Source organism: Carcharodon carcharias, chromosome 36, assembly GCF_017639515.1.
Source record: "Carcharodon carcharias isolate sCarCar2 chromosome 36, sCarCar2.pri, whole genome shotgun sequence".
Taxonomy (NCBI): domain Eukaryota; kingdom Metazoa; phylum Chordata; class Chondrichthyes; order Lamniformes; family Lamnidae; genus Carcharodon; species Carcharodon carcharias.
Genome location: NC_054502.1, coordinates 816760 through 888848, shown reverse-complemented (window position 1 = coordinate 888848; position 72089 = coordinate 816760). Strand labels below are relative to the sequence as shown.

Below are 72089 nucleotides of genomic sequence, written 5' to 3'. Positions count from 1 at the left end.
AAGTCTTCCTTCACCCGAACCCAAACCCAACAATTTGTGCACATACATGCCTGGATCCCATTGCTCCTGCACCCCTTTAGAAGTGTATTCTTTACTTTATGCTACTTCTCCTTGTTCTTCCTACCAAAACAGATAATTTCACACTTCTCTGTATTAAATTTCATGTGTTTTTTGTCATCTGCACGCTTTGAAATTGTGTCCTGTCCATCCAAATCCATGTCATTAATATATTTCAAGGAAAGCAGTGGTCCTTGTACAAACCCCTAGGAAACCCCATTATATACCTTCCTCCAGTCTGAAAAACAACCATTCACAGCTATTCTTTGTTTCCTGTCATTCATCCAGCTTCATATCCGTGCTCTACTGTCCCATTTGTGCCATGGGATTTGACTTTGCTAACAAGCCTGTTATGTGGCACTTTATCAAATGCCTTTTGGAAGTCCATGTAAACCACATTAACTGCATTATTCTTATCAACACTCTTTGTTACATCATCAAAAAACTCAAACAAGTTAAACACATTTTGCCTTTAAAAATTCATGCTGGCTAGCCTTAATTAATCTGCACTTTTCCAAGTGGCTGTTAATGTTGTTCTAGCTGACCATTTCTAAAAGCTTTCCCACCACTGAGGTTAAAATAACTGACCTGCTGGGCTTATCCTTACATTGCTTTTTGAACAAGGGTGTAAACATTTGCAATTCTTCAGTCTTCTGACATCACTCTTGTATCCAAGGACAGTTGGAAGATTGTCAGTGCTTCTGCAATTTCCACCTGTACATCCCTCAATACCTCGGATGCATCTCATCCATTTCTGGTGATTTTTCAACTTTTAAGTACAGCTACCCTTTCTGGGAACATAGGACTTGGGAGTAGTAGTAGGCTATTTGGCCCTTTGAACCTTCTCTGCCATTCAATAGATCATGGATGATCTGGTTGTGCTCTCAACTCCACTTTTCAGTCTCCCCCTCCCCCCGCCCAATAACCCTTGACCCTCCCTTATCTATAAAAAATCTGTCTAACTCAGCCTTGAATAAATTCAATGATCCAGCCTCCCCTGTTTTCTGGGAAAGAGAATTCCACAAACTGTTATGACCAAGATGGTCATAGATGCACAGGAGTGCACTGTCTGAGTCTAGTTCCACTACTCCAGGGGTCACAATATATATTTAAACGATTTCTCGAGCCAGCTATACGGCCAAATATGTGCGTTACCTATGAATCTCAGAATGACCGCACAATGCCCAGGTTTCTTCAATACACAACAAAATTATTAGTTTAGTAGAAAACCAGACTTGTCAAGTAGAAGGCAACACACAGTACGAAATATGAAAGTGTAATAATTACTCTTTCTAAATACCCTAACACACACCAACTAAAAATAATAAATAAAATAGAAGAGTTCTGCCAAAAGGTTAAAAGTCAATGGTTCAAGGGAAGAATATAGATGAAGGAGTCCTTTAAATGGTGTCCAGGTTGGTCTCTCGACATTGGTCTGAGAGACTGGCAAAATCATTGATGATTCTTGCACTACTTTGGCAGACTTCGCAGAAAACTTGCAGCCAGTCGATTTCAGAACGTAGAGCAACTTCGGAGTAACTTCCGTTCACTTTTGGTTTCGACTGGGTTGGAGCTTCAGGAGCTGTTGTCTTCTTTATCCAAGTAGTTGATCCATCTTGCTTTCTCCCCCAAAGCAAAACAGCCTGCCCGCTTTTAAAAAACAGTTTCCCCCAAAGCCATAAACCACTATGTGACCCTTCAGTAAACAGTCCACCTGGATCAAGAGGTTTCCACTTTCTTTAAAACTGCTTAATGACCTTTTCTTGCAGAATGCAGTCTTTTCCAGTGTCTTTTAAAAAACACAAATTCTTCCAGCATGTTCTTAGTCCTTGAAGATGAACCATATTCAGTGTTTAAAGCATCTATGATAACACTAACAATTCTCTTGAGAGAAAAAAAATTCTCCTCATATCAGTCTTAAAAGGGAGACCTCTTATTTTCAGATTGTATTCCCCGGTTCGAGTCTTCCCCCATGAGTGGAACCATCCTCCCCGTATCTACCCTGTCAAATCCCCTCAGGATTGTATATGTTTCGATAAGATCACCTGTCATTCTTCTAAACTCCAATGGGTATGGGCCCAACCTGTTCAACCCTCCTTCATAGGATAAACCCCTCATCCCAGGAATGAGTCAACTGAACCTTCTATGTACTGATTCTAACACAATTATATAATTTTTTCAAATAAGGAGACCAAAACTGTACACAGTATTCTAGGTGTGATCTCACCAATACCCTGTAGAGCTGCAGTAAAACTTTCTTACTTTTATATTCCATCCCCCTTGCAATAAAGGCCAACATTCCATTTGCCTTCCTAATCACTTGCTGTCTCTGCATACTTTTGTGATTCATGTACCAGGACACCCAGGTCCCTCTGTACCACTGAGTTCTGCAATCTCTCTCCATTTAAATAGTATACTGCTTTTCTATTCTTCCTGCCAAAGTGGACAAATTCAGATTTTCCCACATTATACTCCATCTGCTAAATTTTTGCTGTCATTTACCTGTCCATATCCCTTTGCAGACTCTATATGTCCTCTTGACAACTTACTTTTCTATCTATCTTGGTGCCATGGGCAAAGTTAGCTACCATACATTTGGTCTCTTCAGCCAAATCATTGACGTAGATTATAAATAGTTGAAGCTGCAGCACTGTTGTCTGTGACATTCCACTCGTTACAGCTTGCCTACCCAAAAAAGACCCCATTTATCCCTACTCTCTGCTCCATGTTAGCTAATCAATCCTTTATCCATGCTAATATGTTATCCCCTACACCATGTGCTCTTACCTTGTGTAGTAATCTTTGATGTGGCACCTTATCAAATACCTTTTGGAAATCCAAGTATATCACATCTACAAGTTCCCCTTTATCTGCCTTGCTTGTTACTTGCTAAAAAAAGCTCTAATAAATAGTTAAACACGATTTCCCTTTCACAAAGCCATGTTGACTCTGCCTGATCACACAATGATTTTCTAGGTATTCCACTATAACCTCCTCAATAATAGATTCTACTAATTTCCCTATGACTGATACTAAGCTAACTGGCATGTAGTGTCCTGTTTTCTGTCTCCCTCCTTTCTTGAGTAAAGATGTTACATTAGCTATTTTCCAATCCACTGGGACCCTTCCAGAATCTAAGGAATTTTGGAAGATTGTAACCAATGCATCTACTATCTCTGCAACCAGTTCTTTTAAGACCCTAGGATGCAGGCCATCTGGTCCTGGGGACTTGTCAGCCTTTAGATCTAATCGTTTTCCTGACACCTTTTCCCTGGTAATGGTGATTGTTTTAGGTTCCTCCCTCCTCCTCACCTTTTGATTTTCAAGTATCTTTGGGAAGTTTTCTAAGTCTCCAGTGAAGACAGACACACAAAACGTGTTCAATGCCTCTGCCTTTTCTTTGTTTTCCATATCAATTCCCCAAACTCACTCTCTAGAGGACCAACACTAGCTTTAGTAACACTTATCCTATTTAAATACTTGTAGAGAAGCTCTTCCTGTCTGTTTTTATATCACTAGCTAGCTTTGGCTCAACCTTCTCCTTCTTTATTATATTTTTAGTCATTCTTTGCTGGATCTTAAAATCTGACCAATCTTCTGACCTACCACCAATCTTTGCAGATTTGTACAGTGTTTCTTTCAATTTGATAAAATCCTTAACTTCCTTATTCAGCCTTGGATGATGCATCCTTCTCAAAGATTCTTTCTTTCTCACTGGGATAAATCTTTGCTGAGATTTAATGCCTCCTTATTATCAATTTTTAGCGCATTGAGTGTCTGAACAGCCACATCATTAACAATAATTTTGGCAGCATCTTCTTCCTTGGTAAAAACAGATACAAACGCTGCCTCCATGCATAGATCTCCTTTTTGGTCCTTAATCAGCTCCACCCACCCCTTTTATGGCCCTTTTACTATTTATATGCTGATAGATTTTTGGATTCCTTTTTATGTTAGCTGCTAGTCTATTCCCATACTCTCTGTTTCTCTTGTTACTTTTTTCACTTTCCCGTCAGAACTTTCTATATTCAGCCCGGTTCTCATTTATATCATCAACCTGACATTTGTCATATGCACCTTTTTTCTGCCTCACCTTACTCTTTATCTCTTTTACCTTCCAGGGAGCTCTGGCTGTTTTTTTATTCATTCAGGGGATGTGAGCAACGCTGGCTGGGCCAGCATTTATTGCCCATCCCTAATTGCCCCTTGAGAAGGTGGTGGTGAGCTGCCTTCTTGAGCCGCTGCAGTCCTTGTAGTGTAGGTACACCCACGGTGCTGTTCGGGAGGGAGTTCCAGGATTTTGACCCAGTGACAATGAAGGAATGGCCAATATATTTCCAAGTCAGGAAGGTGTGTGATTTGGAGGGGAACTTCCAGGTGTTGGTATTTCCATCTGTCTGCTGCCCTTGTCCTTCTAGATGGTGGTGTTTGAGAGTTTGGAAGGTGCTGTCTAAGGGCCTTTGATGAATTCCTGCAGTGCATCTTGTAGATGGTACACACACTGCTGCTACTGTGTGTCGGTGGTGGAGGGAGTGAATGTTTGTGGATGGGCTGCCAATCAAGTGGGGCTGCTTTGTCCTGGATGGTGTCCAGCTTCTTCAGTGCAGTTAGAGCTGCACTCATCCAGGCAAGTGGAGAGTATTCCATCACACTCCTGACTTGTGCCTTGTAGATGGTGGACAGGCTTTGGGGAGACGGGAGCTGAGTTACACGCCACAGGATTCCCAGCATCTGACCTGCTCTTGTAGCCACAGTATTTATATGGCTAGTCCAGTTCAGTTTCTGGTCAGTGGTAACCCCCAGGGTGTTGATTGTGGGGGATTCAGCGATGGTAATGCCATTGAATATCAAGGGGTGATGGTTAGATTCTCTCTTGTTAGGAGATGGTCATTGCCTGACACTTGTGTGGTGTGAATGTTACTTGCCACTTGTCAGCCCAAGCCTGGATATTGTCCAGGTCTTGCTGCATTTGGACATGGGCTGCTTCAGTATCTGAGGAGTCGCAAATGGTGTTGAACATTGTGCAATCATCAGCGAACATCCCCACTTCTGATCTTATGATGGAAGGAAGGTCATTGATGAAGCAGCTGAAGATGGTTGGGCTGAGGACACTACCCTGAGGAACTCCTGCAGTGATGTCCTGGAGCTGAGATAACTGACCTCCAACAACCACAACCATTTTCCTTTGTGCTCGGTATGACTCCAACCAGCAGAGAGGTTTCACCCTGATTCCCATTGACTTCAGTTTTGCTGGGGTTCCTTGATGCTGCACTGGGTCAAAAGCTGACTTGATGTCAAGGGCAGTCATTCTCGCCTCACCTTGGGAGTTCAGCTCTTTTGTCCATTTTTCAACCAAAGCTGTAATGAGGAGCTGAGTGACCTTGATGGAACCCAAACTGAGCGTCAGTTAGCAAGTTATTGCTAAGCAAGGGCTGCTTGGTAGCACTGTTTATGACCACTTTCATTATTTTACTGATGACCGAGAGTAGACTGATGGGGCGGCAATTGGCCAGGTTGGATTTGTCCTGCTTTCTGTGTACAGGACATACCTCCTCCTCCAGTGAGTTGTTTAATCGTCCACCATCATTGACAACTGGATGTGGCAGGACTGCAGAGCTTGGATCTGATCTGTTGGTTGTGGAATCGCTTAGCTCTGTCTATCACTTGCTGCTTATGACACGCAAGTAATCCTGTGTTGTAGCTTCACCAGGCTGACACCTCATTTTTAGGTGTGCCTGGTGCTGCTCCTGGCATGCCCTTCTGCACTCTCCATTCAACCAGGGTTGATCCCCTGACTTGGTGGTAATGGTAGAGTAGAGTATATGCCAGGCCATGAGGTTACAGATTGTGCTTGAATACAATTCAGCAGATGGCCCACAGTGCCTCATGGTTGCCCAGTTTTGAGTTGCTAGACTTATTCGAAATCTATCCCATGTAGCACGATGGAGGGTATCCCCCATGTGAAGACGGGATTTCGTCTCCACAATAACTGTGCGGTGGTCACTCCTACCAATGCTGTGATGGACAGATGCATCTGCAGCACACAGGTTGGTAAGGATGAGGTCAAGTATGTTTCTCCCTCTTGTTGCTTTCCTCACTACCTGCCGCAGACCCAGTCAAGCAGCTATGTCCTTTAGGACTCGGCCAGCTCAGTCTGTAGTGGTGCTACTGAGCCACTGTTGGTAATGGAGATTGAAGAACCCCACCCAGAGTACATTCTGCCCCCTTGCCACCCTCAGTGCTCCCTCCAAGTGGTGTTCAACATGGAGGAGCACTGATTCATCAGCTGAGGGAGGGTGGTACATGGTAATCAGCAGAAGTTTCCTTGCCCATGTTTGACCTGATGCCATGAGACTTCATGAGGTCAGTGGGAGCTGGGGTGATGAGGAATTAGTCTTGAGGTGTATGGCAGTGTTTTGAACATCTTAGGATTTCTGGGAGGTAGAGAAGGATGAGCAGTAGTATTGAAGTAAACAAGTCCGGAGGTAACAGAAGTATGTCTGAGGGCTCAGGAAGCTGAAGTGGATATAGTATCTGCATCTAAGTTCAAGATCAAACAAGCCACAAATGTTGCAAGAGCAAGAGAATGAAATCGCGGCAGGGAAAACAAAAGTAATCAGTGCGAATGAAGTGCAATTTAGGCCAAAGGACATGTTGAAAGTGTGAATATCTGAGGTGGAATGTCAAATAAACAGTCGCTTTTTCTTATTCATTCATGGGATGTGGGCGTTGCGGGCTAGGCCAGCATTTATTGCCCATCCCTATTGCCCTTGTTCAGAGGGTATTTTAAGAGTCAACCTGGAGGTCCAAGGTTCTGGAGTCACATATAAGCCAGACCAGGTAAGGACAGCAGATTTCCTTCCCTAAAGGACATTAGTGAACCAGATGGGTTTTTACAACAATCATTTCATGATCATCATCAGACTTTTAATTCCAGACTTTTATTGAATTTAAATTTCACCATCAGCCATGGTGGGATTCAAACCTGGGTCTTTGGAATACCAGTCTGGTGACAATACCACTATGCCACTGCCTCCCCAATAGTGAAGGAGGAATACAGCTGGGGGTCCTCAATGTGGAAGCTTACCCTACGTCTGTGTGTGATGTCACAAATAAGCATCGTCTAGAGATGAGGGTGGAAACATGGGATGAGAAGCTATTGCCAAGGTGCATTGACTCTTTGAATAGATTGGGATAGAACAATGTGAAAGTGATTCCACAGAGAAGAGGCAATGGGGGAAGATGGCATGGTCAACTGTCAGACACTCCAGATGTTGAGGATGAGGTTGAGGATGTATGTTGTGAGCAGCAGCTTAGGGATATTTGGGGCTGTGAGAGGAGCTGAAGCCTGCACTAGATTGTCACTCTGTTTGTTATCTCTGTTTTAGAGAGAGAGAAAAACAGATAGCCACACATACCAAGAGAGTGACAGACACAGACATTCACAAAGAGAGATAGAGACAGACACAGAAAATGGTAGGTAAAATTAGAAGCAAATTGGAGTGGATAAACAGACTGGTAAGGGAGGTGGTGATGGGATGACAGGGAGAAAACAGAGGGAGGAGGGTGGAGATGGAGTGATGGACGAGACAGGCGTTGATGGCATAATGGAAGGGATTGAGGGATAGAGATGGGATGACAGAGAGAACACAGGGAGGAGGGTGAAGATGGCATTATAGAGGGGGGCAGAAGAATAGGGTGGAGATTATGGAGGGGTAGAGGGATAGGGCTGGAGGTGGGCTGGCAGAGGGAGAGAGCAGGGAGAAGGGTAGAAATGGGGTGGGAGGGAACAAAGGGATGGAAGTGTTGATGGAGCAATGGAAGAGACAGGAATGGGGTGGAGGTGGGACGATCGAGGGAGGGCAGATGAGGAAGAGAGTGTACATGGTGTGATATAAGGGTAGTCAAAGGGACCAGTGTGGAAATGGGATGATACAGGGGATGGAACAAGAACAGCTTGGGTTGGATTTTTAAGGAGGGGATTGAGTAAGTTAGATTTGAAAGAGAAGAGTATTAGTTGTGCAGAGAGCAGATATCAACACTCACTGGCCGTTTGTATTAGTTAGGGGAGGGTTGGCTAGAGCCCATGGAAAACGCACTGAGTGTCTGAACGGGAGAACTTGGTGAGTCCCATACACTATACTATAATATAATCTGATATTCTCTGGTGTTGAAATGCTTAGGCTGGAGCTGTGGCTAGTACAACATCTCAGCTGGATCATAATTGAAATTTACAAAGCTAATTTTGAATTTTTGTAAAGTTAGAATTGTCTGAAATTTGAACTTGGGATTTTCTCTCATCGGTGTCTTTCAGCGAGGCCTGTCACAGACACACAGATGGGCAGGGAGCGAGGGTGGGTGCTTTAGGTTTACTTACCATCGGTCTTTGTGGGCTGGGTTTCATTGTAGTCTCCGCATATCTCTTAGGGTTGAACGATAACAGGTTCTCAGTCAGTCCTTGACTTGGGCCTTTGCTATGCTGGCGAGGAGCGAATGGGATGGAGGAAACAGCTGGACAGTTGCAGGGAAACAATAGTATCAGAGTAAGAAAGATTTGCATTTATACAGTGTTGCATCAGAATATGAAGCATAGCTTCAAATCCCAGGCCCCATACAGTTTTCATTTGTTTCTCCTAATTCCTACATGCCTGACCTCAGTGCTTCTTATAGGGGAACTCACAATGCTCTAGGGTAGCACTCCTAAGAGGCCTTACTGCATTTGTGAGCTCAAATACTGAGTTCTGGCTGGTTATTTAACCGGGAGAGAGGGACTACAGTCAAGCCTAATGCTGTCCTTGCCAGAGGTTCACACATAAAGCAACAGGTATTGCTGGATAGTGAACAGGAGCAAAAGTCCTCGCTGACGTCAAACCTTCCATAGCCATCGGATGCTGAATCCCTTTACAGCACCTGCCAACTTAGGACAGATCAGCAGTAAAACATGTAAAATCAGCATCAACCATGGTGTGGGATACAGCTGCAGTGCTTTATACTTTGTGGTAGGGTGTACCTCCCCACAACCCCCTTTCCTAGTTACTGGGACACAAAGCTCCGAAGGTACAGCCATCCCACGGAACTTCATCTCAGCATCAATCGTGAAAACCTCTGACCAATTAAAGAAGTTACATTCGTGGAATATAAAAGCCATCAGAAAGAGGCAGTTGCACAAGCCAGGGAGATCCAGCTGCACCACAACCTCTGAACCTTCAGTTATGACCACATCCCAACTCATATCCCATCAATTCCAATATATTTTTATTTAGTTAATGAACTCAACCTAGTTAATCAAACATGATATTAAGGCTTCCACGTTGGCTGTCCCTTATTAATCAATGTTCTTCCAAATGACAATTTTATCCTGGATTATGGTTATGGTCTCTAGAAGTTTCCCCTCAACAGACATTAGATGACTGGCCTGTAGTTGCCTGGTTTACAGCTCTACCCTTTATTTGATTTGCAATCCTGTGGTCCTCTGGCACAACTCACAATTCCAAGGAAGATGGGAAGATCGTGGCCAGAGCCTTTGCAATTTCCACCTTTACTTCCCGAAACTAGATCCATCTGGGCAACATAACCTTTCTATCTCAAACATAGACAACATTTAAATTATATTTTTATCCTATCCAATGTTGCTCCGACTCACGACTGACATCGGCAGCATCCTCTTCTCTAATGAAGACAGATATCAAATACTCATCTAGTTCTCTGCACAAGTTGATGATCTTCCTCGAACCTAATCAGCACCCCCTCCTTTTGACTCCCCTTTTACTAATAATAAAAAAACTTTAGTGCTCCCTATATTACACACTAATCTTTTTCTCATTCACCATCCTTGTCCCTCTTATTTCCTTTTTCAGTTCTTCTCCTTTATTTAGCTAGATTCTCTACTGTATTAGGATCCTGACAATTTTTCTGTTCCATTTCAAACTCAGTATTTTCAGTCATCCAGGGAGTATTTTTCATTCTTTCATGGGATATGGGTGGTGTTAGCTAGATCAGCATTTTTGTTGTCCATCCCTAATTGCCCTTGAGAAGGTGATGTTGAGCCACCTTCTTGAACAGCTGCAGTCCATGTGGTGTAGGTACACCCACAAAGCTGGTGGGAGGGAGTTCCAGGATTTTGACCCAGCGACAGCAAAGGAACAGCAATATAGTTCCAAGTCAGGAAGGTGAGTGGCTTGGAGGGGAACTTCCAGGTGGTGGTGTTCCCATGCATCTGCTGACCTTGTCCTTCTAGATGGCAGACATCACAGGTTTGGAAAGTCCTATCGAAGGAGCCTTGGTGAGATGCTGCAGTGCATCTTGTAGATGGTACACACACTGCGGCCACTGTGCCTTGGTGGTGGAAGGAGTGAATGCTGAAGATGGTGGATGGGGTGCCAATCAAGTGAGTTGCTTTGTCCTGGATGGTGTCAAGCTTCTGCAGTGTTGTGGGAGCTGCACTCATCCAGGCAAGTGGGGAGTATTCCATTACACTCCTGACTTGTGCCTTGCAGATGGTGGACAGGCTTTGGAGGGTCAGGAGGTGAGTTACTCATCGCATGATTACCAGCCTCTGACCTGCTTTTGTAGCCACAGTATTTATATGGCTAGTCCAGTTCAGTTTCTGGTCAATGGTAAACCCCAGGATGTTGATGGTGGGAGATTCAATGATGGTAATGCCATTGAATGTCAAGGAGCGATGGTTAGATTCTCTCTTGTTGGAGATGGTCATTACCTGGCATTTGTGTGGTGCAAATGTCACTTGCCACTTGTCAGCCCAAGCCTGGATATTGTCCAGGTCTTGCTGCATTTGGACATGGACTGCTTCAGTATCTGAGGAGTCACAAATGGTGCCGAACATTGTGCAATCATCAGCGAACATCCCCACTTCTGACCTTATGATGGAAGGAAGGTCATTGATGAAGCAGCTGAAGATGGTTAGGCTGAGGGCACTACCCTAAGCAACTCCTGCAGTGATGTTCTGGAGTTGAGATGATTGACCTCCAACAACCACAACCATCTTGCTTTATGCTAGATGTGACGACTATCACCTTAAGATCAGGACGATGGAGTAGGGGGTCATATGATTTGTTCAACTAATGTGTAGCTAGTGTGGGGGGATAAATTCTAGAGGAGGAGTTTCCTAGGAAATGGTTGTATGAGGGGCTGGCTAGATACAAGCAGCCTAGAAGCTCTTAAGAAGCCTCCGAGAGTGTGCTTCTACATTTGTCGAGGAGGAAAAACTATCCTGGCGCTGTCTCTCGCCTGCATCTGAGTTTCGTGTTTAATCGATGACTGTAAATAGGAAATTCTATTACTCACCGGGATGGTGCTTTTTGGCCGGATAGACCCATTTGACTCCTCTGCAGAGGAATGGGGTCAATATGTCTACTTTCAGCTGAATGAAATAAAGGGATGAAGGGACGTGTAAGGCAATCCTCTTGAGGACTTGTGGAAGCCAGACTTACAGTCTGGTCTGCAGCCTTACCGCTCCAAGCGCACCTTACTCCAAATCATTCAGTGAGTTAGTATATCGAGTTAAGGGTCATTTCTAACTGAAACCTTCAGTGATAATGCAACATTTTAAGTTTAATTTGCGAGTGAGAGCCCCAGGGGAATCAATCGCAATGTACATTGCGAAACTCAAACAATTATCAGAGCATTGCAATTTCGGTATGACCCTAAGTGATATGCTGTGGGATTGATTAGTCTGTGGTGTTTGTAACAATGCCACAAAAGGAATTTTATTTACATGATTTCAAACGCGCGATGGAGATTGCGCTCGCTATGGAAAGCGCTGAGGCAGATGCTTTGGAACTGCAGAGCGCACAAAGTGGTGCCATACACCAGTTAGGGTGGGAACCAGCAGCCAGACTTGGTGCCATAATTGGCCGAAGCTCCTGGAAAAAGGCAAGCACTTCCAGTAAAGTACAGAACTAAAAGATACAGCGGAGGCAGTCAGACAGTGATTCCTAAGGTCCAATGTTATTGATGTGGGAGTAAGCACACTCTTGAATCTTGCTGATTTAAGGAGGCTGAGTGCCATTACTGTGGGAAAAAAAGGACACCTGAGGAGACATTGCAGGGCTAGGTCCTGGGAGCCAAATAGTCAATCCAACAAGATGTTACAAGTACACAGTGTAGAAGACCCTGGTAAGTCTGCTATTTACTCTTTTCAACCTCAAGGATGTTAACATGGAAACTAGGAGCAGGAGTAGGCCATTCAGCCCTGCGAGCCTGCTCCGCCATTCAATCTGATCATGGCTGATCATCCAACTCAATAGCCTGCTCCCGCTTTCTCCCCATATCCTTTGATCCCTTTCGTCCCAAGAGCTACATCTATAGAAACATAGAAATATCTGTAGAAACCAAGCCAATCACCATAACGCTCCGTGTAAATGGGAAACCTCTAAATATGGAAGTAGATACAGGTGTATCAGTCACTGTGATGGGCGAGCACACATTCCAGTATTTGTGAGGGGTGCCCAGCCTTTAAATTGAGATCACTTCATCCAATCTGAAAACATACACTGAAGAAGTAAAGGTGAGGGGTACCCAACATTGTACCTGTGGGCTATGGACGGCAGTCTGCCCAGCTACCTATCATAGTGGTAATGGCTGAAGGATCAAGCCTTCTAGGCTGTGACTGGCTCAAGAAAATAAAGTTAAATTGAGCTGACATTTTCCAGATGAGGACAGGGGGATTGTCAGAATTGTTAAGAAAATATGACAGTATCTTCTGGGACGAGTTAGGCAACATTAAGGGCTAGAAACCAAAATCTAAGTGGATCTGGATTCCCCGATTTTTCAGAGCTAGACCGGTACCATATGCCCTGCGTGAGAAAGTGGAGGCTGAACTAAAGAGGTTAGAAGAACTAGGTATTATCCAGCCGGTTCAGTTTACAGAATGGGTTGCACTCATCATCCCCGTTTCGAAGCCCGACAAGACTAACCGCATTTGTGGTGATTACAAACAAACTATCAATCAGGTCACAAAGCTGACAAATATCTTCTTCCACAAATCGAAGATCTTTATGCAAAAGTGGCTGGGAACCAGTCATATACCAAGCTGGACATGAATCACGTTTGTCAATAGCTTGAGTTGGATAAAAGCAAAATACTGCAGATGCTGAAAATCTGAAACAAAAACAGAAAATATTGTTAAAACTCAGCAGGTCTAACAGCATCTGTGGAGAGAGAAACAGAGTTAACGTTTCGTGTCCAAATGACCCTTCATGCAGACTCGAAATGTTAACTCTGTTTCTCTCTCCACAGATGCTGCTAGACCTGCTGAGCTTTTCCAGCTTTTTCTATTTTTGGTTTAGCTTGAGTTGGATGATAGTTCCCGAGGATCTGTCACGACAAACACCCACAAAGGGCTTTTTCAGTACACGCGTCTGCCTTTTGGTGTTTCGTCAGCATGCGCAATATTTCAACGCACAAAGGAGAGCCGACTACAGGGGTTGCCACAGGTTGTGATATATCTCGATGATGTGCTCATCACTGGGGCCACGGAGGCTGAACATCTGGCAAATTTAGAAGAGGTGCTAAAAAGATTTCAGGAGGCTGGAATCCACCTCAAGAAAAGTGCACTTTTCAAGCTAGGGAGGTGACTTACCTGGGACACAGGATCGATGCTCAAGGGTTACACCCTGTCGAGGCAAAAGTCAGGGCTATAAGAGAAGTGCCTTCCCCCACGAACGTGTCTGAACTTAAATCGTTTCTAGGAATAGTCAGTTATTATGGGCAGTTTTTGCGAAATCTGTCCTCTGTGCTGGCCCCCTTACGCACGGCTTTCAACAAGGTGAAGCAATTGCTGCAGTCTTCAAGCCTACTTGTACACTTTGAAACATTGAAGGAACTAATACTGACACGTGACGCCTTTCCCTATGTCATTGGGGCAGTGTTGTCCCATGAAACGGCTGACAGTTTGGAAAGGCCAATAGTGTTCTTGACACATATCCTGAAAGAGGCTATTCACAAATTGATAAAGAGGGCCTATCACTAGTTTTCGGCAGCAACAAGTTCCATCAAGGGAAACGTTTCACTATTGTTTCAGACCACAAGCCACTGCTGGGCCTTTTTAAGGAGAACAAAGCTATTCCAGACCAATAGTCTCTGCGAGGATTCAGAGGTGGGCATTGATCTTGGCCCCATACAAATGCACCTTCAAACGCCAACCAGGGATACATATTGCAAATGCGGATGCCTGAGTCACATGCCCTTAGGAGAGAGTATTACATGTACACCTATTCCTCAAGAAATTGTCTTGGTCTTAAATGTTTTGGATACTCTATCAGTCTGTGCGAAACAAATCAAAACCTGGAATCCACTGTTATCCCGAGTACGAGATAAAATCCTTACGGGATGGGGAAGTGAGGCAGTTTCAGACGACATGAAGCCCTACTCCACCTGTAAACATGAACTTAGTTGTCAAGATGGTATTGTGCCGGGCAGGGAGCTACTCCTGATGGAACTACACAGTGGCCACCCTGGTATCTCGGAAATGAAAATGTTAGCCAGGAGTTATGTGTGGTGGCCTGAAATCGACACTAATATTGAAAACCTGGTAAGGCACTGCCAACAGTGCCAGTTGCAGCAAAACCTGCCAGCCACAGCTCCACTACACCCTTGGGAATGGCCTGGGCGGACATGGGTCTGCATCCACTTCGATTATGTAGGACCATTTATGGGTATGATGTTTCTCCTCTTAATTGACGTACACACTAAGTGGATAGAAATTTGAGGTGAAGACGCTGACATTGATGGCAACCATCGAAAAGCTGCAGCACTGTTTTGCAACTCAATGTCCGATAATGGGGAAGTTTTCATGAATGCGGAGTTTCAAAACTTCACCACTCAATGGGTTAAAACGTATAAAGACAGCGCCTTACTATCCAGCATCGAATCGCTCAGCCAAGAGAACCGTCCAAACTTTTCAATCTGGCATGAAAAGCTTTACCAACAAAAGTCTCATGTTTTCTGAGTTACTGTACCACCCCACACGCAACGACAGGTGTTCCTCCTGCTGAACTGTTAGTGAAACATCGCCTCAGGACGAGGTTAATTCTTATTTTTCCAAATTTGCAGAGGAGGATAGAGTCAAGTCAGTGCAACTAGAAGACAAGTCATGATTCTCACAGTAGAGCTAAGAAGTTCTCAACTAATGAAAATGTGTATGTGAAAAAACTAGGTGGATTCCCGGAGACTGGACCTCTTTCGTATCAAGTAAGGATAGAGGGACGGATTGTTCAGAAGCATGTTGACCACTTGAGGGGTAGAGAGGCCCTCCTGCAGTCAGTGTTACCACTTAGTGTTGGTGAACCTGTGTGCACCGAAGATTCTGGTCGACCTGTAATTAGCTTCCACAGGGATGTCCTTGATATTTATGATAATGAATTGTCTGTACCAAAAGAGGTACCTGTTAGTACAGTTCTGGAAAATGTGTATCCAGTAGAAGCCTCACAGCCTGTCAAACAATGCCAAAGACTTAATTTATGACTATGGGGTCTATGGTATGTATTGTGTAACTGAAGTCTGGACTAACGACATGTTAATTATTCCTAGAATTCAGAAAACTCTTGTGTCAATTGTATAAAGCAATTGTTAACTGAAAAGATGTACAAAAATAGTTAAGGGGGGGATGGGGGGGGGGGTTGGAGGGACGTGACGACTGTCACTTTAAGATCAGTTCGACTGAGTAGGGGATCACATGATTTGATCAACCCCTGTGTAACTAGTGTGGGGGAATAAATTCTAGGGGAAGAGTTTCCTAGGATATGGTTGTATGAGGGGCTGGCTGGATACCAGCAGCCACAGAAGCTCTTGCGTCAATTAAAATTCATTTGACCACGAATCCTCCCAGATAGTATTTCCACCCTTGGTTATGACTCCAACCCATGGACCACTTTCCCCTTTTGCCTTTTCTTTTCCCTCTCAGGAACACTTAAGCCTTGCACTGGGGACAGTTTGGGCGCTTGTTTACTGTTTTACCCGAATCTTCAATTTCAATCCACTGGCGGGGGGGGGGGGGGGGGGGGGGGGGGCGGTGGTGCAGGCTTCTTCTCAGTTGCTTCAATTATAGCAACCGAGCACTGCACCTTTTCACTGACCCTGCTCCCTCTCTCTGACTGTGGTAAACCTAAAGACAGCGGTCACTGGTTTCTCAAGTGTCTTCCCACTGAATCTTGCTCCACTTCATCCCCTCCCCCACCCCCCCCCAGCCCTGGGCTGGAAACAGTGGTTAAGAAATTTCTCCTGTGCCCACCCCCCCCCCCCCCCCCCCACCCAACATACACATTTCACAAATCCCCACCCTCCCCAATCAGTTGTCTGAGGATAATTGACCCCCCCGCCCCTCCCCCCTATCAGGTTCATGTTGGTAAAGGTACAATTTCCTCCCACTGTCCATGACAGGGGCTCACCTGAAACCGACAGGACTTACCCCAGACAGACACAGCCAAACAGCTAAAGACAACGTGAACATAGTGGTGGGCTTTTTTCATCTTCCTGAGAGAGAGAGAGAGAGAGAGAGTCCAGTATGACGGAGAAGGTTTGGTTTGGTTTTTGGCCTGACAGAGAGAGAGTGTTGGGGGTTGTGGTGTTCACGCCTGGTCCATGTTTTGCTGTCCTGGCCCCAGGCTCCCGGCTCCCGGACAGGCGGTTACCCTCTCGAGGGGTGGGGGGGAAGTTTGAATGATACCTGCGCGCGGTGGCAGTCGGGAGTTGTAGTTCGGCTGCGCCCCGACACGCGGCCGGAGTAGCCGGGCTGAACTACAGCTCCCAGCAGACCCCCCCCCCCCCCCCAACCCCGCGGCCAGGGGAGCGGGGCTGAACTACAGCTCCCAGCGGACCCCGCGGCCACCCACTCCCACCAGTGGCTCTGCTGCCCAGGGGCATTCAAACATGGCACACTGAGAAATAACATGAAAAAGAAAAATCCCCCCCCCCCCCCCCCCAAAACAGGCTCATTCAGCTGGCCATTCAAACATTGCACACTGAGAAATAACATGAAAAAGAAAAACCCTCCCCCCCACCCCCAAAACAGGCTCATTCAACTGGCCATTCAAACATTGCACACTGAGAAATAACATGAAAAAGAAAAACCCTCCCCCCCACCCCCAAAACAGGCTCATTCAGCTGGCCATTCAAACATGGCACACTGAGAAATAACATGAAAAAGAAAAACCCTCCCCCCCCCCCACCCCCAAAACAGGCTCATTCAACTGGCCATTCAAACATTACACACTGAGAAATAACATGAAAAAGAAAAACCCTCCCCCCCACCCCCAAAACAGGCTCATTCAACTGGCCATTCAAACATGGCACACTGAGAAATAACATGAAAAAGAAAAATCCTCCACCCCACCCCCCAAAACAGGCTCATTCAACTGGCCATTCAAACATTGCACACTGAGAAATAACATGAAAAAGAAAAATCCTCCACCCCTCCCCCCCACCAAAACAGGCTCATTGAGCTGGCCATTCAAACATTGCACACTGAGAAAGAACATGAAAAAGAAAAATCCTCCCCCCCACCCCCAACACCCCCCCCCCCCAAAAAACAGGCTCATTCAGCTGGCCATTCAAACATTGCAGACTGAGAAATAAAATGAAAAAGAAAAATCTTCTCAGACTGAGAAATAACATGAAAAAGAAAAATTCTCTCCCCTTATATTCCCCCCAACCCCCACCACCACACAACATCTCAGCAGGTTGCAGATTCATGGCGCAAGGTTGCTGACCTGAATCCTCTGTCCACACAGAGGCTGCCCAACCTACCCAGTAATATCCAGCATCCGCAATATTCTACTTTTCTGCAGGCGGGAATGCCACAAATAGACAAAGTAAGACTTTATTGAAACGTTTGGAACTTTATTTTGTGCAACTTTAATTTATAAAAACCAGCATTAAGTTTACAGCACAAAACAGACCCAGAGCTGTTCCCAGGAGGCTCTATCTATGACTAAAATAACCCTCCCCCCCAGTAATTAAAACAAAGATGAGGAAGGTTCAACTGGTCACGTTTCGGGGGTGGGGATGGAGGGGATGGGCCTGGGAGAAAATACTGGAGAGGGGCGAGGAGAGTTATAAATCTAGAGAAAAATCTGTAGGAGTACTAAAGAAAAAAAAAAGTTTCACAAATCTGTTACTGATGTTAGTTATCATTGATAAAGGAAAAAGGATTTGGAGGTTAGTGCAAAAGGGGAACATTTAAAGCTGGGGAAGTGAGGCTACAAGCACATGTCCTGGGAATATCCCTAGAAAAAGCAACTTGAGAAACATTCATGGACCACCGCAGCATTACTGCTCTGGTTTAGATATATATGCTGAAGCAGAACAATGCTCCAAATTCATTATTCCAAATTTAAAAATCCTACAATGGCTTCATCCAAATACAGTATATTCTAAAACCAAAAAATAAAAAAAACTATTCTTCCAAATACAACTTAAACACAAAAGAGGGAGGAGGACTTTTTTTCCTTAAAAAGCAGACCAAACAGACTATTTACAAGGTATCATTTTAAAAACTGGAGTGTGTTACAGTTAGAGCACCATCAGAATTTATTTATGGGAGGAGTGGGAAAGGAGGATGGTTACAAAGGCAGACGTGTTCACTGGAATAGCAGACAGGAGGTGGTACAGAATAATGTCTGCACTCCCCATCACAAGGGACCATTAGACTCAACCAGGCCAAAGGAGAAAATAAAAATGAAAGCACAAGACTGGAAATGGCAGGGGAAGTCACACTCTTCAGCCAATTAGAGTAACATACAAGAGCAGAGCTCAGGTCCAGACTACCTCAGGTCCAGACTACCCACCTCAGCACTCCCTCAGGAAGCTGACAGTAGGGAGAGAACAAAAATCAAACACCAAACCTTGGTCACACTGTACAAATCAGTGTGCCAAGACAACATAACTCCCTTTAAGGGTTGCAGGCTGGAAATGTTAGCTCTGTTTCTCTCTCCAGAGACACTACCAGACCCAGAGTATTTTCTATTTTTATTTCAGATTTCCAGCATCCACAGTATTTTGCTTTTGTCCCTTTAAGTGGACAAAGGACAACAAAAATCATTTATAACTTCTCTTGACTGATCAGATTTTGATTCCCAAGGGACTTCTCCAATCTTGAGAGAGGGAAAATAAATTCTGAAAGTGCTCGTTTATAGGTATTGCTAAAAACCACAAGATCTACGAATACAAAACCCACCCCTACTGGTGAATAACTGTCTGCATCTAATCGAAGAATTCTCAGCAATGGTTTTACAGTTAAAAATGCATTTTACTGATAGGAGTTGAAGGGAGATTCCAGCATTGGTGCTAGTAATCTACTTAAAACAGAACTTGCAAAAATTACACCCAGCTGTACATCGTTAACATTTTAACCCAGTGTAAAATCCAGCTCCATTCAAATAATAGTTTACAGTTGAATGTTACAAAGTATAATGGTATGCTCTAATCCCTTTCTTCTTCCCCACATCTTTCCCGGCCCTCCCGAGAGAAATAGGTTGAGATGCTCTCAGATCCAGCTCTAATGCAGTACGATCATAAAGGTCCTTCAGAAACCGAACAACATGAGGATCACACAGTGTAGCACACAGTAGCTTCCTGTCAGCCAAAGGAGCAACTGTTACTGCAATGTATACAATCCCCACACCAGTGCCCTTTCCCCCCAGTCAAAAACATCCTCAGGGTCATCTCCAGTGTTCAGACTCTCTGGGGACCTTAATAAAAAAAAAAACACACATTTTAAAACTCAACCAGCAGGAAAATGTTGACGGAGGGTTCTCGTACGTTTACTAGCAGAATGGCTTGGACTAAAGCTCGTCTGTTGAGTTGGCCTCAGTACCAGGGGAATGGACAGTGTTCTCCACATTCCATCTCACATAAAAACTCTAGAATTATCTGGGGCATCCTCAGTTTGAGGAGTTTATTCCAGGCAATACCCTCATTGCACTCCTTGCCCCAATTTCAACTGCAAGAACAGAACATAATTGGAGTTTATCCAAGAGGTCAGCATCTCAGTGACTAAAACCTGGGAGCAGCATTTTGAGATTCTCAATATTTCACTGCACAGTACAGAAATGAAAAGTAATCTTGGAATAGGTCAAAAACTGAGTGCGCTTTATCATTACAAGTTTTCCATTATCAAATTCCTATGTCCTCATTTATACTGGAAATTTCCGCATGTTAGCTGTCATGCTCCAATTGCAATGTCCACAGTGGGGCTGCAGTGCCTCCACTGAAGGGTGGGTGTAATTACAGTATGACAAATTTACATAGCAAGTTTGGACACACGAATTTGAGAAATAGAAAAAGAGACTGGTGGAGAATTTTAAAATGGAGTCTGCTCTCTCTGGTCCATTCTTGTCCCCCTGCTTCACCAGCTTCAGCTCCCCACGTGTAACATCATAGGAGATAAACTAGTTCTTCAAATTTTATTTTGACTCCCTGCACACACACCGAGTTAAAGTACAAGATACCACGCAAACAGGATCCCATGGAAAGGAATTTCAAAAAAAACAAATAAAAAGGGGCCACAATAAATGCTTCTGGAACATTGCCAGTAAAATGGGAATGGTTTCAAAGTAGAATTAAATAATTTCCTTTGCCCAGGACACTCCTCTACCTCCCAGTCCCTTTCTGCACCACCACCCCACCCTCCCCCTCCCTCCCCACCCTCTATCTCCCTCCCCCTTCAACTCCTATTGTGACAGTTACCATCTAAAGAATAGAAAGAATGCAACAAGAGTTGTATTGTAATGGAACAGGAGTTTGGTCACGCTTAGAGGGAATTACTCATCATCTTCGCCTTCATCTTCTGCCTCTCGTTTTCGCTTCTGTCCTTGAGTGGCAGCTTCTTCTGCAGAAGAAACAACTTTCAGTCAATATATAGCATACACCTGCTGCAGGCTTCAGTCCCACAAATCACTCAACTCATCGGGTTTCCTTCCCTGAAATCAGTTCACTTTGTCCAAAAATCTGACAGCTTCATGGCCACTTAACGTAGTGGGCAGGTTGGTGTTAACGAGATTCATTTGATATAAATAAATCCAAGTGCATTAAAGCATGTGACAGAGGCTGAAGAGAGTCAGATGAACTACAAAAAACAGTGCTAACAATTGTACTAGCCTCACAACCCTTATTAAATGATGCTTGAAACTTTAGTGTTTCACACTTTAGTGTTTCAGGAACTCTGAAATTAACTATCTCGCAGCTGGCAGGAAGCAAGTGGTGTGAGAGAGTTTATGGTAATTTTTTAAACATGCAAAATGAGTAAATTTTCACATGACAAGGAAACTGGTTTTTATAGTTAATTTATTCTAAATAGTAGTACAGAACTTGAGTATTACTGAAAGAGTCATGTCAAAGATATGTCATGACCAATCTTATAGCGTGTGGAACTGTAAGAATCTTGCATCTTGCACCCATCAGGACACTTCGCAAGAATACTAATAAGGGGGAACACAACAATTTATACTATATGTGAAGAGTGCGCTGATTGGTAGATGTGTTGCCATGGAAAATGCACCAGGTGATGGTGACTGACACTTAACTGGCAAGCATCATTTGAAATTTAAACCAGGCAGCTTGACCATGATTCATCAAGGCATTGTCCCGAGGAATGAGTCAGCGAATGGCTGTCACTTATTTTGTTTAGCTGAAACAGGTGTAACGTGTGTACCTTTCTGTCTCCAAACAGGACCCTCTATATTAATATACGTAGCTTCCAGTACACGCAAATGCAACCACATTGTGAGCCTGACTGACCATCTTATATTGGTCGTCAGCGTAATTCTTAGCACAGTAAGGATTATTTAGCTAATGTTGTCCAATCACAGAATCACATCTAATGTTGGACATTGTTTTGCAAGCATGGGCTGGTTGGGTACAGTCTGGGACATGCTGTTTGATACTATCTGCCAGTCTTTGGGATGTACAGCCTACATACCTAGCATCACACTGGCACTGAAATTCACATACCACATTAGTCATTTGAGAGATAGGCAGAACATCTTTTTGGCTTGATGGCAGCTTCCCTTTAGTGGCAAATACCATCTATGCTGTTACTGCATAGTAGCAGCGTGAAACAGCTAGCTTCACCTGTTGCTCATATTTTTTTTTTTAGATACCTTGCCCTTCCAGGATAATCCGGAATAGACTGGGCACTTTTCTGGGCCTTAGGCCCGTTCATGAGTTTGCATGATATACAGCACAAAATGATCTACGATCAGAGTACAATCTGAGCAGGATGCCGTTTGAGATGCCCTATTTCAGCACTAAGTTTGCGTGGTGAGCAAATGGCTCGGGCCCTATTTACGAGGCTGCCGATAAGACCAATCTTATAGCGTGTGGAACTGTAAGAATCCCAACGCACATACAGACTAGTGAAGGTCAGCTTGCGGTAGACCGTGCTAGAGAACCCCCTGGCAGATTTCTCAACTTGTAGGTTAGGAAGGGGAGCTCATTTGGCGGTGCCAGTGGGATGCTAAGTACGTAGGCAAATAGTATCAAGCAGCATGTCCCAGCCACCATTCACAACGGGCAAGGTACAGACTGTACCCAACCAGACCGTGCTTGCAAATCTCAAAAAAAAAATTGTCCAACATTAGATGTGATTGGACAACATTAGCTAAATAATCCTCAGTGTGCTAAGAATTACACTGATGACCAATTTAAGATGGGTCAGTCAGGTTCACAACGTGGCACATTTGCATGTACTGGAAGCTACATATATTAATACATGTATGAAGAGCTATCCAAATTACAAGTAGCAGCCAGTAAGCTTATATTCTGTAAGCAGTGCCTTTCTAAATCAATTTGTGGTGATGGTGAATAGTAATTGGAAACTGTCCTGGAAAAATGGTTACTCATCATTAGCAATGATGGCAGTGGTTGGCACTGTGCCAGCTTTTTATTATTATTTAAACGGAATTCAAATTCTCAAACTGCTACGTGGGATTTCAGCTCAATCTGGTAACACTACTCCATATAAAGGGCCGTAAGCAGAGGACAGATTTAAAGGTGTGGGTGAAAGAACCAAGAGGAGACTTTTTTTTAAAAATCTTCCAGTGGGCTGTGAACTGGAATGCAACACCTGAAAAAAAGAGGTGGAAGCAGATTCAATAATAACAATTCGAAAGAAAATTGGATGAACACTTTGGGGGGGGCGGTGTTTGGGAAATACAGGGTCATGAAGAAGGAGCAAGGGAGTGGGATTAATTGGCTAGCTTTAGCCAAGAAAGAGCCAGCACAGGCATGGATGGCATGAATGGACAAATTCTGTACTGCATTATTCTAAGCTTATACATAGTGTACACGCAAAGAATGCATTCACATCGATACAAACAGCTTTATGCAAATAAAAATGTTACCTTGATCATCTGCCTCTTCTTCCTCTCCTTCATGAACATAATCGTCATCATCCTCATCATCCTGCAAGAAACAACTTGCATTTATACAGCACCATTCACAACCTCAGGATGCCCTGAAATTCTTTACAGCTAAATACTTTTTGAAGTGTAGTCAGTGTTGTAATGTAGGAAATGTGGCCAAGTCTCACAAACAGGAAGGTGATAAAATCACCAGATTACTTATGAATATCTGACCAACAGCTAATGTTATTCTTCCTTGAATAGTGCCAGCCCCAGGGGTCTCTCTTTATTCCACCCAGAAGATATATATAAAACAAACCTGAATTTCTTCTTTCAGGAGATAAGACAGCCCAACCTCCCCATCTGGCTCTTGTTCATCCTCCTCCTCTTCCTCATCTTCATCCTCCTCTTCCTCATCTTCATCCTCATCATCATAATATTCTTCTGCAGCACCAGCTCCATCTTCATCCTCTTCACCTTCCTCTGTGGAAGAAACATTGAGATATTTTAGTAAAGGCATCACTCTACAATAGTGAAGTACCAAAAACTTCCCGTCTGGATGGAACATGATACAATGGATTACTGGAGGAACCAGCAACTGATTTGGGCTACACTAGGAACTGATAAGTCTACAAGTGCCATGGCTTGAGGGATTACTGCAAATCAGGAGAAAATGCATCTGGAAACTCAGGATACAGAAGTCGAATTAAGGGGTTTCTATAAGAAAGCGACACCATCTGAACTAACAGGTCAGCTGGAATCTCACATTACAACCACAGGTGCACAAGAGAGGGAGCGAGTACAAGGGTGCGAAAGCGAATTATACACTCAGCAAATGCTCAGTCTTGGCCATGATGCTCCCAAAGTCAGATCAGCCAATAATATTCAAAAGAACAATCATCTGGGTGATGCACTGAAAAATGGAACACTGGAAAAAAACTGCCCGTGAGATTGTAAACTCTGGAGGAAGTGGTGAAAATGCAATCAACCCACTGACAATGAGAGAGAACTCTTGATTTCAAAAGAGCAGGACGGATGTGGAAGAGATTCCATATCCCCAGCCTGAAGCATACATCTCTTACCCACCTTCATCAGACTCTGGGGCCTCCTGGTCATCTCGATCAAAGCCATCCAAGTAAGTTATGTGAGGGAGGAGCTTGAAGATGCTCTCTCTGTAGTCATTGGGGTTGGAGATGTCACAGTTATACAGGTCCAAGCTCTTCAAATGAGTCAGGTTTTTCTGAAATTTAAGATGACCAAAGTTAAAGATTGCACCTGAACAAAATAAGGCTGTGAGCCTTTGATATTAGTCACACTGTTCAGGCACATGCAAAATTACCACATTACTGAACCTATATTAAAAAAAAAGATAATTTAAAAGCAGTATTAAATCCTCTGGTCAGACTCAAATTCACCGACTCTCAAACCAAAACAAAATAATCAAGAAAGTTTGGAGTAGGTCAAAAGCAGCACAGGACACTGAATTGAGAAACTGAGGTGAAGTACAAGCTGAGACCCAATGTAGATATCACTGGAATCTGAGAAAAAAATACAAGGATAATACTGAGAGATGGAACAAATTCTACAGTTAAATATTTTTGGACAAGGAATTAAAACCAGACCTTGATTTCAACACAGTGGGGACATGGGGACAAGATGGATGACGTATTTGAAAAGAGGACTTCCATTTACGAAGTGCCATTCACAACCTCAAAGTGTCCCAAAATACTTTACAGCCAATGAAGCACAAATGTGCAGCTTGGCAGGAAGGAACAGAGATAGGAAATTCAGGTCAGCTGATCACCATATCAACGAGACACACTGGGAGAAAAAACAGATTGAGGTAAAGGGGAAATACTATTTCAGGCTTACTCAGCATTTATTACTACAGTGCAGTTTCCAACCCTTCACATATACAAGCCTCCCAGCCACTTCACAAAAAGTAGTCAGGTGCCTTCAGAGGACCCTTGTGGTCACCTTCATGTTGATCAGTACAATACAAAGAACTCGGTGATCAATCGCATCCCTGGCTGTGATATGTTGGAGATGCTCAAGGACATAAAAAAAATGGCAAGTCTTTAATTTCTCCAGAGCCCGCTTGAAAAAAAGCTGAGTGAAACAGACAACATAGAGGTGCTTGCATGGAATAAGACACTGAGAATTGGTTCCGGAAAGCCTATTCATGAACCAGCAAATTACACAAATCAGTTTTTATTTTGAATGAAGCCCAATAGGGAAAACATTGGATATTACAAAACAAAGATTCTTCAACAAACAGATCCAACAATGGCAAGGAAAGGTCAGGAACATGCTGACCATCCCCTCCCAGGAAGGAAGTGGATCTCAACCCACAGTTCCCATCCTGGGGGGGGGGGGGGGGGATGAAAATCAGAGCTCTTAATGCAGACAAACACTCATGTTTTCAGGCATTCTGGACTTGGTAGGTTCACATATATTGCAGGCAGGATCATTCTGCCAATCTTCAAAACACCATAAAAAACTCAAACAAATGCTGCAGTTGTGCACTGGAGTAGTAGTTCCACCTATCTTCATAAGCTATTTCTTTTCCCTTTCCAACCAAACTGCTTTTTGCTACAAGCATTTTCTGCATTAATGTGCATGTATTGCCAGATCTGAGCAATGGTCACTTACCAGAGGCTCCACTGTGCTGTAGTCTTTGATTTTATTGCTGCTGAGGTTGAGGTACACAAGGTTGGGACATTTCTCTGTTAGTAAGTCTAGTCCTCCCGAGATGGAGTTATCACTGAGCTCCAGCTGTGTAATGAGAGAGAGAGAGAGAGAGAGAGATCAGATTGACTTTCACAACAAGGTCTCATTACCAGATGTTTTAGAAACTATTTCAAAGTGATGAGGAAACAGTACACAAACCAAGCACTTGCCCCACAGGTCATACTCAGGACAGAGGGTGGATGGGCTCCTCACTTCTAGAAACACGGAAGGACTTGCATTTATATTAGTGCCTTTCAGACTACAGGACATTCCAAAGTGCATTACAACCAATTTAGTATTTTGAAGTGTAGGAAACACAGCAGCATAGCAAGCCTCCACAAACAGCAATGTGATAGGACCAGATCATATTTTTTGGTGCTGTTGATGGGGAGTAACTTGTCGGTTAGGGACATCAGGGATAACTCCCCTGCGTTTCCCGTAGTAACTGAGAACAGTAACTGAGGGAACAAATCCACCTTGTGTGAGATTTTGATTGAATGGTGTTGTCAGCAGTTCCATACCCCACACAGTTTCTCAGGTGGTTCTTGGATCTCTACCAGGGAGGCATTTAAACCCCATAACAGCTCAATTTTTCTCAGAGCATATAGAAACAAAATAAAGTAGCCAATGCTACTGGAAATTACATGTTCCAGGACAGGATCAGGTTCAGATGGAATGGCTTACACATGAAGGAAAGTCAGTGTGGCAAGATACTCGACAAACTCTGCAGCAAGCCCCGTCTCCCATCGGAAACTGCATTCCTCCACTCCCGACAAACTGTTTCTAAAAATATGCTGCTGTAAAACTTCACCTTTAAGAGTTTATGCAGGTTTGGGAGTTTGGCGAGAGACTTGAGTCCCACGTTGATCATACTGAGATACTCCAGCTCCTTAAAGCCATCGTCAAACCCGTCAATCTCCCCTTCGTTGCTGCGACAATTGTCAATTACCAGCTCCGCGACCTGAAATAGGAGCAAAGAAAAAAAAAACACATGCATGTGACAGCTGCTCATTTTCATTTCTGTGCAATGAAATTCTTGACAGCAGGTGCCCTAGTGTATACACCAGTCATGAAACAAGACACCTACAATCTCGCTCCTGATTGCTATCCACTAACCACCTCCTCCTTAGTTGCTGTGTGTAAGGGCTATGAGCTAGTGGCTATGATGGCACAGCAGGATAGCCTGTTGCGACCCATTGCCCATGTGGATATGACACCAGAGGGTACCCTGTGCCTATGGAAATGCACTAGGAAACTGGAAATAAGATTCCCAGGTAGTTAAGGATTGTATTTCTACAGGTCATTGGATCACTGGGATACAACGAACATAGGAGAATCAAGCAGACCCGCAAGGGACCCCACCTGACATCCAGGTATCCAATGCACCATTTGCAGGTAACCTGCTACCAGGGTCAGAGAGTTCCTGCCAACAACACAAACCATGCAGACAGCTGCAACTAACAAGATACCTAACCACAGGTCAGCGCTAATGTCAGGGGCAGGAGAAGTTTCCAAACCCTCCCAACATTGCAATCTGTTTCAACTCTCTTCATGGTTCTTCAACATAAAACACACAAAAACATGGATTTTAAGGGTGGGATAAAATAGTTCAAAAGCATCAATTCCAGAATACGGGATTTGATGGATGTCTTTCCAATTCCTTTCAGTTCTTTGTTGATGACAGGAGATGGTCTTCCAGCACTTTCAGTATTCAGTTCACTGGCTGACCACTAGCCTTTCAATGTCTAACAGCGATTTATTTTCCCCCATGCCTCTTGACAGGAGTTTTCAGGGAGCGAGCAGGTTATAGAGATATGGAGAGAAAAAGCCAGCTAGCTATTATTGTAGAATTACTGGAATCTTACACTCAGGAGCAAGAGGTTTTAGGTCTTTTTCTCTTCAGGCTAGGAGTTATTCTGCTGCACTGCTTTCACACAAACCCTGGTCACCCGGTCAGGAGCCAATTAAAACGTTATTGCCAGGCAGTCCCCATTAGACCAGACTCCTCTTTGGCACCATCCTGTCTTTCATGGCACACTGTTCCAGCCACAGCAACATTGTACACTGTTTCAGTAGACATGTCCTTCAAACTGTAATTTTAATCCACAGTTCAACAGAAATAAAAATATACGTTCTTTATAAACAAAGGTGAAAACAGATTCCTTCAATGTTATAACTATCTAAAGTCTAATGTTTGTCCAGTCAGTAGTATGTATTCAACACTGTGGGTGTACCTTCACCACATGGACTGCAGCAGTTCAAGGTGGCAGCTCACCACCACTTTAAGGGCAACTAAGGATGGGCAATAAAGGGGTTATAAATTACAGCTTTGTGGACATTGAGCAGCAGAGAGGCCTCAGGATGTAATATATTAGAAATGATGAGTGAAGAAAGTTATAATCACAACCCAAGTTCGACACACTGAGCCTTTGTTGAACTTGCACAGTGAAGTGCTTACAAGGCTGCTGCACTGTTGTAAGACAAATGACTTGAGGTGACATGGCTGCAGTAATGTCACATCCCAGTATCCAGACTTGCCACTCCCCCCGCCCCACCCCATGTCCACAATGGCTCATCAAAGTTTTCTGGGACATAGGAACCGTTTCTGGGGGCGGTGGGACCTGTACAAGGTGGATGGGTTGCACCTGAACCAGAACGGGACCAACATCTTTCCGGGGAGGTTTACCAGTGCTGTTGGGGAGGGGTTTAAATTAGCTCAACATGGGGGGGTGGGATCCTCAGAGGAGGTCCAGCAGGGGGAGATGCACAGTCAAAATTAGAAGAGAAAGCGAGTCTGGAAGGCATAGAAATTATAGGCCAGTTAAGGCACAAGGGAGTTTGGCAAGGCTGGATGGTATTTATTTTAGTGCAAGGAGTCTGACGAATAAGGCAGATGAGTTGAAGGCACAAATTAACACATGGAAGTATGATGTTACTGCAGTCACAGAGACATGGTTGAGAGGGGGACAGGATTGGCAGCTCAATATTCCAGGATACGGGGTCTTCAAGCGAGACAGGGAAGCAGGTAAGAGGAGGGGGTATCGCAATATTGATCAAGGAATCAATTACAGCAGTAAGGAGGGATGACATCTTAGGTTTCACAGGGATCGGCGTTGGGTTCTTTGCTGTTTGTGGTATATATAAACGATTTAGACTTGAATGCAGGAGGGTTGATCAGTAAGTTCACAGATGACACAAAAATTGGTAGGGTGGTAAATAGTGAGGAGGATAGCATTAGATTACAGGAGGATACAGACAGGCTGGTCAGATGGGCTGATCAGTGGCAAATGGAATTTAATCTGGATAAGTGATGCACTCGGGCAGGACAAACAAGGCACAGGAATACATGGAATGAATGGTAGGAGCCTGGGAAGTACAGAGGATCAGAGGGACCTTGATGTACATGTCCACCAGTCTCTTAAGGTAGCGGGACAGGTAGATACGGTGGTTCAGAAGGCATAAGGGATACTTGCCTTTATTAGCCGAGGCACAGAATATAAGAACAGGGGGGTTATGCTGGAACTGTATAAAACGCTGGTTAGGCCACAGCTAGAGTATTGTGTGCAGTTCTGGAATCCACATTATAGGAAGGATGTGATTGCACTAGAGACAGAGCAGAGGAGATTTACCTGGATGTCGCCTGGGTTGGAGAGTTTTAGTTATGAGGAGAGATTGGATAGACTAGGGTTATTTTCCTTGGATCAGAGGAGATTGAGGGGGGACATGATTGAGGTGTATAAAATTATGAGGGGCACAGATAGGATAGGCAGGAAGGAACTTTTCCCCTTAGTGGAGGGATCAATAACCAGGATTTAAGGTAAGGAGCAGGAGGTTTAGAGGGGATGTGAGGAAGAATTTTTTCACTCAGAGGGTGGTGGGAATCTGGAACTCTCTGTCTGAAAGGGTGGTAGAGGCAGAAACCCTCATAACATTTAAGGAGTATTTGGATGTGCACTTGTGATGCCATGGCATACAAGGTTATGGGCCTAGTGCTGGAAAATGGGATTATAATAGGTACTTGTTTGACCAGCACAGACTCGATGGGCTGAAGGGCCTTTTTCTGTGCTGCAGACCTCTATGACTCTATGGTAAGCATTTGCAGTCAAAGACTTCCTGGTGTCCAGAAGCCAGAAAGCATAATGATGCACTGAACTCACTGACCTCTCTCAGCCTGTTTCTGTCAGGACAGATGCTTAGTATCCTTTTAAAAATCATTTTAAAACAAGGGCCAGGAAACTAAGCAGGGTTTCCTCTGCTCCCCAACAAGTAACAGTCAACCATTAGAGATAGCATGGTTCACAAGCCTTAGAAATCGAGCAGCAAGGGTTGGTGCCCAGACCCATCCCATTGTTTTGAACTAAACATGTGCTTACTTGGAAGTGTTTAAAATTGGATATAAAAGGTGCTCACGTCATTACTGACACCAATTCAACTGAAAATGCTGGGCATTCCCAGTTGCAATCTGAACACATTGTAATTTGATTAGTGCTGAAGAGAGAGACATGGTGTCAAAACTTTTCATCCTGAGCCCACAGGACAAACATAAGAGTGCCAAATTTCAAACAATCACAACAATTTATATTGCAGGAGAAGTGGGTGCCGATAGGTTGGCAAGTCAATTCTGAGTCAAACAGCACGCTCCTTTCGTTGTTTGTCATAGGCTAAGTACAGAGTAGACTGCAGTGGTTCAAGAAGGCAGCTCACCACCACCTTCTCAAGGGCAATTAGGGATGGGCAATTAGGGATGGCCCAGCCAGCAACACCCACATCCCACGTAGGAAGGAATAAAAACAAACAACCAGCCCTTGCTAGCAAAACTCAAACAAAAATATCTGTTAGATGCGATTCCACAATTGGGTAATACTTGAACAATCCTGAGTGTGCTAATAACTGCAGTAACAACCAATTTAAGATAATCAGTCGAGCTCATAAACAAGGCTCATTTACACTTGCTAGAAGCAACATACATTCATACACAGGGGGTTGTTCTTTGCAAACAATATGAAAATGTTCAAGCCTTGCGCCTTTTTCACATTACCTGGGAATTTCAAGAGCCTATAGCTTCCCTACTGCTTTCTCCATCGCAATGCTCAGCCAATCAGCACCCTTTTCTTTTGTAGTATAAATTGTTGTGATAGTTCGAAATTTGACATTTTTGCATTTGTCCTGATGAGTTCAAGGTGAAAGGTTTCAGCAGCAATATCTCTCTTTACAACAATATTTAACATTTTAATCTGCTAAATTCCCTATACCAAACAAAGTGTAACCTCTTGAACTAGAGGCTTGATTTCCTTAAATCAGACTTTGAGCTTATAGAGGACACCATTCCATCTTCAAGTAAAATATTACACGATGCATAACTTCCAGTCCTCCAGAACAGCACAACATACAGTAATTTCCTGTGGACATTCATGAGTCAGGGCAGCCAAGCAGTGATAGTCTTGCCCATTAAATGTGATCATCTTTGGCTGGAGGAGTCAGTCACAAAGCCTGTAATAAGATAAGAAATAGGAGGCCATTTGGCCCTTTCAGGCTGCTCCACTATTCAATAAGATCATGGCTGATCCGACTGCGGCCCCAACTCCACATTCTTGCCTACCTCCTGTAACCCTTGTAGATCAAAAATTTGTGTAACTCAGCCTTGAATAGAATCAGCAACCCAACCTCCACTGCTCTCTGGGAGAGAGTGAATTCCAAAGACTAGACAACGCTCTGAAGAAATTCCTCCTCATCTCCATCTTAGATAGAAGTCCCCTCAGGATCTTATATGTTTCAATAAGATCACCTCTCACTCTTCCTAGGAGTATAGGCCCAACCTACTCAACCTCTCTTCATAGGACAAATCCCTTCATCTTGCTCTGAACTGCTTCTAATGCAACAATATCCCTCCTTAAGTAAGGAGACCGAAACTGTACACAATACCCTAAGTGTAGTCTTACCAATATCATATACAGTTGTTTTTTTTTTTAAAACCCATCCTTTCATAGACCGTCAGCATCGGCAGCAAGGCCAGCATTTGTTGCCCATCCCCAATTGCACTTGAGGTGAACCACTGCAGTTTATCTGGTGAGGGTGCTGTTAGGAAGGGAAGTCTAAGATTTTGATCCTGCAGCTGTGACAGGACAGCAATATAGTTCCAAGTCAGGATGGTGAGTGGCTTGGAGGGGAACTTGCAGGTGGTGGTGTTCCCATGCATCTGCTACCCTTGTCCTTCCAGGTGGCAGAGGTCACAGGTTTGGAAAGTGCTGTCGAAGGAGCCTTGGTGAGTTGCTGCAATACATCCGGTATACATTATGCCACGGTGTCAATGGTGCAGGGAGTTGTAGAAAGACTTCCCTATTTTTATATTCCACCCCCCTTGCAATAAAGGCCAACGTTCCATGACTTGCTATACAAGGACACCCAGATCCCTCAGCACCGCAGCATTCTGCAGTCCCTCTTCACTTAAATATTCTGCTTTTCTAATTTTATCTGCTATCATGGCCAACTTCCTATTTTCCCCACGTTATCCAATTTTCAGATATACCAGTGCTGGTCATCCAGTGGAAGAGATTTGCAACTTTTTGACGTGTTTCAGCTGGTGTCTACGTAACTGTCAGAGAGATCAACCTCTTCAAAACTAACAAACTCCACCTTCCAAAATATCGGCAAGATGTACATGGACACTATTTGTGATAAGACTTCCCATCAGTACAGCAACCTCCATCACTTCAGATCTCACTCTCCAAATAAATTCTGCTGTGCACTCCTGGACAAAATCTACACACACTCACACCACTTCTATACTTAAAGTGGCCTTCACCAGGCAAATGTTGCGCTCCTCCCCCAACACCACCAGCTCTCATGACACTGCAACCACACCAAGTCTCCAGGGACTAGGGGCAGCCTGTCACCTGGCTGGACAGACTGTTTTCACTTTTCCTCGTGCACAGCATTAGCTGCTTGCTGGGGATTTTCCCTCTTTTATAGCCAGTGGCCATTATGACACAAAACAAGCAAGCAAATAAATATGCAAGCTATTCAACCATGAAGGGCGTCACTACAGCAGGGATCATCCCTCAAAAGTAATTAACTGACTGATGAATGAATCTGTCAATGGACTGAGCATTTCCCTGAAGCAAAGTGTTATCAGATGACAGGCTGATGAAGCTGTAATGGCTGCTCATTTAGGTGGATTCCTGGATCCCACTGAAGTGTAACTGTACATCCTCAAACAAGATTTAGGATGTCGAAGGTTGTAAAAGGCACTATATAAATGCAATTTTTTTAAAAAAAATTGAGATTCAGTCTGCAACCTTTCCACATCTGAAAACCATTACAAATCCAGATATGTCACATCTCAGCCCAAATCAGTCAAAAACCTTCCTCCTTTTGTATTCTATTACCGAGTACCTTCAATGCTACATGTGGTGACTGCTCCTCTGGTACTGGGCACAGTTGACCATTCTTCATAGGCAGGCCTGGACAGCAAGAGTCACCAAACCTGTTAACTAATGTCCTTTAGGGAAGGAAATCTGCTGTTCTTACCTGGTCTGGCTTATATGTGACTTCAGACCCACAGCAATGTGGTTGACTCTTGAATGCCCTCTGAACACAGCAATTAGGGATGGGCAACAAATGCTGGCCTAGCCAGCAATGCCCACATCCCATGAACAAACGTAAAAAAACAGCCGCTCTGCCACACGTATCACCACAGCTATGCCCAAAATGTATTGTCTGGGAGGTCACAGTTCAGTGATCAGCAGCAGGAATCCTGTCTGACTGCTTCCAATCTTGGGTAACACTGATATTGTCCCAGCTGCCAACAGAACAGAGGCTGAGCTCCTTCCCAATCCTTCTGGCTCACTTGATTAACCACTTAAGCATCAGGAGAGACCTGCACTACCAATATGGCCTGTGAGATGGACCCCCACACCCGATGGCTCATTGAGACCAGAAAGGCCTTTGGCTCACTTCTTAATGTGGAGTTAGCTGGTCTCAGTCGAGGCAACATGAATAACTATAATTAGGCTGCAGTGACATTGGATTGAGGGCAAAGAGCCAGGGTTCCTGCTCCTGGTCAGCCTTGCCCATTGGAACGTGTGTGTGTGGTGTGAATGTGTGTGGGCACCAGGCAAGGCAGCTATGCTTCATCTCAGGGAAAAAAGGTCGACTAGTTTGTTCCAAATGGCCAATTCTTGTTCCTGAAAAATTCCTCTGTCCTTCCGAATCAATGCGAGGACAATATAGTCAGTCGCTCATAGCACCAACAGTCGGCACTGTAATGAGTACAGGCAGGTCTGATCAGACGACGGCATCTGTGGAGAGAAAGACAAAGTTAACACTGAATCCGTATGACTCTTCTTCAGAGTCATACGGACTCGAAACGTTAACCCTGTCTTTCTCTCCACAGATGGTGTCAGACCTGCTGCGTTTTTCCAGCATTTTTTTGTTTTTGTTTCAGATTTCCAGCATTCCCAGTATCTTGCCTTTATCCAATCAGTGCCAAATTTTGCTTTGTAACATTTTATTACATTAAAGTTGCAATATAGATGGACTAGGACATGGGTAGTTTGTCACTTGCCTGAATCCAGCAACAACAACTAGCATTTTGTCCATCACAGCGCAATTGACATGGGTTTGTCTCAGCCATGGCACTGCGGCAGCGATTGGATGCGAGGGAGATCTTTTCTTCCCCTCAAGTCCATCATAGTCTCCCATTTACACTTCCACTAACATTGCCAGGGAGTGTAACTGCTCAAAAATCATGAAGATCCCGTGAAATTACTCAGTAATTCTGATGTAAGAAACAGGGCAAGTATTACAGGAACTGGCGTGGATTATCAGATCAGCCATGATTTCGTTGAATGGCGGAGCAGACTCAATGGGCCGAATGGCCTACTTCTGCTCTTACATCTTATGGTCTCATGTGCAAGCTATATGTACATCACCCACAGCACCATTAAACCATACAGGGAAACACAAGGTTCAAACCACGCACTGAGTTTAGAAACTCATGGGTCTATAACTACCTATGGATAGGAGGGAACAGTGAAGCAAATTGCTCATCACTATTCAAGTGGCACTGGGAGGGGGAAAAAGCCAAGGGCAAGATCAGGCCTCATGCAACTGTCCCTGCAGTCCAAAGACCCACCCGTCCCATTAGTTTCCACATGTAAGAAGACAACAAAGGTCAAAGAACAAGGGCAGGGTGAGGGAAAATAAAGGGACAGGCAAGTCAATACATTTTGGGATCACGCATCGGCTGCACAGATAAATTTGCCATGCTGACAGGTTCCTCTGCCCAGAGGAGAGAAGGAGCCAGTTCCCAATAATAAAATGCAGAGAATGAACTTGTACAGAGAATGTCAGGCAGGAACACCCAGCCAAGAAGCCTCAGGAAACTCCTGCAGAGGATATGAAGACAGCCAGGACTGGAGGAGACAATTAAGTTCTTTGCAGGCAAAGCAAGCAGCTTTCTCAAGTCAACACTGGTTCAACATTCCTGACCCACAGCAGAGATGAGCTATCCGAGTTTAAACTGGAATCGTTGAACGCATAAGCTGTTTTTGGAAGCCACTGGGAGGGGTAAAATGGCGACTCACCCACTCTTCCTTGCTCGGTGTCACTGGTTCCTATTGACAATCCCACGGGACTGAGCAACTGCATTTAATGCTGCTTCTGTCAACAGCTACAACTCAGTGGCTGGGCACCTTCGGATGTGCAGAGGTTTCCTCTTTTACTTTGGCAGGTGTCTTGAACACCAGACCAATATTATTGGGATTAAAGTGAAATCAGATTCAGCTCCTGCACCTAATGCCACTATCAGTCTGACAGCAGAAGTCAGACACCACCGCTATTTACACCATTTCAGTTAGAGGCTCTTCAACTTCAGGCCAAGTTAATTCCAAGATCAGCTGCACTCTCTCAATTCCACTCGACCATATTACACCAAACAAAATAAATCTTCCTTCCCGAGCGTACCAGGACAAAAGATCCACACCACCGCCCCCCAACTTCCACCCCCAATTTCCTCCTGAACTCACATCTTTCTCTAATATCTCTCCCATTGCCCCCTCATCCCCTCCTGTGCTCATCTTGTCCACGAGACTGATCTCCTGCATCCTCAACCCTATTCCCGCTAACCTACTGACCACTCAATTTCCTTTCCTAGCACTGCAAATGGTTCTGTTCCACCCTCCTCTTCAAGTCTGGCTTTCACACAGCTGCTCAAAAATCCACTCTTAATTCCTCACTCTTTGCAAACTACTACCACATTTCCAACCTTTCTTTCCTCTCCAAAATCCTTGATTATGTTGCTACTTCCCAAACCAATGCCCACCTTCCTGCATATACAAAAACCCTCCAATCAGGGTCCCAGACCTGCCACAGCACTGAAATGACCCCATCAAAGTCACAGATGACATTGTCTATGGCGCTGGTAAACTCCATACTCAACCGTCTGCAGCCCAATTACACTATCCTCCTCCAAAGGGCTGCTGGTAGGACAACCTCCACTTATAAATCCAGCTGTGGTGAGAGAATCACTTTCAATAAACCCTTCTTACTCCACTACCTGTGGAGTCCCCCAAAGATCTATCTTTAGACTCCTCCTGGGCCAGCTTCTCATCTTCCACCCTCCACAAACTCTAGCTCATCCAAAACTCTGCTGGCCGTACCCTAACTCATAATACCCAGTCCTATTCACCAGCTCTGCTGTGCTCACTAACCTACACTATCTTCTGGTCCATCAACACTTTAAAATCCAAAATTTGTATCTTCTGTTCAAATCCCATTTCACCTCTCCCTTTCCCTGTAACCTCCAGCCTGAGAACCCTCCAAGAGGGCTGTCCAAGCAGAGTCCAATTTTGACCTCCTGCAAACACCCGACTTCCTTCACTCCGTCATTGGAGTCCTTGGCTTCAGTTGTCATCCTAATCTCTGGAATTTCCTCCCTAAACCTCGCCACTTCTCTCTCCTCCAAGACACCCCTTAAAACCTACATCTTGGGACCGTTCTTTTGATCACCTGTTCTAGTATTTCATTATGTGGCACTGTGTCAAAACGTGTCCGATTATATGTGCCTTGTGACACTTCACTCGCTTCCACATGTGCAGAAAGGCATCAATCAGGCTCAAGTGCAATACCTCCCAAGACTGAACATTCTGCCAACCAGCCCCGTCTAGATTCATTCACAAAATATGGCTCCCTGTGGGGAGACAGGGAACCAGTGTCAGGTAACAAGGGATAACACACCCAAGGAAGTTAAAAGAATGCTGCATTAAGCAAATGGGTTGGTTGTCATCACACAAGCTATTCCACAAAACTTAGGGAATCGTTACCTTCTAACTACCACTTCAGTCCTCAGCTGTGAGAAAATACAAACATTGAACAGATTCCTCCCCACCCCCACAAATGCACCTGTCTATTGCTCAGCTACAGCTCCATAGGAAAAAGTCACCAAGTCCTATGCATGTGAGTCCAAAGGCTATTCTACTGTTAAAGGCCTCACAGCCAAAACCATTCCTCCCCTCGCCCAGAGACAACAGGCGGAGGACATAAGCAACAATTCCGGCCATTTTCCTTCCTTCCTTCGAAGAAAGGGGTGCTGTTGTCAATGGTTATACACCAATCGCTGCCCTGGGACAGATCAGCTCACCCAGTAGAGACTAGGGATCTTCTGGTCTACGTGGTCCCATTCCACACTGGGTGGTGCTTTTGCACAGGGACTCTTGTATGTTTAATCTGAGTAAACAGTTGCATCCTACGTTGGTCAAACAGAAGATCTAGTTGCAATTTTTTTCTTATTCTTTAACAGGCATTGCTGGCAAGACCAGCATTTGTTGTCCATCCCTAATTGCCCTTGAACTGAGAAGCCTGCGAGGCCATTTCAGAGGGCAATTTAAGAGTCAACCACATTGCTGTGGGTCTGGAGTCACATGTAGGCCAGAGCAGGCAAGGATGGCCGATTTCCTTCCCTAAAAAGGGACATTGGTGAACCAGATGGGTTTTTACGACAATCAATGGTAGTTTCACGATCACCATCACTGAGCCCAGCTCTCAATTCCAGATTTTTTATTAACTTATTTTTAAAAATACCACCAGATGCCATAGTGGGATTTGAACCCAGAGCATCAGCCTGGCTCTCTGGGTTACTAGTCCAGTGACATGACCACAATGCTACCATCTTGATCCATGAATCAGTGGAGGTGAGAGAAGTCATCCATGGAAGTGAATTTGCAGACAATAGCACAGGATGTTAAAAAGGGGTTTATACTTGGTCCGACCAGGTAGATTAAAACTTTCATCTTGATTCTGGGCAGGAATGGAAAGGAAGGATGCAGACATGCAACAGGATGGTATAACGTGGACAATCCGGGTCATCTCGGAAGCATTCATTGCATTGAGATGGATAAGTTACAACTCTACAACAACAGTTTGATTTTTTATAGTGCCTTCAATTTAATACAAGCACTGACTAGTAGGGGAGTTTTTTTTTGGGGGGGGGAAGAGTAGATAATAGACTTTTCAGTCAAACTTGGTATTGTTATCAGCAAGGAAAGGTGGAGACGGTGGGCAGTGAGGGCAAAAGTACAGGGCGTTAAAGAGGAAACAGTTGCATCAAACAACAACTTCAAAATGTCACCTCTGCCCTGAATGCTGAGATTTAAAGAATTGATGAAGCTCACAAGGTTGTAACTTTATCCCCTTTAAATGATCAATGTAGAACTTTCAAAAAATATACACACACACAAAAACACAAATTGAAGTCCAAAGACTAAAAAAAAAACACCAGACCCAATCTTTGGGAGCTTGTGATCAAACGTCGTAATATAAAAGCGATCATCAAGATGAGCAGCTTGTGTCAAACCCACTCAAACTTTGCACTCTATTTGGTTAAAATTCAGCAAAACCTTTCAACTTCAACGGCGTATTCGTCAAGTTTCAGGCCACAATCTGATTCATAAAAGGCCTTGAAAAGACATTATTACGATAAAGTGAAAAACAAACAAACAAAAAAAAAAATCTGTAGAGAGAATTTGCTGTGAAAGGAGGTGGGGTGGGGGGGGGGGGGGAGAAGAGAGGGAAATAAAGAAGTGGAGTTGATGATGGGGGGGGGGGTGGGGGTTGGATGGGGAGGGGGAGAAGACGCAGGGGGTGAACTCTCCACCTTTTACATGGCTTTTCTTTTGAAAAAACTCACAACAAAAAAAGACAAATGGTCCAAAACCTTCCCCCAATCCCAGCAGCAGAGAAAAGTTAGACATCAAAAAAAACCCACACAAATGTTCATCCCAAAAAAAAAAGTCCAAACTCAAAAAATTTAAAAACAAAACATTTTTTTTGAAAAAAAAAGAGAGAGAGTGAATTGGAAAAGGTTTAAAGGGAAATTATTACATCCCTGGAAGAGGAGGAGGAGGAGGAGGATGAAGTGAGTAACCAGGACTTTTCTTCTTGAAGAGGAAGAAAATCACAAACACAAGTGACATGTGGTGTTAAAGCTCACTCCATTAATGTGCAATAAACCCTTTACCTCGCCTGGGCTCCTGTTCCTCAGCTCCAGGTTGATCCTTTTCTTCATCTCCATTTTTCCAGCTTTTTTTTTTAAAAAAAAAGGACAAGAAGAAAAACTTCAAAAAAAAATAAATAAATAAAACTGCTTCTCCCCCCCACCCTCTCTCTCTCTCTCTCTCCCTCTCTCTCTCTCTCTCTCTCCACACACACACACACACACACACACACACACAGGCTCCAGCCAAGGACAAACAACCTTTATCTCCCCACAGCCACTCAAGCCTCCATTACACACTCAGCCACAAGCCTGGCGGTTCCCGCCTCCGCTCCCTCCCGATTGGTCACCCCGCTCGCCCCTCCCAACCCATTGGCTGACGTCCGCGTCGATCGCGCGGCCCGCCTTTATTTCCGAGCCGTGATTGGGCCAAGCGTCGTGTCGATCATCCGCCGGGGAAATGGAGGTTGGGGGGGGGGGGGTTGGTTGGGGGGGGGGGTGGGGGGGGTGGAACGCGCCTTGTGATTGGACTACATCCTCTCCCACCCCGGGAGGGGGGGTGTACGCCTTTCTCGATTGGGCAGCCTGCCTGTCAATCATCTGGCAGCCGGCGCAGCCATTCCCGCCCCTCGGCGCCAGGCCAAACGTCGCCGGGGTGGGGGGGGGGGGAGACGACTTTCGATTGGCTAGTCTTGCTGTCGCTCTCTCTCGTGACGAGCCGTGCCTTCCAATGGTTTGAATAGGATTGGTCAAAAGGACAGATTAAGACAGCATTCCGAAGCACGATTGGTCAGAGTGGATGTCCATCAAAATTGAATTAATCGTTCTCCGCCCACAGTTCAAAAAGCGCCAAAAGGCTGGGGGAGGTGGGGTCGGTGGATTGGTAAATAGAGGAGACCCCTCCCGGATGAAGGAGGTGTCGAGCGTTAGTGGGGGGGGGGGAAACAACAACAACAACAACAACAATGGCGGATGTGGACGAATCTCCTCATGGCGGATTGAGTGAGGCCAAACTGTCCGGTTAGGGTCGAGATATGGAGCGTTGAGAGTTTTTTTTCAAATAAGTCGTTTTATGTCCAGGGGAGAAAAGACCTCACGAGTTGTCGCTATTTCCGGCGAAGTTTGTTCTTTGAATATTATTGTTGGGAAGCCCCTTCTCAAAAATAACTCTTATTTATGTTTTCAAAAATCCAAAGGAAGGATGTAAATGGTGGCCTTGGGCCTGGCCTGGCCTTGGGTTTGGGTACTGGGCCTGGCCTGGCCTTGGGTTTGGGCGCTGGGCCTGGCCTTGGGCCTGGCCTGGCCTTGGGTTTGGGTACTGGGCTTGGCCTTGGGCGCTGGGCCTGGCCTTGGGCGCTGGGCTTGGCCTTGGGCGCTGGGCCTGGCCTTGGGCGCTGGGCCTGGCCTTGGGCGCTGGGCCTGGCCTTGGGCGCTGGGCCTGGCCTTGGGCGCTGGGCTTGGCCTTGGGCGCTGGGCCTGGCCTTGGGCGCTGGGCCTGGCCTTGGGCGCTGGGCCTGGCCTTGGGCGCTGGGCCTGGCCTTGGGCGCTGGGCCTGGCCTTGGGCGCTGGGCCTGGCCTTGGGCGCTGGGCCTGGCCTTGGGCGCTGGGCCTGGCCTTGGGCGCTGGGCCTGGCCTTGGGTACTGGGCCTGGCCTTGGGCACTGGGCCTGGCCTTGGGCACTGGGCCTGGCCTTGGGCTTGGGCGCTGGGCCTGGCCTTGGGCTTGGGCGCTGGGCCTGGCCTTGGGCTTGGGCGCTGGGCCTGGCCTTGGGCTTGGGCGCTGGGCCTGGCCTTGGGCTTGGGCGCTGGGCCTGGCCTTGGGCTTGGGCGCTGGGCCTGGCCTTGGGCTTGGGCGCTGGGCCTGGCCTTGGGCTTGGGCGCTGGGCCTGGCCTTGGGCTTGGGCGCTGGGCCTGGCCTTGGGCTTGGGCGCTGGGCCTGGCCTTGGGCTTGGGCGCTGGGCCTGGCCTTGGGCTTGGGCGCTGGGCCTGGCCTTGGGCTTGGGCGCTGGGCCTGGCCTTGGGCTTGGGCGCTGGGCCTGGCCTTGGGCTTGGGCGCTGGGCCTGGCCTTGGGCTTGGGCGCTGGGCCTGGCCTTGGGCTTGGGCGCTGGGCCTGGCCTTGGGCTTGGGCGCTGGGCCTGGCCTTGGGCTTGGGCGCTGGGCCTGGCCTTGGGCTTGGGCGCTGGGCCTGGCCTTGGGCTTGGGCGCTGGGCCTGGCCTTGGGCTTGGGCGCTGGGCCTGGCCTTGGGCTTGGGCGCTGGGCCTGGCCTTGGGCTTGGGCGCTGGGCCTGGCCTTGGGCTTGGGCGCTGGGCCTGGCCTTGGGCTTGGGCGCTGGGCCTGGCCTTGGGCTTGGGCGCTGGGCCTGGCCTTGGGCTTGGGCGCTGGGCCTGGCCTTGGGCTTGGGCGCTGGGCCTGGCCTTGGGCTTGGGCGCTGGGCCTGGCCTTGGGCTTGGGCGCTGGGCCTGGCCTTGGGCTTGGGCGCTGGGCCTGGCCTTGGGCTTGGGCGCTGGGCCTGGCCTTGGGCACTGGGCCTGGCCTTGGACTTGGGCGCTGGGCCTGGCCTTGGACTTGGGCGCTGGGCCTGGCCTTGGACTTGGGCGCTGGGCCTGGCCTTGGACTTGGGCACTGGGCCTGGCCTTGGACTTGGGCACTGGGCCTGGCCTTGGACTTGGGCACTGGGCTTGGACTTGGGCTTGGGCACTGGGCCTGGCCTTGGGCTTGGGCACTGGGCCTGGCCTTGGGTACTGGGCCTGGCCTTGGGCGCTGGGCCTGGCCTTGGGCTTGGGCGCTGGGCCTGGCCTTGGGCTTGGGCGCTGGGCCTGGCCTTGGGCTTGGGCGCTGGGCCTGGCCTTGGGCTTGGGCGCTGGGCCTGGCCTTGGGCTTGGGCGCTGGGCCTGGCCTTGGGCTTGGGCGCTGGCTTGGGCGCTGGGCCTGGCCTTGGGCTTGGGCGCTGGGCCTGGCCTTGGGCTTGGGCACTGGGCCTGGCCTTGGGCTTGGGCACTGGGCCTGGCCTTGGGCACTGGGCCTGGCCTTGGCCTTGGGCTTGGGCACTGGGCCTGGCCTTGGCCTTGGGCTTGGGCACTGGGCCTGGCCTTGGCCTTGGGCTTGGGCACTGGGCCTGGCCTTGGCCTTGGGCTTGGGCACTGGGCCTGGTGCTGGGCACTGGGCCTGGCCTTGGGCGCTGGGCCTGGCCTTGGGCGCTGGGCTTGGCCTTGGGCGCTGGGCTTGGCCTTGGGCGCTGGGCCTGGCCTTGGGCGCTGGGCCTGGCCTTGGGCGCTGGGCCTGGCCTTGGACTTGGGCGCTGGGCCTGGCCTTGGACTTGGGCGCTGGGCCTGGCCTTGGACTTGGGCGCTGGGCCTGGCCTTGGACTTGGGCGCTGGGCCTGGCCTTGGGCGCTGGGCCTGGCCTTGGGCTTGGGCGCTGGGCCTGGCCTTGGGCTTGGGTGCTGGGCCTGGCCTTGGGCTTGGGCGCTGGGCCTGGCCTTGGGCTTGGGCGCTGGGCCTGGCCTTGGGCTTGGGCGCTGGGCCTGGCCTTGGGCTTGGGCGCTGGGCCTGGCCTTGGACTTGGGCGCTGGGCCTGGCCTTGGACTTGGGCGCTGGGCCTGGCCTTGGGCGCTGGGCACTGGGCTTGGGCACTGGGCTTGGGCACTGGGCTTGGGCGCTGGGCTTGGGCGCTGGTCTTGGGCGCTGGGCCTGGCCTTGGGCTTGGGCGCTGGGCCTGGCCTTGGGCTTGGGCGCTGGGCCTGGCCTTGGCCTTGGGCTTGGGCGCTGGGCCTGGCCTTGGGCTTGGGCACTGGGCCTGGCCTTGGGCTTGGGCGCTGGGCCTGGCCTTGGGCTTGGGCGCTGGGCCTGGCCTTGGGCTTGGGCGCTGGGCCTGGCCTTGGGCTTGGGCGCTGGGCCTGGCCTTGGGGCAGATGAGAGATTTAATGTGCAAAGTTGGGGCCAGAACACGTGCACCAAATAGTAAAACCTTTTATAAAAATGAGTAGGTTCAGAGACACAAACCTTTCCCCCTCCACCCAACCCCCACCCAAACCCAGAAAAGGGAGTTATCCATGGATTTTCTGAATTTAAAAACAAAATGCTGGAAAAAGCTCAGCAGGTCTGGCAGCGTCTGTGGAGAGAGGAAACAGAGTTTGATGCTTTGAATCCAACCTGAAGCTCTGAGGAAGAGCCACACGGCCTTGAAACGTTAACTCTTCTTCTGTCTCCACAGATGCTGCCGGACCCTGCTGAGCTTTCCCAGCGTCTTGTTTTTTAATTTCAGGTTCCTAGCACCCGCAGTACTTTGCTTTTAGTTGTAGAGTTGTGCAGTGCAGAAACAGGCCCTTCGGCCCGTCGTGTTTGTGCCGGCCATCAAGCGCCTATCTATTCTAACCCCCCCCTTTTCCAGCACTTGGCCCCCGTGTGCTGTGGTGTTTATTGTGGATTTTCCGAATTAGGGGACTGAGCAAGTGCTTAAACTGGTATCTGGTACCCTGGACAAAAACAGAATTACCTGGAAAAACTCAGCAGGTCTGGCAGCATCGGTGGAGAAGAAAAGAGTTGACGTTTCGAGTCCTCATGTGACCCTTCAACAGGGTCTGTTCTGTCGAAGGGTCATGAGGACTCGAAACGTCAACTCTCTTCTTCTCCGCCGATGCTGCCAGACCTGCTGAGTTTTTCCAGGTAACTCTGTTTTTGTTTTGTTCGTAAAACACTGACTGGTTCGGCCAGGGTGGCCTGCATTTTCTGCAATAGTTTGACACTTTGTCCTGGGTCATCCGAGCTTGTTCCACCATTCAACATCATGACTGACCTACCTCAGCTGCACTACCCCCATGTCCCTTGATTCCGTTAGTATCCAAAAATTTATCAAACTCAATCTTGAGTATACTCATTGACTGAACATCCACGGCCTCCTGGGATAGACAATTTCCAAGATTCACAGCACTGTGAGTAAAGAAATTTCTCATCCAGTCCTAAATGGGCGGCCGCTTTATCCTGAAACTGTGACATCTGGTTCTAGTTTTTCCAGGGAAACAGCATCTACCCTGTCAAGTCCTCTCAGAATTTTATATCTTTTCAATGAAATCATTGTGGGTTCCACTATCCAGTGTCCCTTGATGTCACGCGAGATTAGGATTAGGCTGGCTACGTTGCCTCTCGTTTAAAAAGCCTTTTGTCATTCAATGCCAAGGCTCAAACACGGGTAAGGTATTGGAGGGGCCTGGTGCTTGTGGAAATATCCTCTAGCAAAGGGTCTGTACCTTAAGGAGTGGGACGGACAGGTGAGGGTCAATGAAAGAAAAACAACCATTAACCTGCAAGAGAGAAATAAAAAATTTGCATTCACAAAACCCCAAAAACAAGGACTTGCATTTGTATAGCACCTTTCATGATCATAGGCTGTCCCAAAGCAATAAAAGCCAGTGAGGTTTTTTTAAGCATTGTCATTGTTGTAATGCAGGGAAATGTAGCAATCAATTTGCACACGATAAGGCCACATAAACAGAAGTGAGTTAGGTAGGAGACCAGATAACGTGGTTTATTGAAATAAAAACAGTCAGAAATGCTGGAAAAACTCAGCAGGCCTGGCAGCATCTGTGGAGAGAGAAACAGTGTTAACGTTTCGAGTCCGTATGACTTCTTCAGAGCTGAAGAAAAGTAGAAATGTGATGAATTTTATACTGTTCACAAGATGGGGTGGAACAAAATAGAAGGTCAGGGATAGGTGGGAGCTCAGGAGAGATTTGACCAAGATGTCACGGACACAAGACAAAGGGCGCACTTAAAGAAGGTGCAAATAGCGGCATAATGTGGATAGCAGAATGTGTCAATAGCAGAACAAGGGTCAGCGCTCTCTGAAAGCAAAACATAAGAACAAGTTTCAAGGGGCCCTGGGGGGGTGGGGGTGAGTGGTGGGAGAAGAAAAAAAATGTTTTAAAAAAATGATCAAAATGGAGGAGAGAGTTCATGGTATGAAGTTGTTGAACTCACTGTTAAGTCCGGAAGGTTGTAAAGTGCCTAGTCGGAAGATGAGGTGCCGTTCCTCCAGTTGTGTTGGGCTTCACTGGAACATTGCAGCAGGCCAAGGATGGACATGTGGGCAAGAGAGCAGGGTGGTAAATTGGGATGGCAAGCGACAGAGAGGTCAGGGTCATGCTTGCAGACTGAGTGTAGGTGTTCTACAAAGCAGTCACTCAGTCTGCGTTTAGTCTCCCCAGTGTAAAGAAGACTGCATTGTGAGCAGCGAATACAGTAGACTAAACCGAACAAGTGCCAGTGATTTGCTGCTTCACCTGGAAGGAGTGTTTGGGGCCTTGGAAGGGGAGGAGGTAAAGGAGCAGGTGTTCCACCTCTTGCGATTGCATGTGAATGTGCCATGGGAAGGGGATAAGGTGTTGGGGGTGATGGAGGGGTGGACCAGGGTGTCATGCAGGGAACAGTGCTTATGGAATCCACAGTATTTTGCTTTTGCTCTGAAGAAGAGTCATACGGACCCGAAACGTTAACCTTGTTTCTCTATCCACAGATGCTGCTCGACCTGCTGAGTCTTTCCAGCATTTTCTGTTTGTATTTCAGATTTCCAGCATCCGCGGTATTTTGCTTTTACTTACATGGTTTACTGATGTTGATTGAGGGATGAAAGTTAGCCAGGACAACAGGAGAACCTTTTGCTCATCTCCAAATAGTGACATTGGATCTTTCATGTCGCCTTGAGAGGGCTGTCAAGGACTTTGGTTTCACATCTCATCCAAAAATTGGCATCTCTGACAGTGCAGCAGCACTCCCTCAATACTTCACCAGAGTACGTGCTAGCCTGGAATATATTCTGCAGTCTCTGACCTCACAATCTGACCTGTGAGGGGAGTACGACCACTGGGCCAGCGCTGACACAAAAGGCAAGGTTAGGTTTCCATACATGTATCCCAGTCAAGTGTTATATCTTCCTGAGGGGTAAGATCTACTATTTTGGGTGTGAGAGCTATTGTTTGCTGCTCCCCGACATTGTACATAAATTGGCCAAAAGAACGGTTCATGGCCTAAGCACTAAAATGAGTAACAGAATCCGACCCATGCATTAGCAGTGAACACCGTTCAGTATTTCTTACTTCTGTTGAAGAGTCATACGGAGTTGAAACGTTTTAACTGTGTTCCTCTCCACAGATGCTGCCAGACCTGCTGAGTTTTTCCAGGTGTTTTTATTTTTGTTCAGTACTTTTTGCCCTGGTGGCCATTTTGTGATTGATTGGCTGTTGTTTGTAGCCATTTTGAATACAATAGCTGATGGAACCTCACCTGGGATTACAGTGCCTAGTCCAATTTACTCATTGGAAAGCTGCCAAACTGGAAAGTTCTGCATAACCCATAAAGAAAAAAAAGTGCCTTTTTATCGTTATTTCAACTATTCAGAGCGTATAAATCATTAAACAGAATGATAAATCTTCAAAAATAAAATCATAGGAATCGATTTGCAGCAGATCCTGATGGTGCTGAAAAATAACCCAAAATAATTACTTATGATTGCTAACTGTTCCTTTGAGAGGTGAAGGACAATGGGCATGCAATAAAATGCAGATAATCAGAAGCTAAATCTTTTCACGGAGTTCATGGCAGGACGTTTAAGGTGAAATTTACTTAATATTTAGCTCAATTTGTTCTAGCAATTTAGGTTATGGTTTACAATCCTTTCCCTCCCTATATCCTCACTACGTTAAAGTCAAGAATCCAATTCCTATCATTGGGATTTTTTTTTAACCAGAACTTCAAAATTACGGAGCTTTATGTTAGCCTTTTATTCTTACAATTTCAGGGGTTTTAAAATGCAACTGCAGAATTACTGACTACTGCTTGCTGATTTACTTTGTGTTCTCCTATTTTTTTCAACCTGCATTAATTACTCTTGAACTCACTCAATTTTCTCAGTAAAAATGATACTTGGAGTAAAAATACATGATAAATGGAGTTGAAAATGTGCAATGCATAATAACAAGGGCTGTGCCACAATAAAAACTACATGATATAATCGGGATTATGGAGACATGGCTGCAGGGTGACCAGGGATGGGAACTGAACATCCAGGGGTATTCAGTATTTAGGAAGGACAAACAAAAAGGAAAAGGCGGTGTAGTTGCATTGCTGGTTAAAGAGGAAATTAACGCAATAGTGAGGAAAGATATTAGCTCCAACGATGTGGAATCTGGGTAGAGCTGAGAAACACTAAGGGGCAAAAAATGTTAGTGGGGGTTGTGTGTAGACCCCAAGCTGTAGTGGTGATGTTGGGAATGGCATTAAACAGGAAATTAGAGACACATGCAATAAAGGAACATCTGTAATTATGGGTGACTTTAATCTGCATATAGATTGGGTAAATCAAATAAGTAACACTACCGTAGAGGGGGAATTCCTGGAGCATATACGGGATAGTTTTCTGGACCAATACGTTGAGGAACCAACTAAAGAACAGGCCATCCTCGACTGGGTATTGTGTAATGAAAAAGGAATAATTGGTAATCTAGTTGTGCGAGGCCCCTTGGGGATGAGCGACCACAATATGATAGAATCCTTCATCAAGATGGAGAGTGATGTAGTTGATTCTGACACTAGGGTCCTGAATCCTAATAAAGGAAACTACAATGGTACGAGGCGCAAGTTGGCTATGATGGATTGGGAAACATTACTTAAAAGGATGACAGTGGATAGGCAATGGCAAACGTTCAAAGAGTTCATGGGTGAACTGCAACAATTGTTTATTCCTGTCTGGTGCAAAAGTAAAACAGGAAAGGTGGCCAAACTATGGCTTACAAGGGAAATTAGAGGTAGTATTAGATCCAAGGAAGAGGCATACAAATTGGCCAGAAAAAACAATAGACCTGAGGATTGGGAGCAGTTTAGAATTCAGCAAAGGAGGACCAAGGAATTGATTAAGGGGAAAATAGAGTATGAGGATAAGCTTGCAGGGAACATAAAAACTGTCTGTAAAAGTTTCTATAGGTACGTGAAGGGAAAAAGACTGGTGAAGACAAATGTTGATCCCTTACAGTCAGAAACAGGAATTTATAATGGGGAACAAGGAAATGGCTGACCAACTAAATATATACTTTGGTTCTGTCTTCACTAAGGAGGACACAAATAACATACCAGAAATGTCGGGGAATACAGGGTTTAGTGAGAGGGAGGAACTGAAAAAAATCAGTATTAGTAGGGAAATGGTGCTGGAGAAATTGCTGGGATTGAAGGCCAATAAATCCCCAGGGCCTGATAATCTACATCCCAGGGTACTTAAGGAAGTGGCCCTAGAAATAGTGAATGCACTGGTGGTCATCTTCCGAAATCCTATAGACTGTCGAACAGTGCCTACAGATTGGAAGGTAGCTAACGTAACCCCACTATTTAAAAAGGGAGGTAGAGAGAAAACAGGAAATTATAGACCAGTCAGCCTGATGTCGCTAGTGGGGAAAATTCTAGAGTCCATTATAAAAGACTTAATAGCTGAGCACTTGGAAAACGGTAGCAGAATCGGACAGAGTCAGCAAGGATTTACGAAATCATGCCTGACAAATCTACTGGAATTTTTCGAGGATGTAACTAGTAGAGTTGATGAGGGGGAGCCAGTGGATGGAGTTTATTTGGACTTTCAGAAGACTTTCGACGAAGTTCCACGTAAAAGATTAGTGTGTAAAATTAAAGCACACGGGATTGGGGATAGTGTGTTGAGATGGATAGAAAACTGGTTGGCAGACAGGAAACAAAAAGCAGGAATAAACGAGTCTTTTTCCGGATGGCAGGCAGTGACTTGTGGGGTACTGCAGGGATCGGTGCTGGGACCCCCAACTATTCACAGTATATATTAATGAATTAGATGAGGGAACTAAATGTAATATCTCCAAATTTGCAGATGCCACAAAGCTGGGTGGGAGGGTGAGCTGTGAGGAGGATGCAGAGATCCTTCAGTGTGATTTGGACAAGCTGAGTGAGTGAGCAAATGCATGGCAGATGCCGTATAATGTGGATGAATGTGATACTATCCACTCTGGTAGCAAAAACAGGAAGGCAGATTATTATCTGAATGGCTATAAATTGAGAGAGGGGAATGTGCAACGAGACCTGGGTGTCCTCTTACACCAGTTGCTGAAGGTAACTATGCAGGTGCAGCAGGCGGTAAAGGAGGCAAATGGTATATTGACCTTCAAAGCGAGAGGATTTGAGCACAGGAGCAGGGATGTCTTGCTGCAATTATACAGGGCCTTGGTGAGACCACACCTGGAATATTGCGTGCAGTTTTGGTCTCCTTACCTGAGGAAGGATGTTCTTGCTATTGAGGGAGTGCAGCGAAGGTTTACCAGACTGATTCCTGGGATGGTGGGACTGACATATGAGGAGAAATTGAGTCGGTTAGGATTATATTCGCTGGGGTTCAGAAGAATGAGGGGGGATCTCATAGAAACCTATAAAATTCTAACAGGACTAGACAGGGTAGATGCAGAAAGGATGTTTCCGATGGTGGGGGTGTCCAGAACCAGGGGTCACAGTCTGGGGATAAGGGGTGGACCATTTAGGACTGAGATGAGGAGAACTTTCTCGACCCAGAGAGTGGTGAGACTGTGGAATTCACTACTACAGAAAGTAATTGAGGCCAAAATATTGTTTGTTTTCAAGAAGGACTGAGATATAGCTCTTGGAGCGAAAGGGATCAAAGGATATGGGGAGAAAGTGGGAGCAGGCTATTGAGTTATTGAGTTGGATGATCAGTCATGATCATAATAAATGGTGGAGCAGGCTCAAAAGGCCGAATGGCCTACTCCTGCTCCTAGTTTCTATGTTACATTACTTTCAGCAAGCAGAGATTTGAAGGTTCTCCGCTCCCTAGTACAGTCCGTCTCAGTGCTGAGTTAGTTCATCTCAGATGGGGCACCATAATAGATCTCAGTGTCCTTGGATTGGGAGACTAAAAAATCAGCCAGTGTTTTTGCTCCTGCTTTACTTAACTATTCAGAAGTTAAACAAGCAGGCTGTCAACACCAGATATTGGAGGAGTCGAGAAAGGCAGTGGTGATGTAGAGCTGGGTCAGTGCACATGTGGAACCTAATGTCACATCTTTAGATGATAAATAGAAGGTGACCAAAGATAGATCCTTGGGATAACTGTGAGACAACTGGAGAGGGTTGGCGGGGGGTGGGGTGTAAAAGGCATTTTTGCAAATTCTCTGTCTACATTCGAACAAGACTCTTGAGGGTAGCCGATCAAAGGTGGCATTGAAGAGGATGACATAGTTGACCTTGGCAGGCTGCAGAGTGGACCAGGAATGATGCTGCACCATAGCCAAAATCATAGAAGCTCAGTTGTTTCAGTGCTGAGGCAGAGGCGTGGAATTGAGGGAAAGATGAACCAAACTGGGAGAGCACAGGCTGGCGAATTCCAGACCATATCTGTCTGATCACCAGACTCAGTTATGTCTTCAGATTGGTTGTAGATTCAGCTTGGATTAATTAAACAGAAATTTCCCCTGAGATAAACAGACTGCACTATCTGTCAAACTGGAATTCATTCCCACAGGGAGTTCCTGCGTCCTGCCCCAAAGTCTGAGGATTTGATTGGTATATATTTGATATGATGATAAGAGTAAGCCCCACCCCTTAAAAAGAGTGGCTGATGGATCTGGGCCTCTTGTGGTTGACTGACGTTTCCCAGAATAGAACCAAGCAATCCACACTAAGGTAAAAGCAAAATACTGCGGCTGCTGGAAATCTGAATTAAAATAGTGTCATAAAGGTGAAAAAGCAGAATGTGTTAATAGCAGAACAAGGGTAAGCACTCCATGGAACAAGTAACAGATGGCCCTTCTAGGGTTGGGTTGGGGATAAAGGATGGAAAAAGGGGATTAAAAAAGGGGGATAAAACAATGAATAAAAATGAAAATAAGTGGATGAAAAGTAAAAAAAAATATTAAAAAATTGGGGTTAAAAAAGGGGTGAAGCTAGAGGAGAGTTCATGGTCTGAAGCTGTTGAACTCAATGTTAAGTCCGGAAGGCTGTAAAGTGCCTAATTGGAAGATGAGGTGCTGTTCCTCCAGTTTGTGTTGGGCTTCGCTGGAACATTGCAGCAGGCCAAGGACGGACATGTGGGCATGAGAGCAGGGAGGCAGCATCGGCAGAGAAGAAAAGAGTTGACTTTTCGAGTCCTCATGACCCTTCAACAGAACTGATTTGGAGGGTCATGAGGACTCAAAATGTCAACTCTTTACTTCTCCGCCGATGCTGCCAGACCTGCTGAGTTTTTCCAGGTAATTCTGTTTTTGTTTTGGATTTCCAGCATCCGCAGTTTTTTGTTTTTATATATGAGAGCAGGGAGGTTGTGTTGAAATGGCAAGTGACAGGAAGGTCTGGGTCATGCTTGCTGACAGACCGAGGGTGTTCCACAAAGCGGTCACCCAATCTGCGTTTGGTTTCCCTGATGTAGAGGAGACTGCATTGGGAGCAGGGAATGCAGCAGACCAAATTGAAGGAGGTGCAAGTAAAGCGCTGCTTCACCTGAAAGGAGTGTTTGGGCCCTTGGACAGTGAGGATGGAGGAGGTAAAGGGGCAGGTGTTGCATCTTTTGCGATTGCATGGGAAGGTGCTGTGGGAAGAGGATGAGGTGATGGAGGAGTGGACCAGGGTGACCCGGAGAGAATGGTCCCTACAGAATGCTGATGAGGGGAAGATGTGTTTGGTGGTGGCATCATGCTGGAGTTGGCGGAAATGGCGGAGGATGATCTTTTTAATGTGGAAGCTGGTGCGGTGAAAAGTGAGGACAAGGAGAACCTAGCAGAGGGTGGGGAAGGTGTGAGGGCAAAGGCACGGGAGATTGGTCGGACACGGTTGAGGGCCTTGTCAACCATAGTGTTTGGGAAACCTCAGTTAAGGAAGAAGGAAGACATGTCAGAAGTGCCGTTTTGGAAAGTGGCATAATCGGAACAGATGTGACGGAGGAAAGGAACTGAAAGAATGGGATGGAGTCCTTACAGGAAGCGGAGTGTGAGGGGCTGTAGACGAGGTAGCTGTGGGAGTTGGTGGGTTTGCGATGAATATTGGTGGACAGTCTATCACCAGAAATGGAGACAGAGAGGTCGAGCGGGAAGGGAAGTGTCACAGATGGACCGTATGAAGGTGATAGCACCTTCAAGGGTCCCCCTTGTCCTCACTTTTCACCCCACCAGCTTCCGCATTAAAAAGATCATCCTCCACCATTTCTGCCAACTCCAGCATGATGCCACCACCAAACACATCTTCACCTCATCACTGCGCCCCCCCCCCCCCCCCCCCCCCCCTCAGCATTCTGTAGGGACCGTTCACTCCGGGACATCCTGGTCCACTCCTCCATCACCCCCAACACCTCACACCTCATCCCCTTCCCATGGCACCTTCCCATGCAATCGCAGAAGGTGTAACACCTGCCCCTTTACCTCCTCACCATCCAAGGGCCCAAACACTCCATTCAGATGAAGCAGAGCTTCACTTGCACCTTCTTCAATTTGATCTACTGCATTCGCTGCTCCCAATGTGGTCTCCTCTGTATTGAGGAGACCAAATGCAGACTGGGTGACCGCTTTGCAGAACACCTTCAGTCTATCTGCAAGCATCACCCAGACCTCCCTGTCGCTTGCCATTTTAACACTTCACCCTGCTCTCATGCCCACATGTCCATCCTTGGCTTGCTGCATTGTTCCAGTGAAGCTCAACGCAAACTGGAGGAACAGCACCTCATCTTCCGACTAGGCACTTTACAGCCTTCCGGACTTAACATTGAGTTCAACAAATTCAGACCATGAACTCTCTCCTCCATCTTCACCCCTTATTTTAATCCCCCTTTTAAAAAAATATTTTTATTTTTTACCCACTTATTTTAATTTTTATTCGTTATTTTATCCGCTTTTTACCCTCTTTTTATCTCTTTTCCATACTTCTAACCCAACTTCCGCCCCCACCCCCAAAAGGGCCAACTGTTACATATTCTTTCATGGAGTGCTAACGCTTGTTCTGCTATAACACATTCTGCTTTCTTTACTTTTATGCCACTATCAGCAGCTCCTTTAGCCCCTACCACTACCATTAACACTCCCTTTGTCCTTTTGTTCATGACACCTTTGTCAATCTCTCCTTAGCTGCCACCTATTGCTGGCCTTCTATCCAGCTTCACCTGCTCCACCCCTCTTAAACAGTATAAATTTCATCACATTTCTACTTCTCCTTAGCTCCGAAGAAAAGTCATACAGACTCGAAATGTTAACTCTGTTTCTTTGTCCACAGATGTTGTCAAACCTGTTGAGTTTTTCCAGCATTTTCTGTTTTTATCCCAAGCAATTCACAGCCCAGCAGATCAGTGAATGAAGAGATTATCTCAATCATTTTGTTAACATTTGAATGCAGTGCTGATAATATAATCAAGCAAAGGCCAGATTGACAGCAAAAGCACCCTGAGGATTAGCAAATGCTGTGTAAACATGAGCAGCACAGAAATAAACTGCTCTGATGTCAGCTTCACAGTTTGGTGATGTTCTTATAAAATGAGGTGTGAAATACTAGGATAAAAGCATCAGGAATTATAATGTCTTTCAGAGAGTTAGGCCAGGCAAGAACCAAGGAGGACAGTCAGATGATTGGCTTTCTCAAGTAACCCTCGCATATCCCTCCCTTCAACTGCTCTCCCTCTCTCTTAAAATGGTCTTTCGTATTGCTTTACATTACATTATAGGTTTGCAACTGTTTAAACTTGTGTCATATCAGACCTGTGTCCAAGTAATTCTTCTCCCTGGTTCAGAACATGTAAGATCCTTCTATTTGGAGAACAGTGTCAGAATTCAACTCTCCTCTCTGCAGCCAAAGTGCATTGTGCAGGGAAGAGGGATAGCACTTACAGTGTGGCTGTTAAATCTGACTAGTGTGCATGCGTAATGTTATTGCAAAGTGACAAAGTCACCAGGTCACATTATGATGGGCAAAATGTCAACTTTTGAAGAGCACCACATCAAAAATTCATGACAAGCTGCATGTAGAGAACACTCAGAATATTCTTACAGATAATGCAGCTGCCAGGCAGGAAGGAAAGGTGGGCAAGAAACTGCAAAAAGATATGCATTTTGGACTAGAATGGGTGAGAGAACGGTGGAGGTTTGGGATTGAGAAGGAGAGGCAGCTGCATTGTGGACTCAGACTTGGGGATGAACTCATAGAAGCTTAAACACAGAAGGAGTCAGTTTGTCCCATTGTGCATGTACTGGCTCTATGAAAGAGTAGTCATCCCACATCCCCACTTTTGCCCATAGTTGTGTATGTTCCTCATCCTCAACTACTTCCCTAACTCGCTTTTTAAACTATTTATGGAACCAGCTGCCATACCTTTCTGGGTGGAGCATTCCGGATCCCTACGACTCTGCTCATCTCCTCTCTAGATCTTTCCCAATGATTTTGAATGTATGTACTCTGTTTATTGACCTGCTTGCCAGAGAGAATAATTCTTCTCTACTCAATCAAAACTTCTGAATGTCTTGAAAACATCTATTAGGTCACCTCTTAACCTTCTCTTTTGCAGAGAGCAACTTTTCCAACTTCTCATAACTGAAGTCCCTCATCCTGGGCAACACCCTGGTAAACCTTTCCTTTCCAAAGCCTTTACATCTTTCCTAAAGTGTGGCATTCAGAATTGTCCATAATACTCCAACTGAGGCCTAACTAATGAGTTATACCTCTTATAAACTTGTACGAAACTTGAGTATTTCTGAAAAAGGAGATATGCTTTTAAAGCTTTTCGACTTGCACTCATCAGGCCAGATTCACAAGATTGTCAATTGTAAAGGGAACAACAATATATACTGCATGATAGGAGAGTGCTGATTGGTTGGCAAGTGAAACACTCCTCATGCAGTATAAACTGTTACCCTCTTTACAATTGCTATTCTTGCAAATCTGTCCTGATGAGTGCAAGTAGAAAAGCTTCAATGACATGTCTCCTTTTTCAGTAATACAGGAGTTACATATCCATGGTTTATTATTTGGAGGTGAGCATTCAGGGGGGTGGGTCTAGGAGATGGGTTTAAGAATGTAGTTGTTCATGGGAAAAATAAGTGAAACAAAATGCTGGAAAAACTCAAGTCAAGCAGCATCTGTGGAGCAGGAAGCAGAGCTAACACTTCAGGCCTGGATTGCAGTAGCTCAAGAAGGCAGCTCACCACCACTTTCTCAAGGGCAATTAGGGATGGGCAATAAATGCTGGTCTAGCCAGCGACGCCTGCATCCTGTGAACAAATAAATTTTAACAAGGGTCTGTGACCTTTCTTCAAAACTGGAGAAGATTAGAAATGGAATAGATTTTAAACAAGTAAATGTGGAGGTGGGGGATAGGATGGAGGACAGGAGAGATTAAATGACAAAGGGTACAGGACCAAAGGAAGTGGTCATGGGACAAGTAAAGAAACAAAAAGTATCCAGAGAAGGTGTGAATGGCAGGAGCATGAATAGCTGCAGTCCGAAGGGAAAGAAAACTGGAGAGGATAAAGAAAACAGATCTCCAAAGAGAAAGGAAACCAAATGAAGGCAGATATAATGATCTAAAATTGTTGAACTCAATGTTGAATCTAGAAGGCTGGAAAATGCCCAGCAGAAAGATGAGGTGCTGTTCCTACTTCTGGAACCAAAGAGCCTGGGGTTATTTTCCTGATGATCCTGAAATAATGGCTAGTTTACCAGAGAGAGCTGGAGCCATTTCACCTTGATGTGTGGGAAGGTCAGTGTACTGCTGCGTGCTGGCAGGCAGTTGGGAGCTAGCCTAAAGATAGTCCACTGGACTAGTAATCCAGAGACCCAGGGTAATGCTCTGGGGACCCAGGTTCGAATCCTGCCACGGCAGATGGTAGAATTTGAATTCAATGAAATCTGGAATGAAAAGTCTGATGATGACCATGAAACCATTGTTGATTGTTGTAAGAACCCATCTGCTTCACTAATGTCTTTTAAGGAAGGACATCTGCCGTCCTTGTCTGCTCTGGCCTACATGTGACTCCAGACTCTCCGCAATGTGGTTGACTCTTAAATGCCCTCAGAAAAGGCCTAGCAAGCCACTCAGTTGTAACAAACCGTTGCAAAGTCTCAAAAAAGAAATGAAACTGGAAGGACCACTCAGCATCGACCTAGGCACCATAAATGACAACTGCAAACTCAGCCCCATCGACCACGCAAAGTCCTCCTTACTAACATCTGGGGACTAGTGCCAAAATTGGGAGAGCTGTCTCAAAGACTAGTCAAGCAACAGCCTGACATAGTCATCCTCACAGAATCATACCCGACAGATAATGTCCCAGACACCACCATCACCGTCCCAGGGTATGTCCTGTCCCACCGGCAGAGGTGGTGGCACAGTGGTATACAGTTAGGAGGGAGTTGGTCTGGAGTCCTCAACGTTGAATCCGGACCCTGTGACGTTTCATTTCCAAATGCAGCAAGACCTGGACAATATCCAGGCAAGTGGCAAATAACATTTGTGCCACACAAGTGCCAGGTAATGACTATCTCCAACAAGAGAGAATCCAATCATTGCCCCTTGATGTTCAATGGCATTACCATCACTGAATCTCCCACTATCAACATCCTGGGGGTTACCATTGACCTGAAACTGAACTGGACTAGCCATATAAATAATTTGGCTACAAGAGCAGGTCAGAGGCTAGGAGCAGAGTAACCCACCTCCTGACTCCCCAAAGCCTGTCCACCATCTACAAGGCACAAATCAGGAGTGTGATGGAATACTCTCCACTTGCCTGGATGAGTGCAGTTCCAACAACATTCAAGAAGCTTGACAACATCCAGGACAAAGCAGCCCACTTAATTGGCACCACAAACGCACTTCCTCCACCACCGAAGTACAGTAGCAGCAGTGTGTACCATCTGCAAGATGCACTGCAGGAATTCACCAAGGCTCCTTTGACAGCACCATCCAAACTCATGACCACTACCATCTAGAAGGACAAGGGCAGCAGATAGATGAGAACACCACTACCTGGAAGCGGTCAAAGGTGGAGGTAAAGCTCAGTTAAGCGGGTTGACAGCAGCAGACTTGTGGTGAGGGAGTTCTGAAATGATGATTGAGTTTGTAGGGGAACCTGCAAGAGAGTCCTTTCCTTTGGATGGTTAAAACAGTGGCATTGGCGTTGATGTGGGTGTTAAGAGCTGAAATGGCCAGTGATTGATTTGATTAAGACCTTGGGTTTAATTGTGAAAGATGACAAGGCAGAATGGGTTATCCAAGGATCTAGCGAAAGCAGTTTATATGCAGGATGAGAAGTGACTGCAGAAAGCTCAGCATGTAAAAAAGAAGTTATAATTTTATAGGGAATCCTCTTTAATCTGCTGCAGAATTCTTCCCTGGACTAGTTCTCAGTCTCCTGATATAAAAGCAAGATACTGTGGATGCTGGAAATCTAGAATAAAAACAAAAATACCTGGAAAAACTCAGCAGGCTTGACAGGATCTGCGGAGAGGGATACAGTTGATGTTTCGAGTCCATATGACCCTTCATCAGAACTGAAATATATAGAAATGAGATAAAATGTAAGCTGGTAGAGGGGGGAGGGTGGGACAGGTAGAGCTTGATAGGGGGCCAGTGATAGGTGGAGGCCAAGAAGAGACTGCCAAAGATGTCATAGACAAAAGGACAAAGAGGTGTTGACGGTGATGATATTATCTAACGGATGTGCTAATGGGGACATTAAGGGTAGAAAGCAGGATGAGCAAGTGACAGATGGCCCTAGTGGGGGTGGGGTGGGGTGAAGGGATCGAAATGGGCTAAAGGGTAGAGATGAAACAATGGATCGAAATAAATTTAAAAATAGGTAGGAAAAGAAAAATATATTTGTAAAAACCTTGTAAATTATTGGAAAAAGGGGGGTCGGAAAGGGGGTGGGGATGGAGGAGAGAGTTAATGATCTGAAATTGTTGAACTCAATATTAAGTCCGGAAGACTGTAAAGTGCCTGGTCGGAAGACGGGGTGCTGTTCCTCAAGTTTGCGTTGAGCTTCACTGGAGTTTGATTTACAGGACAGGATACATCGAGGCCTGGAATGCTATCTTGTGTTGTATGCGCATGATGAGGCAAATACCAAATACAGAAGAGTTGTTCAAAGTTTTGAAACATTTGGCTTTCCTCTCTGAATCCAGTCACATTTTTGCTGAAGTGGAGGTTTGGGAAACAGGGTGACTGTAACAGGCTTCAGGAGGACATAGGGCAATTAATGAAATGGGCAAACAGGTGGAAAATGCAGTTTGATGTGGACACATGTGGGGCAGTATGTTTTGGGAGTAAGATTAAGGATTAGGAATATTCAGATAATAAAAACACTGATAAGTGTGGATGTGTAGAGCAGTGAGCATTGTGGAGTCTGAGAAACAATTCACTGAAGCAGGAGTGCAGTTAGGTAAAACCATAAGTTGAATTTTCAATTTTACAGCACTAATGATCAGTTTATATAAAACATTGGTGAGGCCACAGAATACCAGCTGCAGTTTTGGGTAGCCTGTTATAGATAGGAAATTAAAACCACGTGGGGAAGATTGACCAGGCAATGGAAAATTAATAGTTATATGGGGAGCGATAGTCAGACTATCTCCAGTTGAGCAGAGAATGCTGTGGGGAGATTTAACAGAGTTTTTAAATTATAAAGGATTTTGTTAGCGAGGATAAGGAGCCAGTGACAAAGGGTCCTCAACTTAAAGTATCACAAAGTTAGGAGAGAGGTTAAGAGAAATTTCTTCGCAATGTAGATTTTTGGCTTTTGGCCAATGGTTGAGGAGAGTGCGTTGCACCTTTTAGGAGAAAATTGGATAAGTCAGAGGAAGATCCAAAGCCATGGGGAATATGCGTGGCAGTGGGATTGATTTTGGATTGCTGCAGCAAAGACATGATGGCCTGAATGGCCTCCATATGTACTTTAAACATCTGTCATTCTAAATTTAGTTTTTGAGTGCAGCAAACTCTTGATTACTACCTATTTTGCACTTCTTGGACCACAGTATTTCCATCTGCTGCACATCTGCCTTACCCTGCCTCTGCTCTACTTGTCTCTCATCTTACACTTTCTCTTATTCTTCTTAGCTTTGGATGTCAAATGAGTTAGCAGAAACGGTATGTGGACTTGGGAATGGACGAGTTACAATCAACAGCAGTAATAAGTTATGAGAGGATGTTGGAATGACACTCTGCCAAGGATAATTTCTGCACAGCAAGACCCCACAACAGCATTTGGATAAATGACCAGCAATGCTGTTTTTGGTGATTTTGTTTTTGAGGGAGAAGTTTTAAGCAGAGCACTGAGAGAACAACTTCAGATAGTGCTACAGGATCTCTAAAGTCCACCTGAAACATAAGAATAGATAGATGGGGCTTTGGTTTGAAGTCTGGCACCTTTGACAGTACTGCACGGAAGTGCCAACCTAGATTTATATGCTCAGTTCCTGGAGTGAACCCATAATGTTCTAATTCAGAACTGAGTCTGTTACTAACTGAGCCAAGCTAACACACAATTAGTAGGTATGGAGAGTGCTGAGAGGACTTACTGGTATTGTCAGCAATGTTTGCTATCTGCAGTCACTGGTGCAATGATCAAATACTAATAAGCAACTTAATATCAAACTGCAGTGTCAGTGATAACTGAGGCTACTGCTTGAATTTGGATCTCCGAGCCCATTCATTGTACCAGACAACTCCATTCTCTGATCCTAAACAGATTTACTACCTTTTATATCGGACAGCTTTTGTACCTGTCAGTCACGATACTGTTACACCAGTAAGTGCCATCACAGCACCCCAACTGCAATGTGGATAAATGAACTGTCGACATGGTATTTATACTTGGAGATTAAGACTGCCCCAGCTTCTATCCTCCACCTGTGCAGTTTGTTGAGTTCAGTCCAGGATGACAATAAGGAGACCCGTGGGTTGGGAAGGACAAATTGTTGCTCCGCCTTCACCCTATAAACCTCCTTCAGCCCTACAACCCAGCCTCTGCTCCTTGAATCCTGAATCTGCTCTCCTGCACATTCCACTTCCTCTGTTTCACGGCTGGTGCCAGGGCCTTTTGTTATCTCAGACCTGGTCCATCTGTAAATCCTTCCACCCTATTAATTATTGGCCTCCTTTAAAAATCAAAGAATCTGATTGTTCCCAATCTTTGGAACTGTGTATTTAATCAGACAAGTTGCTGTTTACACTGAATCTTGGCTGCAGCTGGTATTTATCAAGCAGTGAGTACAAGGACAGTGCATCCCGGCAAACAGATCACCACTATGGGGCACTGTAGGTCTACCTGAGCTTCAACTCCAAAACTCAAATTATCCTCCAGTTCATTGACTTGGTTGAGAGTCACAGTAATTGGCTGGGTTATTCTCAGTATTACCAATACCCTTTTTCCTTTCTATGATTTCTTCTCCCCATTTGAGTTTGTGATTTATTTTCAGCTCTTGAGGCTGGGGTGCAGTAAAAGGGGGGCTTTGTTTAAGCCCCTCATACCCCCAGATTTATATTCTGATTGTTTCTCTTATGTTGGTAACAATGCGAACCAAAGTGTTACTTATACAACTATTTCCTAATGTTTAGACCAACATAACCTTTCACAACCTCAGGATGTGCCAAAGTGCTTTACTGCTAATTAAGTACTTTTGTGATGTAAGAAATGAGGCACACAGCATGATCCTCACAAATAGCAATGTCAGGATGACCAGCTGTATGTTTTAGTGATGTTACTTAGGGGATAAATACGTTTTGGCCCAGGACACTGGGGCTGCTGCTCTTCGCAATAGTGGCCAGGGAATCTTTTATGTCTACCTGCAGGGCCTCGCTTGAACATCTCATCCACAAGACGGCGCCTTTGACAGTGTAGCACTCAGGTGCCACATCATAGACTATTACACAAGATTAGAGCACATGGTGTGGGGGTAACATATTAGCAAGGATTGGTTAGCTAACAGGAAGCAGAGAGTAGGGATAAATGGGTCTTTTTTGCTGTAACTAGTGGAATGCCACAGGGATTGGTCCGGGGGCTCAACTATATACAATCTATATCAATGACTTGGATGTAGGAACCAAATGTATGGTAGCTAAATTTACCAATGACACCAAGATAGATAGGAAAGTGAGTTGTCCAGAGGCGATAGAGAGTCTGCAAAGGGATATAGACAGGTTAAATGAGCTGGCAGTTGGCATATAATGTGAAAAATTGTGAACTTGCCCACTTTGGCAGGAAGAATAGAAAAGCAACAAATTATTTAAACGGAGAGAGATTGCAGAACTCTGAAGTGCAGAGGAACGTGGGCGTCCTGGTACATGAATCACAAAATGTTAATGTGCAGGTACAGCAAGTGATTAGGAAGGCAAATAGAATGTTAGTTTTTATTGCAAAGGCAATGAAATCCTCTTCCCCAGAGAGTAGTGGAGACTGAGTCATTGAATATCTTAAGACTGACTTAGATAGATTTTTGATAGACAAGGGAGTCAAGGGTTATGGGGGGTAGACAGGAAAGTGGAGTTGAGACCACAATCAGATTAGCCATTATCTTATTGAATGGTGGAGCAGGCTTGAAGGACTGAATGCCTCTTTTTTTATTCATTCACGGGATGTACGCTTCACTGGCTGGGCCAACATTTATCGCCCATCCCTAGTTGCCCTTGTGAAGGTGGTGGTGAGCTCCCTTGAACCGCTGCAGTCCATGTGGTGTAGGTACACCCAGAGTGCTGTTAGGACAGGAGGTTCAGGATTTTGGCCCAGTGACAGTGAAGGAACGGCAATATATTTCCAAGTCAGGATGGTGAGTAACTTGGAGGGGAACTTCCAGGTGGTGGCGTTCCCATGTATCTGCTGCCCTTGTCCTAGATGGTAGTGGTCATGGGTTTGGAAGGTGCTGTCTAAGGAGCCTTGGTGAATTCCTGCAGTGCATCTTGTAGATGGTACACACACTGCTGCTACTGTTCGTTGGTGGTGGAGGGAGTGAATGTTTGCGGATTGGTGCCAATCGAGCGGGCTGCTGTGTCCTGGATGGAGTTAAGCTTCTTGAGAGTTGTGGGAGTTGTCATCCAGACAAGTGGGGAGTATTCCATCACACTCCTGACTTGTGCCTTGTAGATGATGGATAGGCTTTGGGGAGTCAAGAGGTAAGTTACTCGTCACATGATTCCTCTTGAAGCCACAGTATTTATATGGCTATTCCAGTTCAGTTTCTGGTCAATGGTAACCTCCAGGATGTTGATAGTGGAGGATTCAGTAATGGTAATGCTATTGAACATCAAGGGGCAAAGGTTGCATTCTCTCTTGTTAGAGATGGCATTGCCTGGCACTTGTGTGGCGTGAACGTTACTTGCCACTTGTCAGCCCAAGCCTGGATATTGTCCAGGTCTTGCTGCATTTAGACATGGACTGCTTCATTATCTGAGGAGTCACGAATGGTGCTGAACATTGTGCAATCATCAGCGAACATCCCCATTTCTGATCTTATGTTGGAAGGAGGGTCATTGATGAAGCAGCCGAAGATGGTTGGGCCAAGGACACTACCCTGAGGAACTCCTGCAGTGATGTTTGACCTCCAACAACCTCAACCATTTTCCTTTCTGCTAGGTATGACTCCAACCAGCAGAGAGTTTTCCCCCTGATTCCCATTGACTCCAGTTTTGTTAGGGCTCCTTGATGCCACACTCGGTCAAACGTGGCCTTGATGTCGAGGGCAGTCACTCTCACCTCACCTCGGGAGTTTAGATCTATTGTCCATGTTTGAACCAAGGCTGTAATGAGGTCAGGAGCTGAGTGACCCTGGCGGAGCCCAAACTGGGTGTCAGTGAGCAGGTTATTGCTAAGTTAGTGCCACTTGATAGTACTGTTGATGACCCCTTCCATCACTTTACTGATGATCGAGAGTAGACTGGTGGGCTGGGTTGGATTTGTTCTGCTTTTTGTGTACAGGACATACCTGGGCAATTTTCCACATAGCTGGGTAGATGCCAGTGTTGTAACTGTACTGGAACAGCTTGGCTAAGGGCACAGCAAGTTCTGAAGTGCAAGTCTTCAGTTCTATTGCTGGAATATTGTCAAGGCCCAAAGCCTTTGCAGTATGCAGCACCTTCAGTTGTTTCTTGATATCACGTGGAATGAATCGAATTGGCTGAAGTCTGGCACCTGTGATGCTGGGGACCTCCGGAGGAGGCCAAGATGGATCATCCACTCAGCACTTCTGGCTGAAGATTGTAGCAAATGCTTCAGCCTTATCTTTTGCTCTGATGTGCTGGGCTCCTCCATCATTGAGGATGGGGATATTTGTGGAGCCCCCTCCTCCAGTGAGTTTAGTTGTCCATTATTCCTAAGTCCTATGTTCTCTCAGTATTGCCAGCACCTCCGACAGTGTAGCCTTCCCTCAGTATTGCACTGGAGTGTCAGCCTGGATTTTGTGTCCAAGTCCATTGCCATTTAACTTGAACCTACAACCTATTGACTCCAAGGCATGAGTATAACCAATTGAGCCACTGCAAATAAGAAGCACCCTAGGGAGCTTCATAAACAAGTAGAAGGAAATGGACGACCATCCTGGAAGGGAGAGTTTCAAATGGAGAGATGAGCTTTGTGAGGGTTTTCCGAAGATTGAGAGAATCTTGTCTTCGGTCTCTATATTTGTGATCATGATTCGATTACAGGGCTCAGGAGATCCGACAAAGCTTTCTTCCTGCACAAAGTACTGGATTATGGAACATTCTCTCAGCAAAGGTAAATAATGCTGTTTTGTATGTTTTTGAAGAAGAGCTGTAAAAAGAAAAATATCTGGCTAGGATTCAGGTTAGCAGCAATCCTGACAGGTACAGGCTGACCACTTGAAATATGGCATGGATTCTGATGGTTCCTATGTTGTTAGGGATGGGGAGTGTCAGTCGACCAGGATGAATAATGGAGATGTGATAATGGATTTTGGAGTGTTGCTGAATTACCTTTGGAAACCAGAGTGTATTTAAACTGAGCTATGAGATTAAGTAGATTGGACGGAGCCCATGACAGTCCACAGGCAGCAATCAGATGAGAGGAATAACCAGCCAATCTTTGTATTTTTTTGGTATGTTGGTCTGAAATCCCTGTTGTAATTTGGATATTGCCATGGGACCATCTATGTTCACCTGGAGAAGCAAGTGAGCTCTTGGTATAATGTCCCATCCAAAATGCACCACTTCCAACAGTGAAGTAGACCCTTGGCACTGAAGTACATTTTTAGCATGTTTAAAAGATCTGGCCGTCAACTGCAACTAGTAGAAAAAATGATACTTTTTCTTCAAAGTGTCCTCCACAAGTAACAACAGTCTGTAGCTCCAAGGCAAACGGCCAGAAGAATCCACAGAAACAGGTCAGGAGTAGAAAAAGTCTGAGACGGTGACTGGATGAAGTGTAGCTTTGCACTGCCTGTGGGCGGGGCTGTGTTTATGCACCAGACCACAGGGTGTATATAAAGTGGGTGATGTAAAACAGTCTGGGACATATCTCAAAATTCTGCTGCATTCAGTTAGGGAATAGGAAATATGACAGGGACTGAGAGAAGGGAGCAATAAAGGCAAATTTATTGAAAGAGAAAGGAGGAAATAGTTGGTGTATATGTGAAGAGAGGAAAGGAAATTTGTAGTGAATCCAAAGAGAAATATATATATACGTTTTATATATATATGAAGTGAACTATATAATTAGAGACACAGTGCTATGTTTGTATAGGGTGAAAGACAAACAAAACAGAGAAGGGATAAAGGATTGCAGAGAAGAAAAAAAACAGAAGGAAAGATTAACTAGACCTAGCAAGAATAGAAATTAAAGATAGATATGTGGAAATTTTTATTCAGTTAATAGAGAGAAACAGAAAATAAAGTTCAAAAATCAGGTGAGGAATGAAAAAGCAAGGCAGAGGAGCAAGAAATTGAAAGCACTTTACACAACTTGCCAGTGTTCTAGTAAACATCTAGCTCCCTGACTCCAGCACACTCTACACTCTTCGAGTCTGAGGCATAAACACTACAGGCAGGTCACTGCATTTCTTCAGGAGCGCTGGAGGGAAGTGAAAGATCTGGGACTGTGAGGGCCATGCTTACCAGACTCTGCTGACCTAACATTTGTTTATACCCATGGAGTTAAACAGACCCTCCTTTGTGCTCTACCTACTCGTTTTATGGAAAGGTAAGGAGCAAGTTTTATTCTCGATCCCACCCTCTTTTTTTGTGCCGTTATATCACTTCCCCTCTTATACCCTTTCCCATTTTTTCATTCCATTTCTGTCATTCATATTCTTCCCTTAAATATTCTTTTTCTCAGGATAAGGAAAGAGAGAGAATGAGAAAGACTGATGGGGCTACTACAGGTAGCTCACACAGCGGAGGACATATGTGACATTTAATTTTGTGTTGCTGTAAAATGCTGTGAAATTTCTCACAAGTCTGTTTGAAAAGACAAGTAACTCCATAGGCTTCGATTAGTGTTCTTTTACTTTACTGTCTCTTACTGTGGTGATTTTCTTAGGTTATTTTAATGAACTGAAGATATTTTTATTTAAAGTGCTGAAATGACTAAGGAAGCTGATTGCCCCTCAGCAGAGATCATGAGTGCTGGTTGGGAGAAGTGACATCTTGATGGTAGAAGGACCTGGATTGATATCAGTAGAGATACTAGAACAGTCTCTGGCTGAGGGGAGTCACTGGGGCTAAGAATTAAATAGTGGGATTAAGATAAACATGTGTTCTTGGATTGTGGGAAACTTGAACTCATATTGATCTGAAGGCTTCACAAGATCATTAGCAAACAAAATTTTGACACGAGCTATTTAAGGAGATATTAGGTAGATGACTAAAAGCTTGGTGAGAGGTTAGTTTTAAGGAGCCTCGTAAAGGAAGAAAGAGACATAAAGGGGTGAAGAAAATTCCAAAACTTGCCTGCCTGTGTCCTAACTCTCACCAACTCCTTTTCACCTGCCATCCCTGTGCTTACTGACCTGCACTGGCTGCCACTGCCTCTTCGAATAAACAGCTGCAACTTATAAGGTTAATTCATTTTGCGTTTTCAAGAAAACCCACAATCTTTGGTTTTTTCCCTGCCACAGCCAGTCTGGTAGCATTTGTGACTGGGAGGAGTCCTTGGGAGGGAATTCCTAAGACTTTGGCAGCTGAAGCAGTTAAAATTGGGGACGTTGAAGAGTCCAGAATTTGAGAACACAGATATCTCAGAACGTAAGAGGGCTGGAGGAGACTGTAGAGATAGGAAGACTCGAGGCCATGAAGAGATTTGCAAAACTGGATGAAAAATTTCAAGTCGAGGCATTGCTTAACTGGGAACTAGTGTAGGTCAGCACACACAGGAATGGTGGGTGACCAGGACTGGGTGAGAGTTAGGATACGGCTGCAGAGTTTTGGATGACCTCAAGTTTATGGAGGGTAGAAAATGGAAGGCTAGCCAGGAATGTGTTGGAATAGAAGACTAGAGGTAACAAAAGCATGGGGCAAGGTTCAGTGCAGAAGAGCTGAGGGAGAGATGGGGTTGAGTGATGTTATGATCTTTGTGATGGTGCAGTATGTGATTGGAAGCTCATCTTTAGATCAAATATGACATCAAAGTTATGAGCAGCCTGGTTCAGCCTTACTGATAAAGCTGAGTTATTGCCCATCACTGGATGTCCTGTGAAGTGATGGTGGGACCCCTTGAATTGTCTCAGCGGGTGGCGATTGTGCTCCTACAATGCTTTTAGATGGGGAATTTCAAGCTTCGACCAGTTGGTGATGATGGTATCTATCCAGATCAGATAGGATGGCTTGTGACTTTGATAATGGTCTTTCTAGAAGACTGCTGGTCTCGCCCTTCTTATCGATAAGAGGTCACTGTACCTGGAGCTGCTGTTAAAATAACCTTATAAGTTGCTGCAGCCCAATCCATCCAGTGGAGTGTACACACTGTAATGAGAATGCATTGACAATGGAACCTCGCAGATGGCTTTGAGAAGTCAGGAGTTGAACGTGTCACTGTATTCACCTGTGATCTGCTTTTGTAACTGTGTCACGGTGTTTCCCCCATGTGCGTTCAAGGTGAAAAGAAGTTTAACAGAACTTTCTATTCAAAATGCTTCCCCCACCAGCCCGTGAAAACAAGCAGCTCCAGCTTGCATGTTATAAGGTGAATTCATTTTGTGTTTTCATGAAAACCTACAGTTTTGGTCATTTTTCCTCAAAAGCCACTCTGGCAGCATTTGTGACTGGGAGGGATTGCCAGTAGACGGAGTAGCTCTAATCATATCATAGGCGTTCAATCTCCAAGGCGGTCCGCGTGCTGGACCTTGGAAAATAGAACATCCGATACCTAAATATTACTGTGAAGAGTGAAACACTGGAGACTCTGGACATCTGAAATTAAAACAGAAAATGCTAGAAATACTCAGCAGCTCAGCCAGCATCTATGGAGAGAGAATCGGTGTTAAAGTTTGTCATCCTGTCTCACCTGATGTGTGCACATGGAATGTGATCTAGCACAGGAATCCTGACCAGTTTATTTCTTTTCCCTACGCCAGCCAAGCAGGTGGTGAATCTAAGTGAAGCATGTTAACAATTATTTAAAGATACAGACTCTCTAGCTCTTAAGGTATTTTTCATGGTCGGCTGATGGATGTAAATATACAAGATGGTGACAAGAGTTGGGAGCTAGACTTCAGGAATGCACTGTCCTGTACCATCTACTGTAAACTGCATGTTTACAGGCCACTGAGCTCCATTGGAGTTTCTTACATGGGCTGCTTCAATGTTAAATGCTGACAGAAAAATATGACAACAAGAATTTGGATAGGAAGTGTTTGCATACATCCGATTCCTAAGAATATACATTAGAAAGTACACACATAACTCACACTTTAATACTGTGTTAATCTCAGTAACTTTTGCATTTGCACAGGACTTGCACAGTAACCCACCCTGTCCCCCTCCACCTTTGACCCACCTTTACCAAACAACAACCATAATGCCTTACTTTGGAACAGGATTACTAACTCTTTCTATCATTGCCTTGCTTGTAGGAATGAATTACTGCTTTAAACCACCGCACGTGTTTCACCAAAATAAATATACACATGGAACAGCTGTGATTTTTTTTCTTGTAAATTTATATTAAAAGTACGCTCCAGGTAACTAAGCAAAACAGGATACTGCAGCTTGGATTATTCCTCGAGGGGAATCAAAGTAATCAGGGAGAGGAAGTGAAAAAGGGATCATTGGTGTTTCTGATGACGCAGCTAAATCAGAGTAGGGATGTGAGTCTAAACTGAAAATCAAAAAGAGACTTGTTCTCTTCCAACAGTAGAAGCTCTGTCATAGCCTCCCCTATCCACACCCTCCCTCTCCACACAGGAAGAATCTTTCCCACCCACACTAAAAACACCATTATGAATGCAGGAGCTGAAAAAATTGAGAGACCAGGTTATATTCTTAATGCACCATCTTTGACCTCCATTTTTAGGCATTTGGCCATCTCTTATGCTTTTGTCTTCCAAGATAGCTCCATTCATTTTCAGCATCAGTGACACTGAAACTCACCTCACTACTGGCAACAACTGCACCTGCTTTGCTGCATTTGATCTGAGTTGAAATTGGCCGCATTCACCTCTGCGGATGTGTCAAGATTGTCAGGTGCAGTCAGGCTACACGGTGGAAGCAGTAGAATTGTGGAGATTGAGCTTCTACCGAGATTGTATTGTCACTGTGTCCTCAAACACAGGGAACTTGCCTGGAGGTGACATTTGAACAATATAAATTAATCGCTAGAAGCAATTGCTTGGGACTATCCACTTAGTAACCCAGCATCTGGTTCTTTATTGTAAGCTGGGGTTGGTTAAGCAGCTGTTGTGCCTTTGTGTCTGTGCTGGCCGCCTTTAACTCTGAGATGATAAAGACAGATACAAAGCTGTGCTATAATGGTGCTAGATGTCACTAACATGGTCTTCTTGACTTTGCATAATGCAATCTCCTTGTCTTGTCTGTTTTACTCTTCCCCCAAAACATGGGGGTGGATATCTCTGTCATATAACTGCGCCAAGAAACAGTCAAAATTCAACCCAAACAGGATAGTTCAGAATAAATATTGGCTGAGGCTCGAAGTTGAAGAACTCCGATTCACCATATGGAAATCCACTACAGTATTTACTAGAATGATCAACCTCAGCAGAAAGTTGGAGAAACATTAGTTAAGATAATTGCCTTGGTTCAGTGGGTAGCACTCTCAACTCTGAATCAGCAGCTTGTGAGTTTAAGCCTCACTCCAGAGACTTGAATATATAGTCCAGGCTGACACTTCAATGCAGTACTCACAGAGTGCTGCACTGTCAGAGGGCTGTTTTGGGATGGGATATTAAACCGAGGCCCCATCTGTTCTCACAGGTGCATGATGAAAGATCCCATGGCATGATTTGAAGAAGAGCACATGAGTTGTTCTGGCCAATGTTTATCCCTTAACAAGTACCATTCAAACACGTTATCTGGTCATTTATCTGAATTCTGTTGGCAAGATGTTGATCTCTGCAAATTGGCTGCTGTGTTTTTCTACAGTGACCATATTTCAAAGGAAATACTTAATGATTGCACGTTTGGGATGTCCTGAGATTGTGAAAGATGAAATGTAGAAAAATACAAGGGTGACTTACATCACATTTTTGTGGCTCCATTTCCTCCTCTTTTGAAAGTTTTGACTTTTCCTTTGTACAGTTCAATAGGCCCTGGACAGCTTCTGGTACCTTGCCTAAGTGACTGCTTGTCACAGTCAGTGAATGTTGGCAGACTAAAACTAAAACAAAAATACCTGGAAAAACTCAGCAGGTCTGACAGCATCTGCGGAGAGGAACACAAGTTAACCTTTCGAGTCCGTATGACTCTTCAACAGAACTAAGTAAAAATAGAAAAGAGATAAAACATAAGCTGGTTTAAGGGGGGTGGGACAGGTAGAGCTGGATAGAGGGCCAGTGATAGGTGGAGATAACCAAAAGATATCACAGACAAAAGGACAAAGAGGTGTTGAAGGCGGTGATATTATCTAAGGAATGTGCTAATTAAGGGTAGAAAGCAGGACAAGCAAGGTACAGATAGCCCTAGTGGGGGTGGGGTGGGGTGAAGGGAAGAGATCGAAATAGGCTAAAAGGTAAAGATAAAACAATGGATGGAAATACATTTAAAAATAATGGAAATAGGTGGGAAAAGAAAAATCTATACAAATTATTGGGAAAAAAAGGGGATCGGAAAGGAGGTGGGGATGGAGGAGAGAGTTCTTGATCTAAAATTGTTGAACTCAATATTCAGTCTGGAAGGCTGTAAAGTGCCTAGTTGGAAGATGAGGTGCTGTTCCTCCAGTTTGCGTTGAGTTTCACTGGAACAATGCAGCAAGCCAAAGACGGACATGTGGGCAAGAGAGCAGGGTGGAGTGTTGAAATGGCAAACAACAGGGAGGTCTGGGTAAAGCTTGCGGACAGACTGAAGGTGTTCTGCAAAGCGGTCACCCAGTCTGTAGAGGGAACTGCATTGGTGGTTACTCCACCCTGCTCTCATGCTCATATGTCTGTCCTTGGCCTGCTGCATTATTCCAGTGAAGCTCAACGCAAACTGGAGGAACAGCACCTCATCTTCCAACTAGGCACTTTACAGCCTTCCGGACTGAATATTGAGTTCAACAATTTTAGATCATGAACTCTCTCCTCCATCCCCACCTCCTCTCCGATCCCCTTTTTTTCCCAATAATTTGTATAGATTTTTCTTTTCCCACCTATTTCCATTATTTTTAAATGTATTTCCATCCATTGTTTTATCTCTACCTTTTAGCCTATTTTGATCCCTTCCCTTCACCCCACCCCCACCAGGGCTATCTGTACCTTGCTTGTCCTGCTTTCTACCCTTAATTAGCACATTCCTTAGATAATATCACCACCTTCAACACCTCTTTGTCCTTTTGTCTGTGACATATTTTAGCTATCTCCACCTATCACTGGCCCTCTATCCAGCTCTACCTGTCCCACCTCCCTTAAACCAATTTATATTTCACCTCTTTTCTATTTTTACTTAGTTCTGTTGAAGTCTTACGGACTCAAAACGTTAACTGTGCTCCTCTCTGCAGATGCTGCCAGACCTGCTGAGTTTTTCCAGGTATTTTTATTTTTGTTTTGGATTTCCAGCATCCGCAGTTTTTTGCTTTTGTCTTAATGTTGGCAGACTGTTTGGAGTTGCAATGCATTATACGACCAATCTCATTCTCACCTGACAGTGATGTGGAGACTTTCTAGGAGGCTTGGTTGAGTTTCCCATCCTTCACTATAGACCTAGTGCAGGGCTGGCCTGCCACTGTGGGTGATCTAATGTTTGCTTATGCGATTTGCCACGTTGTGTGATTCTGCTGCCTTCGACAGGATTATCGATTAGGAATACCCACAATTCAGAG

General features: G+C 45.3%; 2 protein-coding genes across 2 annotated transcripts in view; one reads left to right on the top strand and one right to left on the bottom strand.

Moving 5' to 3' along the window:
- Positions 1 to 20712: 20712 nt before the first annotated feature.
- On the bottom strand, positions 20713 to 39949 carry anp32e (acidic (leucine-rich) nuclear phosphoprotein 32 family, member E). Its single transcript, XM_041179781.1, has 8 exons — positions 39934 to 39949; positions 39658 to 39719; positions 26956 to 27105; positions 26067 to 26189; positions 24501 to 24654; positions 23734 to 23897; positions 23415 to 23475; positions 20713 to 20902 (listed from the first exon to the last, which is right to left on the bottom strand). Exons 2-8 carry the CDS (start codon positions 39709 to 39711, stop codon positions 20835 to 20837), a joined length of 774 nt encoding a protein of 257 aa, XP_041035715.1. The 5' UTR covers positions 39712 to 39719; positions 39934 to 39949; the 3' UTR covers positions 20713 to 20834.
- Positions 39950 to 65388: 25439 nt separating this feature from the next.
- The window catches only part of itga10 (integrin, alpha 10), an 86765-nt gene continuing 80064 nt past the window's right edge, over positions 65389 to 72089 (top strand). Inside the window, exon 1 of the mRNA XM_041179722.1 lies at positions 65389 to 65822. Coding sequence (XP_041035656.1) covers positions 65771 to 65822 — 52 coding nt within the window. The 5' untranslated portion in view covers positions 65389 to 65770. The remainder of the gene's footprint in view (positions 65823 to 72089) is intronic.

Bases quoted from the DNA above. Each gene is read 5' to 3' on its own strand.
- anp32e (XM_041179781.1), bottom strand. From the start codon at position 39,711: ATGGAGATGAAGAAAAGGATCAACCTGGAGCTGAGGAACAGGAGCCCA. The intron at 23,476-23,733 runs GTTTGTTTTATA...TGTTTCTTGCAG, and splicing joins TCCTGAAAGAAGAAATTCAG to GATGATGAGGATGATGACGA. The intron at 20,903-23,414 runs GTAACATTTTTA...TTTCTTCTGCAG, and splicing joins AGAAGAGGCAGATGATCAAG to AAGAAGCTGCCACTCAAGGA.